Source organism: Miscanthus floridulus, chromosome 19 (genome assembly GCF_019320115.1).
Source record: "Miscanthus floridulus cultivar M001 chromosome 19, ASM1932011v1, whole genome shotgun sequence".
Taxonomy (NCBI): domain Eukaryota; kingdom Viridiplantae; phylum Streptophyta; class Magnoliopsida; order Poales; family Poaceae; genus Miscanthus; species Miscanthus floridulus.
Genome location: NC_089598.1, coordinates 35,105,880 through 35,170,705, shown reverse-complemented (window position 1 = coordinate 35,170,705; position 64,826 = coordinate 35,105,880). Strand labels below are relative to the sequence as shown.

Genomic DNA, 64,826 nt, shown 5'->3' with positions numbered 1-64,826 from the left:
AACAAAAGAGATGAAATGAAAAACAGAAAAAGGAAATGAGGAAGAAGGCCTCGCAGCCCAGGCTGCTTGGCTTCGTGGCCCAGCTAGCCCAACCGCGGCCCACCTTGCACCGACAGCACCCATACGCAGCCCACTGAGCCGGCCCAGCGCGTCGCCCATGCTCGCGCACCCATCTGCCTCGCTCGCAGCCACTGGCCGCTGGACCCCGCATGTCAGCCGCACCCCCCATCTACTAGTGTCGTCTTCCTCACCCACGCCTCAACCGCCTACGCGACCAGGTGCCCGACAGCTGTGGCTAGGGGCGGGCCAGGGGGTCACTGCCCAGGGGCATGACCCTGTCCCCTTGCGCCGCGCCCACGCAACCCCGCACCACCGTCTGATGTGAATGCATCTGCCTCCACCGCACGATGCCATCCGCCCTGGGAGGCATGGCGCTCGGCTATAAAGCCAGCCCGCACACCACTCACGCCCTAGCGCCCTAGCTTCTCCCTCAGCCTCCGCCGCCAGCTTGGTGGCCCAGCAGCCACACCACACCGAGAGTAGAGGGCCTGAGAAGGAGATTGTGAGAGGAGGATCGGAGCCCCCGCACGCTGCCGAAGTCGCCGGAGCCGAAGGCAACGCCAGTCGTCGTCATCACTGATCTACGGGTCGGCACTGCACGGCACTGCTTCTGGAGCTACACGGCCGCAACTCGACACTGCACCGCCATCCTTTCTTCCACAGCACCCACGGTGAGCCCCGGTTCATTCCCTGCTCGCCACTGGACCTTGCTACTCTGGCCATGGCGCTCCATACCTATGAGCGCATAGGCCAAGGCCATCCCTGGCCTCTAGGCACACCAGCACAGCACGCTCACATTGACCGTGACCATCCCCGAGCCCTTGGACACTATAGGCCTCTCTAGGTTCCCCGGACGCCGTAGCCGAGCATGCATGCCGCGCTCGCAACGCCGCCGCCATGACGTAGCCACCACTAGTCTGAGCACCAGACCATAGGTCCGAGCACTAGACCACAGGTCCGAGCACCTAACCACTAGTCCGAGCACCAGACCACTGGTACGAGCACTTGACCACTGGTCTGAGCACCCGACCACTGGTCCGAGCACCCGACCACCAGTCCGAGCACCCAACCACCAGTCCGAGCACCGACCGCCATGGCTAGTACCACCGGGAGCGCCTAGTGCCTCCTTGATTCACCCGTTCCGTTCGCTGAAGCCACGGGTAAATCACACCCACGCCGTGACCACCCCACAGGAGCCTGTAGTGACCCGCGCGCCTCGCCGTTGACACCATGTCGCCATGGCCACCGGGAAGACCCCACTGGCCACCTAGAAACCGGAAGTCCTGCCCTGAGCTCTGGACGCCCTCACCTCGTCCACATGGATCCGTAGGAGCCTACACGCCCCACTGTGACTGCCTTCGAGGCCCATAGCCCCCACACCAACACCGCCGACGTGATCGGAAGGCCAGTCCGCCATGGCCAAAGCCACCGAAGGCCCTGGAGGATCCCTCGACCTACCCAACATGCCCGCTGGAGCATTGTGACAGCCCATGCACACCACAGAGCCGGCCAATGCCGCTGCACCCACGCCACTCCCACACGCAGGTTGTGCTCGAGCCACCGTTCACCGTGACCAGTGACTTAGGATGCACCATCCATTGCCCTGGACTCCACCATTGTAGTCGCCATGGCACAGGGAGGCTTTTCCCCACCTCTATTGGATGCCTGAGCCATTGCGGGAGCTCGCCGGTGAGCACGTTGCCGGTGGGAGCACGCCGTGGAAGAAACAGAGAAGGGGCAAGTTGAGCCACGCAGCCCTGCACCCGGTGCACATGAGCCAAGCCGAGGAGAAATGACGATGGGCTCGGTCCACCATGGACCCTGCCTTAGGACCATGGATCAGGAGCGCTAGTCCACCGTGAGCCACACGGTGTGAGCCGTGCTGTGGACGAAGCCCAATAAGAGCCCACGGCCGTGACGTGGCTGCGCCACAGCACGCCACGTGTTCGGCCCGACCCGAGCCCACCAAGGCCCGTTTGAGACCCGGCACGTATTGATCGTTGAGCGATCAATATTGATCGTTGACCTGGCCCACATGTCAGCAGCACAGACACGCTGGACCCACCTGTCAGCTCGGAACTAGACGATGATGTCATGCTGATGTCATGCTAACATTAGCATGCCACGTTGACCAGTGACACCGTGACACATGTCAGCCCAGGATTAATTCAGCCTTTATTCAATTTCAGAAAGGATTTAAACTTTAGGAATTCATAACTAATTCATACGACCTCAGAAAAATACGAGACCAGGACCAAAATTCATCTAAAATCAAGCTCTACACAATGAACTCATGTTTGAGTGCATTTGACTCTTTTGAATTTTCATTGCTTCTTTGTGCTACTCTATAGACGTCGCTAACGTGACTATAATGTAAACGTTACAGACTCGGAGGAGAACCTGACAGACGAGGACCGTGAGTACCGTGAGGAGTACGGAGATGACTACACTGAAGGTGCCACATCCCACCCAAATCTCGTAGCACCTATTACGCATGGCTAATATAGAACTGCTATCGCTTTACTTTACTGCTACAATCATATTATGCTAGGACTTGCATGGTAGTATGCTTGCTTAAAAGCCTTTACCTTGATGCAACCTTACCCCTGCATACCCTACTATTAGGATAGATACACGCTTGCTACTATATATTTCATTACTTATACTTCTACTACGCTTATACTATGTGCATGGTGGGAACTGGTGTTACCTAGACTATGGGGAGAGTGTTGTGTGTGTGACTTGGGTGTGTAGAGGGTGAGGGTTGTGTCGACCAAGTTGGAGTATACGACGAGCCTGGGGCAAGTCTTGCCATGGGGTGCTACCTGGGCACCCCTGGAATGGATACCTGTGGTGGGTAAAATGGTATATGAGGTGGACCTAGGTGTGAACCTATGACGGGTGGAGCTTGGGATGGAGGTGCTGTGGTGGCACGATGAATGGAAACCCTGATGGAGACATTCTGGCTTGGTCACCCCTAAGGACTTACTAGTACTCAGATTCATCGGGAAGCCTTATGTACCACTCGCCCTATATGGTGCGAGACGGCTGGACTACTTGGTAGGATATTGCCACTACTGCTAGGTTGATAGCGGATAGTGTAAGGAGGTACGGGGCGTGGAGGATTCCCCCCCACACCCTTCTGAGACTTCATGGAGACCTTATGGACCCGGCTCATGACTCACAGTTTCAGCCACCCCAGACTTGACTTGGGGTGAACCAGGGCTGAATGGTAGAGTGGCATTATCCTAGGCTAGCAAGCAGCCAGGAATCAGCCTAGTTGACGACGGTCAGCGAGGAAGGCAGATCTTGTGGTTATGTAAAACCTCTAGCAGAGTGTATGGTTGATCGATCGATACATGTGCTGACTCAGTCAGCTATGGATCTTTCCTAGGTTTTCGCTTAAACTAGATAGTGAGATGAGTCCTTCTCTTTCTCCCCTAGGGAGTGAGTGTTCGGATGTAGCCAGGGGCTACGGGCCTTGAGACAGTGCCGAGAGGGAGTTGGCCTGTCGACTGAGCGATGGTATGGTTATGGTATGGTGATAGGTGTGGAGATGGTGGTATATCGATCCCAGGATCGAAACCTGGCTCGGAAAAGGGAAGTGGAGTGGAATGTGTGTGGGAATGGTGTTAAAACTTGACATATACTTATTATATATACTTGATATGCTAATATATAGGAGACCCCAGCCTTATAGGTTCACTTTGACTATGTACCAACTTGCATCTAGTTTCCACAAAGCAATGCTCATAGGGTTGGGAGTGGCCAGTACAAATCATACTGATAAATTTTGGCACACAGGTTCTGCTGAGGAGTATAGCTCTGAGGAGTTTGATGGATGAGGGGTTCGTGCCTACGCTCGAGTTTGGTGATCTTATCTTCAAGCTGTTCTGAATGAATGCTACTATTGATTTGGCCAATGCGGCGATGTAATAAAGTATGTAATTCTACACTATTTGTACTCTGATATTATCATTGTATGGATGTGATATTCGACTGGAATTTGGGTAATATGATCTACAACGATCTTATTACACTTCGACGCTATGGTTTTCCCTTCGCGGAAAATGGGGTCGTTTCATCCGGGTCCTTGCTCCAGAGGCGCCTCTGTCCAAGATAGCGGAGGAAGCTGATAGTCAAGAATACCTTGATGCCGTTGAGAGGATGGAGCCTGAGGTCGAAGATTTAGCCAGTAGGGTTGTAGACAGTCTTAATATTGATATTTCCCTTCCTGATGACAATGCCTGATCCAATTGACCAGGCTCTTGTAATATTATACTCCTCTTCAAATGAAGATTCTTTATTTTCATTGATGTATTCTTTGCTCGGGTGTGGTCGGAGTTACTTGACTTGGTGAGTACTTTGTCCCGTTTTCGTCTCTACTCTGTAAACAACTCTGTGCGTTATCCTGACGAAATCCCTCGATTTGTCGAGTACTTTTCTTTTCTTCCTCTTTTGTGACCCATCGAGTGCTTTGTTCGCGCTATGACTTGTTAGATGTAGATCTTTGTGTTGACAACCTTTCGTCTGCACTATGGAATGTTGCTTTAACAAACTTCGGCATCCGAGTGCTTTTTTGAGTGGCGCTTGTGCTTTTCTGAGGAAGAAGTATTCCCATCTGGATGTAGCCCCCGAGCCTCTTGCTTTTCGGAACGAAGAGCTGGAGGGTCTTTTGAAGCTCAATTTCGGTCGACTAGTTTTAGGTGTTTAGCTTTTAGCTACCCTCATCGGTGTGCTCAAGCATCTTTTTAGCTATTTTGCTCTCGGCCGGGATGCTTAGGCATATTTTCCGCCCTTTTGCTTTTTGTTTTGGGTGTTAGCTTTTAGCTACCCTCAACGGCGGGCTCAAGCGTGTTTTTAGCTATTTTGCTCTCGGCTGGGATGCTTAGGCATGTTTTCAACCATTTTGCTTTTTGTTTTGGGTGTTAGCTTTTAGCTACCCTCATCGGTGGGCTCAAGCGTCCTTTTAGCTATTTTGCTCTCGGCCAGGATGCTCAGGCATGTTTTCAGCCATTTTTCTTTTTGTTTTGGGTGTTAGCTTTTAGCTACCCTCATCGGCGGGCTCAAGCGTCTTTTCAGCTATTTTGCTCTCGGCCGGGATGCTTAGGCATGTTTTCAGCCATTTTGCTTTTTGTTTTGGGTGTTACCTTTTAGCTACCCTCATCGGCGGGCTCAAGCGTCCTTTCAGCTATTTTGCTCTCGGTCAGGATGCTCAGGCATGTTTTCAACCATTTTGCTTTTTGTTTCGGGTGTTAGCTTTTAGCTACCCTCATCGGCGGGCTCAAGCGTCCTTTCAGCTATTTTGCTCTCGGCCGGGATGCTCAGGCATGTTTTCAGCCATTTTGCTTTTTGTTTCGGGTGTTAGCTTTTAGCTACCCTCATCGGCGGGCTCAAGCATCTTTTTAGCTATTTTGCTCTCGGCCGGGATGCTCAGGCATGTTTTTAGCCATTTTGCTTTTTGTTTCGAGAAAACAACTCGTTGAAAGTCATGACAAGACATGCTTTGGATGAATATCATCTTTATTGATCATGAATATAAACTAATACATATGTTGTCAAGGAATATTGTCCTTTGTCGATTGTGAACGTTGGTCCCTTGTGGCTTGCATATCTGTTTTTTCTTGAGTTGTTTTTATGCATAGAATCTTCTTAGCTGGCTGATGTGCCATGTATTGCTGACTTCTCTTCCATCTTCGGTTATTAACTTGTATGTGCCTGGTCCGATGACTTTTGTGACAATGAACGGACCTTTCCATGGACTGAGCAGCTTATGTCGTCCGTCAGTCTTTTGTATCCTTCTTAGTACTAAGTCTCTGACTTGTAATGATCGAGGATGGGTACTCTTGTTGTAGTGTCATCTTAAACCTTGTAGATATCTGGCTGATTGGAGGGTAGCGTTTACTCTGACTTCTTCTGAGCTATCGAGTTCTAATCTTCTTGTGTGTTCTGCTTCTCCTTCATCATATTGTTCTATCTTTGGTGATGTCTAGATCAAGTCGACAGGCAGTACGGCTTCTGACCCGTAAACTAGGAAGAAAGGTGAGTAGCCTGTTGCTCTGCTTATTTGAGTTCATAGCCCCATACTACTTTAGGTAATTCTTCAATCCATTTGGACCCATAGTCCACTAGTTCTTCGTATAACCTTGGTTTTAATCCAGCTAGTATGAGTCCATTAGCCCTTTCTACTTATCCGTTGGCTTCTGGATGTGCAACAGACACGTAGTCTATGCTAAAACCACAGTCTTATGCCCAACTTTTGAATTCTATAGCTGTGAAGGGAGAGCCTAGATCTGTGATGATTCGATTGGGCATATCAAAGCGGTGCATAATGTCTTGAATGAACTCGACTGCTTTGGCTGCGCTGTATTTCGCGAGTGGTTTGTATTCAATCCACTTGGTGAACTTGTCGATCGCTACAAAGATGTACTTGAAGCCGCCTTTTGCTTTCTTCAGAGGTCCTACTTGATCCAGCCCCCAGTAGGAAAAAGGCCAAGCGGGTGGGATGCAGATAAGATTGTGAGCTGGCACATGGGCTTGTCTTGCAAACATTTGGCAACCTTTGCATTTTCTGACAAGTTCTTCTGTGTCTTTCAAAGCGGTTGGCCAGTAGAATCCAGTGCGAAATGCTTTGCCAACTAGTGTTCTTGAAGCAGCATGATTTCCACAGCAACCTGAGTGTATTTCGTCTAGGATCTTTTTGCCTTCTTCAAATGAGACACATTTTAGGAGTACTCCTGATGATGCTGCTCTTCTGTAAAGTCTATTTCCTACTAGAACGTAGTTTTTGCTTCTACGAACAACCTGGGTGGCTTCTACTTTATCTGCTGGCAATTTATTTTCTTTGATATAATCGATGAAAACTTAGCTCCATGAAGTGTTGATTACCAAGATCTGAACGCCTTTAGCCTGAATTTCATGGGTTGTTTCACTGGGTTGTTTGATAGAGGGAACTGATAGCTCTTCTATGAATACGCCGGGTGGAACCTTTGCTCTGTCTGATCCGAGCTTGGCGAGGACATCTGCTGCAATGTTTGAATCGCGCAGGACGTGTAGAATTTCTAATCCTTGGAAATGTTTTTCAAGTTTCCGTATTTCAGCACAGTAAGTGCTCATGTTTTCTTTGGTGCAATCCCAATCTTTGTTAACTTGGTTGATGACTACTGCTGAATCGCCATATATGAGTAATCTCTTTATTCCGAGGGTAATTGCCACTCGTAGCCTGTGGATGAGGGCTTCATATTCTGCTTCGTTATTTGTAGCTTGCCATAATATCTGAAGGACGTACTTGAGTTGTTTTCCTTCTGGAGAAATGAGGAGAACGCCTGCACCGGCTCCGCCTAGTTTGAGTGACCCATCAAAGTACATCTTCTAGTGGTCAAGGATTGTATTTGATAAAGGCTGTTGAATCTCTGTCCACTCGGCCACAAAATCGGCAAGGGCTTGAGATTTGATTGCTTTCCGTGGGGTGAAATTGATGTTAAGAGCTCTGAGTTCAACTGCCCACTTTGATATGCGTCCCGTCGCATCTCTGTTGTGTAAGATGTCTCCGAGCGAGAAGTCTGTCACCACGGTAATCTTGTGGCTTTTGAAATAGTGGCGAAGCTTACGTGAGGTGATAAGTAGAGCGTAGAGTAGTTTTTGTACATGCGGGTACCGGATTTTTGATTCAGATAATACTTCGCTGATGTAGTATACGGGTCGTTGTACTTTATACACGCGTCCTTCTTCTTCTCTTTCTATGACTATTGTCGTGCTGACCACAGCAGTAGTCGCCGCAATGTATAGCATCATATCTTCATCTTTCCTTGGGGGTGTGAGAATTGGTGAGGATGTGAGGTATGCCTTAAGTTTCTTGAAAGCTTCATAGGCCTCTTTTGTCCACTCAAACTTGTCTGTCTTCTTTAGTAGTTTAAAGAAAGGTGACCCTTTTTCGCCGAGTCTTGATATGAAACGGTCGAGGGCCGCCATGTATCCTGTTAGTTTCTGCACATCTTTGATACTTCTAGGTGGGCCCATCTCTGTTATAGCTCGAATTTGCTTGGTGCTGGCTTCAATCCCGCGCTGACTGACCAAAAATCTGAGTAGTTGTCCTGAGGGAACTCCGAATACACATTTATTTGGGTTCAACTTCCATCTCCATCTCTTCAAGTTTTCGAATGTTTGCTTTAAATCTTCAATCAGAGTGTCTGGGTTCTTTGTTTTCACCACTACATCATCCACGTATGCCTCCACATTTTCACCGATTTGATCCCCAAGGCAAGTTTGGATAGCTCTTTGGTATGTGGCGCTAGCGTTCTTTAGTCCAAACAACATGGTCTTGTAACAGTAAGCGCCGAATGGAGTAATGAAAGACGTCTTGCTCTGGTCTTGTTCTTTTAATGCGATCTGGTGATACCCTAAATAGCAATCAAGAAAGGATAATAGTGCAGACCCTGCTGTTGAGTCGACTATCTGGTCAATGCGCGGTAGCTTGAACGAATCTTTTGGGCAATGTTTGTTGAGATCTATGTAGTCGACGCACATGCGCCACTCGTCCGTGTTCTTCTTCTGCACAAGGACCGGGTTAGCTAGCCAGTCTAGATGAAGGATTTCTCTGATGAATCCTGCTGCCATCAATTTTGTGATTTCCTTTTTAATCGCTGCCTTTTTGTCGGGTGAGAATCGTCGTATCCGTTGCTTTACAGGCTTGGAGCTTTCATTAACATCAATTCTGTGCTCAGCCAACTCTCTTGGGACACCTGGCATGTCGGTCGGCTTCCAAGCGAAGATATCTTTGTTGTCCCGAAGAAAGTTGGTGAGCGCGAGTTCCTATTTTGTCGAGAGGTGAGCACTGATGGTTGCTGTCTTGGAGGTATCGCCGGTGCCCAAGTCGATTTGCTTGACGTCGGCTTCTTTTGGTGGTGTGATGATGCTGGGCTTTTTAGCCGGTATTTCTAATTCTTCTTGGCTCATCTCTGCAGCAATTGTGGCTATTTCTTTTCTTCCATTGTCGGCTTGTGCTTTGGCTGCAATTTGGATTGCCTGAACGTGGCAGTCAAAAGCACGCTTCAAATCACTTTGAAGAGAAAGGACACCATTGGGTCCTGGCATCTTAAGCAATAAGTACGGATAATGTGGTATTGCTATGAATTTTGCCAGTGCTGGGCGTCCGAGAATTGCATGATATGACGAATCGAAGTCTGTGACCTCAAATTTGATAAACTCTATTCGGTAGTTCGAAGGAGTTCCAAAAGTAATGGGTAAAGTAATTTGTCCGAGTGGCATGGCTGCTTTGCCGGGTACTATTTCGTAAAAAGGTGTGCTTGTTGGTGTGATCATCCCTGCGAGTTATAGTCCCATCTTCCTTAGTGTTTTCTGAAAAGATGATGTTGAGTCCAGCTCCCCCGTCGATTAGTACTTTGGTGATAGTCATATCGGCAATAGTTGGGTCTAGAACTAGTGGGTAATGGCCTGCGTTCCCTACGCTAGTCCATTGGTCTTCTCTTGAAAATTGGATTGGATATTGTGACCAATTGAGATATCTTGGTGTAGCCGGTTCTACTGTTATGATAGTCCGTAGTGCTAGTTTTTCTTGATGTTTGCTTCTACAATCTAGAGTGACCACCGATAGCCTGCCACGGGGGTACCTGGGGCAGTATGTTCGGGCTTCAGCATATGCGGAACTCAACGGTGAACGCAAGAGACAGTCGATTTATCTTGGTTCAGGCCCTCGACTGTGGTCGAGTAATAGCCCTACGTCTAGTCGGCGTTAGCCCTTGCGTTGTATTGATTGTGTTGTGTTGTGTTGTACAATTGCTATCTCTTTTCTCTCAGGAGCCCTGCCCTCCTTTATATAGTCAGGAGGTCAGAGTCCTAGTCGGTTTACAATGAGATTTCCTAGTAGGATTACTGAATAGTTCTACTACTAAGATTACATGGGAAGAATCCTAGTTGGACTAGATCTTCTCTCTCCCTTACGGGGTATCCTGTGGGTCCCGCATCAACAGTGTCCTTATATTCAATTTTATTAGCAGTCATCATTAGTTCATTAACCAACCATTCTATGTAAGCACCTGTGCTACTTTCAAGCAGGGGGTAAGCAATCAGATTTCTTTTTACCATCTTTCATCTTCTAGTTCTTACTATGTTGCTAGAGTGTAGACAAGCCATACCGGATCGTCCGGTGATTCACGAATCAATGTGCCCAGCTGGGTACCCAAAACACATGCCCTGCTTATACCCTAGGCACAAGCAGGACCAACCCACTATCCTCCTGTCACGGGGCCCAAGTCCCCGTCCAAACTGGGACTCCAAGACCCCGCCCCTGAGTCCCAGACTCAGTGTGGTGCAAGGACCTCCACCCAAAAACCACCCTGACAGTCAGTCCAAAAAGAGCCAGAACCCATGACAAGAGAGTAACAAGTCTTCCTTACGCCCATACCCAAGTATGTGCTCAGAATAATAAGTTTGTGACCTGCCTAGAACCCAATGCAACGGCCGGTCCTTAACCGACACAGACAGGGAAAACAATGTAACCAAGCTATGTCCCGTTGGCCACATGACACAACCTCTTACACCCACTAATACCCAAAACATATCCCTACTCGGTCTCCATTTTTTCTTTCACCATTTATATATTCCAAGTGATAATAATACAGTAATATATTTCCTATCTCTCGCGAGTGATAGGCAATCACTCGACTTCTACCGGAGTCCTGTAGCATAGTAATCTACATGATCCTGACATACTAGTAAGACTCATAGGATAAAGATATATATATATATATATATATATATATATATATATATATGCAAGTGAGTTTTATTCAACTCCTTAAAACTTAATGCACAAATATAATTTAAAGTGCAGAAAAGTAGGGGTTATGCACTGGGGCTTGCCTGGGTAAAATATATACTAAAAAGTTAGTATATGCATCTTCAGATCATCCACCATCATCTGAATAGAAAGCCCATTGCATCATCTCCTGGGGAGAATACCATTACCATCTTTAGATTCTCAATCATCCTTCAATTGATCCGTTGATCCATCATCGTACCTATATGATATGCATTGATGCAATGATGCAACAGATAATTAATAAGGCAACAACAACTCTTAACACAAAGTACATACTACAAACTAACAAGCTAGCTCTAATGACTAACATACTAATCTACATACCAACATCGTCGAGAAATATGTCATTTCCCAATAAGTGTTTTAGTTATATAATTCCAAGGTGTTTCTTTATTTCATTCTATCGATTTAATCTTTATTCGAAATAGGGTATCATTATCTATCTAGCAAACTAATTATTCTAGAGCTATAAAAATTACAGTGAGCAGCTACTAATATTAGTAATTTACTGTAAAAATTTTAGGGTCAGCACAATCTCCATTTTCTCACAAAAATTCCTACGAGCTTAGGTCTTATTAAAACTTTTATCTCTATTTACACTTGAGTCCACCTACTACCTTGAAATAGAGCAGCACAGGGCAGAGGAACCGGCCGGCGGCGATGGAGGCGGTGTGCAGGGGCAGCGAGGGCGGCCATGGAGACGGAACAACGCAGGGAGGGGCACGAACCACAACCGGACCTAGACCTGGCCGTGGCGGGGCACCAAACGGCGGCCACATGTGGCCACGGCAGGCATGGCAGCGTGCCGGAATCTGGCTGGGAAGGAGGGCCGGCCACGACGGGGCTTGATGGCTCGGCCATGGACGACAGTGGTGTAGCACGTGGGGCGTCGGTGGCTCCAGCCGCACGCATGAGCGGCAATGGCTGGGCCGACGCATGGGGCGTTGGTGGCGCGACCAAGACGAATATGCGGCGCGGAACCCGGGCGCACTTGCGTGTGCGACGGCCGGTGATGGGAGCGACCGCGGGTGTCAGCTGGAGATCGCTTGGAGCAGCGGGTTCAGCGTGGGACCGAGGGGCGCTCGTGCGCCCGCGAGGGGCCGTGCGATGGTGGGCGGCCACGACATACCGGGGGTGGCTGCGATGCGGAAGGGGCAGCATAGAGGGTCTGCAGCTCCAGCGTGGGGCCATGGGGTTCCTCACGCGCTCATGAGGGGGGCCGAGCCACGGACGGTGACGGACGGCGTGGCCACGACGGCGGTGCTCTAGGGTGGCGGAGGAGCAGGGAGGGTAGCGCTGTGGGCCATGCGCGCGCTCATGCGAGAGAAAGGGGAATGAGCCGACGACGGCGAGCAGGAGTTGGGGCGCCACCTCCTTGGCAGCAGAAAAAGAGAGGGAGGGGAAAGCAGCGCGAGGGTTCAGCCAACTTTCATTAACGTAGGGGCAGCGTGGCAAGCAGCAAGGACAGCACATGTTCTACGCGCTATGGCATGACACATGGCGCCCCAGCGCGCGGCCTATGCGCGAAGCCGCAGTGGCACGGCTCCTTCTTAATAACACGCGCCAGAGTACGTACGTGAGGGAGCACGCTGCAGCCGAACACATGGGCATCGCGTGGCTCTGCTGGCTGCACGCTTGCGCGAGAGACGATGCGACACGGATGTGAACAACGACACTATGTCGGCAACTTAAAAGGATCTAAATCCTATTGACTTTCACCCATAAACATTTTACGCGATAGCTCATGCTCCATACTAAGCCATGGAACAAAACATTAGATGTTATGTTATTATTTTGCCGTGGGAAGGAGAGAGGCCGGACTGGAGCAGGCCGTGGGCCAGAAGGGGAGAGGGCTTGCTCTTTTTTTTCTAAATTGTTTTTCTAATACTTTTTTAAATAGGTTTTGCATTCATTTGAACCTTGAACCAAAACCAAATTTAAATATTATTTTAAATATACTTTTCAATTCAAATAAAAATGAGCAATTTTGGTAAGTTTTCAAAAATAAATTTTTACAGCTTTTAAATGCTTTTATTTTCTAATTTTTTTTCTTTTATTTCAAAGCCACTTTCAAATTTATTTCCAAAAGCAATTCAAACCATTTTGAATCTTGATTCAAACCACTCAATCAATAAATCAAATGCACCGGTATGTATGCACAACCATGTTGCTATTCCTTATGATGAATTTTGATATAATGAAAAATATTCTTTTTCCTATATTTCATGTGCACAAAAATTGATAAATAAATCATTTCAATCCTATTTTTAAAAATACAAATTTTAGGGTGTTACAAATTTTCACAAAATGTTTTTGCAAAAGAAAAGACTTACGGCCTGTTATCATTCCATGTATATAAATGTCCCTCGTGTTAGCGCTTAAACTTGTCGTTATATACATTTTCGCTGAAAACTCTGATAACATTATTATTTTCCGCTGTTATAATCAATTGAGGTAATATTCTGCCACTGTAATTAAATGATGTAAGAAATGGCTTAAAAATATTGTAAGCTTTATTCTCTTATTTATGATCCTGATGGAAAAACATGATTTTTCGAGTTTTTCCTTGGGGTGTGCTCGACGGAACCGCACGATTTAGTGCACTCTCTTGGATACTTAGTGTCTAATGGAGGACAAATACCTTTGAGAGGGAATTAGATTAGGCGGTTCTGTCAAAGCTTATCCACTAAACACCAAAACCTTCTTATAATATTTTACTAGAGAAAATTAAAGTTATGTTCAATTCAGCTCTGAGAGGTAAAACTGCTATAAACTAGTATAGTCGTAAAGAAAGTTGTTCCAATCAATACGTTGTAGAAAGACGGTCAGATGTTAGTTGAAACAACAGTAAAATCTTCCTCCTCTCTATTCACATTCTCACTTAAAACAGTTAGAAAACATCTCTTTATTCTCACTCATTTAGAAAATAAAAAAGCTAACAACAAGATCTAAGATGTTGTGAAAGTTATATTGCGTGGAAACAGTGACTTCTAAAAAGGCTTCAAATTATTCGTCTGGTGGGCGTCTTTTTGCACAAACATTTTTTAATTAGAATTTAATATAAAGTACCAAACACAGCCTAAGTTTTAGCTCTCTAAACAAAGAGAATCAGTTTGTGCATAAATAAGGGTATGTTTCGGTGGACTAGAACTCGTTGTTAGTCTAGACTAAGAATAGAACTAGTTGCTAGTTGGCTAATAGTTAGCTAGCTAAAAATTAGTCATTTATTGTTCAAATCCTAGAACTAATAGATAGTACCATTACCATGCAAAGACCTATATACCCCTTACCTACTTCTTGTTCCCACGCATAGGCCACGAAGGGTATTTTTGACCTTTTCGAGGTTGGTTGCACCTATTAGTTCTAGTAGGTGGTGGTTTTTGTCAACTAGTGGATTAACAATTAGTTGAGACCTTAGCTAAGGTTTAGTCCACTCATTAACTTACCTATTTGGATTCTTGTGGACTAAAAATTAGTTAACTCGTTGTTAATTTAGTGATCCAAATATGATGTAAATACTACAGTCTGTTACGCTGAAGACTCAAACTTAAATAGATATGTTTAACGACAAGAAACATAAATGTCATTGTGATTTTATTAAACTTTAAGAATTGTCAAAATAACCTAAATGATTGCCCTTTTTATTCAGCGGCACCACTCTGAGTTTGCAGGTCATGTGGACGTGTCCCCTTAACGCAAAATACACGCTCTCCAAATCAAGAGGGGCTCATGCTATGAACATAAATAAAGACAAGCATTACATGTGCTATGTTGGGAACTCAAACTTAAACATATATGTTCGATGACAAGAAACATAACCATAATATAAGTTCATGTCACCATCTTATGTTGGAGTATATGTAAAAGTGACGGGGGTAATTCTTCCAATATGAATCCAAATTTCGAAGAAGAGCTTTTAATATTATACGACAATCCAAATTTGATTGTTTACAGATTCGAGATATGGAAATGGAATTAGCAAAAATCCAATAGATATGGATTATCCAAAAAAAAACTATCTGGATTTTCTTATGTTTAAAACAGAATACCCAATATTTTCTTTCCCTAGAGTAAAAAACAAAAGAATCTAGAGTAAAGAGAAGTTTGTTAGTTAAAAACTCCTATTTTGTGATGTGATTATTGCGTGCTAAAGTTTGAATTGAGAACTTGTGGTCTGTTACTTATTGTTTAATAACTTATTATTTATGATTATGCATATATATTGTTAAGTAGTAATTGTGTCATGTGCTAGCCACAATATGGACTGCAGTGCAAGATTATTGTGGACTGCTTGCTGCTGACACTTTACTAAATTAATCCTTGATTAAACATATAATTTTATATGTATGTATATATTACTCGACTACTTAAATATAATCAGTCTTCGATCCATTTCCACTTTATCTCTATACTATTTCTAGCATTAAAAAAAATCTGAATCCGCTTCTGCATTCATATATTATCCGCTTCGGTCCGTCCGAATCTGAAAAAAAAAACAAATAAGGATATGAAAGAGGCATTATCTGTTCGTTTTCATCTCTAATCTTATGCTAACAATTAGTCATTTGACTGTTTGAAAATTAGGGGAGATCAGCAAATCCAGTTCTACAATCAACCCTCGTGATCCATTTGCCAGTTAGTTGCCACGTACCGCTGTTTTTGCCGCCCCATTGCGTCAAAAACTGCTGCGTATAGGCGCGTGGCCCTTCACTTTGGCAAAGGCGAAAAAGACCCTGTGGAACGCCGTACCGTTCTGCCCTTGGAATTTGGACTGCAGGAAACTCGCGTGGCGGTCGCACAGGTTTTGGTACCATAGACAGATGACCGTGACACCTGCCGGTTGACAGAGCACGCACGGAGGTGTTAGTGTTAATTCCCGCGATCGCTGTTCCATAACTAACACAAAGTGGCGTCGTGCTCTCCCGTGTACCGGCGGTACGATGGAAATGCGTGGACCGCGCTGCATGCGTCGTGTTGTGTCCCTTTCGGGCTCCCCAAACTGAATGGGAAACAGAGAGCGAGATACTGACGGTTCCAGGTTCAGCGAGGCACCGCGGCGCCGCGCTGTGAGCAGCTGGTCCATGCTAGATCACCGGACGTACCAACCTCGACACATGTTCGGCTGTTATTAAAGCCGGCAAAAGTTATTTTGTTATGAAAAAAAACTCCCAAGCAAAGCGGCTCTTGTTTTCCCTCCATAGAAAGTACATTTTGTTTTATGAAGAAATACTAGAAAAAACAGGTGCGGCTTTGCCGTACACTCGTTTGAGGGCACCAGGCCACCAGCCCATGGATGTCAAGTGGATCTTAGAGAGCTGATGCGCAGGGAGCTTTTTGTTTGTTTGTTCTCCTGTGCTGTTGCCACTTGCCACTGAATGGTTACTTATGACAATAATCCCTGAAAAGGCAAAATGGTTGCTGGCAGAGTATATGACTATATGTTATATATTAAATCTAATATAGGCCTTACGATGAGTTCCAATGGTGCCAAAGGATCGTCCTGCGTAAAGTACACAGTAGCCATCATGTTTTTGCTGATTTTTGCTCATTGCCTCTTGTTAAAAGTGTAGCATTTGAGAATTGTACGGTGATCACTTACCGGTGTTTAATTTGTGGTAGGAAATATAACATGATGCCCAATAATAAATGAAGACCCTATGATGCAGCCATTGCCAAATTCAATTGCTGAAAAATGTGATCATCCAAAGACAAGCAGCCTGTTCGCTCGTTGGTTTCAGCCAGCCCAAACCAGCCAGCCAACAGTATTTTTCTCTCACAATAAACCATCACCAGCCAGCCCAAACCAGCCCAGAAACCAACCAGCGAACAGACCGAAGGAAGTTGCACTATTGGAAACTCCGAGCTTGACGAAATGATTTGGACATGCCAAATGACCTTGATGCTGGTGGAGAGCTGTGTGGAAAGCCTCAGAAGCCTTTTTTGCTCTCATTGATAAAATCTCTGATGTTTGCAGAGTAGCTATGGCCATCCCTTTGGACTTCAGTCTCTTCCTCATCGAGAATCAGTCCATGGAAACAGTATGCAGCAGCCTGGAAAGAGGGAACACAAAAGCAAAATGATCTATTTAAATGTAGACGGATGAAGGCCTTGATTAGTTCCTCCCCTAAAGTTTACTCTCTATCCCATCAAATGTTTGGACACATGCATAGAGTATTAAATATAAACTAAAAAAATAACTAATTATATCGTTTGCGACTAATTTGTGAGATAAATCTTTTAAGCTTAATTAGTCCATGATTTGACAACGTGGTGCTATAGTAACACATGTGCTAATGGCGGATTAATTAGGCTTAATAAATTCGTCTCGCGGATTACTGACGGATTTTATAATTTGTTTTTTTATTAGTATCCGAACACCCCATGCGACACTCCCATGTGACACACGATGTGACACCCAAAATTTTACACTCTGGATTTAAACAAGGCCGAAAGAATAATTATGCATTGGAGAAAATATTTGTGCTGTGCCCAGGAAATTAATTAAAGAAATAGAGTAAGGCCATGTGTGCTCCTCCGGGCTCGAACACGTTTCTATTTTACAAATAGAACATGTTTTCTCCCCCATCTATCTGACAAAGGTGGCTCTCGAATTTTTATTTATCTTAATACTAGATACACAATTATCATAAAGATAATAAAGCGGAGTTTACTAAGCATCATTAGTTAATCTTTTATTTTCATAGTACATAGCTACCAGTTTGGGGAAAAGAACCTGAATTTGACATATTAAAAAAAAACATGCGCATTTAGATTGAAACAACTACTGTCTTGTTCCAGTAGCATACTTGATTGTGAACGGCTGCCAATTCCTGTTGTAACTGAACTTACAATGTCACTTCTACCAAACTGCTAAATTCTAAAAAGGGGGTATCCACTTAAATAATTTCGTTGTAGATACCTGCAAGTAATCACACATAGGAAGAACAAAAGTCGCACTTAAATAGTTTTGTTTCTAACTGATTTGACCTTCCAAGTTCTGGCGGTATGAGCCCAACTAATCTCTGATGTGTAAGAATCCTGAATGGAGTAGTTGGATGGTTTTGCTAATTTGATCTGACATACAGAAATGCGATGCTCTAATATTTGAAAAATGTCATTCTATAAAATATTTAAGCAGAGCAGGCGACAAAGGCAAGACATGCCATTCCAGTTTGATGAGATGAAGTAAGCCACTGCACATCTTAGAACTTCTACCAGTAATATTAATTTTAAATGATATGTATATGTATAATTAGTACACATGGGACACAACTATTTCAGTAAAATATTGGCACTTATCCATGTATTCTGTTTATTATCTCTATTGATGCATTGCTGATCAAATACTATCATATCATAAAACACCAGAGTAGTTACATCTCCCGGAAGATGCACACCTACCTTGGAGGCATTTCCCCGAGCAGTGGCTGGGCATCGTCCATGGACGCCACTCTGGCCGCTGAGGGGCTGGCCGGTGCTCTGCGGCGTAGGAGCTCGCATAGGGGCGCAACGGAGATCTAGAGCACTAACACCTCTTGCCTTGCACGCCGCGACGCGGACTTACCCCACGTGCCCGTTCTGAGGGCCCAGGATCTTCTCGGGCCAGACTGATGAACGGCGAGCGACGCGGCAAGCGGAAGCGGAACAAGGCGCGAGCGGCGCGGAAAGCGGGGTTCTGTAGTCCGACATCTCATGCCGTGGCCGAGGAAGAAGAAGGGGCCGTCGGTCGAGGGCGGTGTAGTGGACAGGCGTTGGCGGCGCAGCAAGTGGAGGGGAGGACGAGGCGGCGACCGGAACATTCTCGATGCTCGGGATTGGCAAGGCGGAGGCCGGAGGGAAGTGCCCGAGCGGCCAAGCGGGTTCACGAATATTCTCAAGCGCCCGTTTTCTTGCCCGCTTAATTGGCTACAGACCCACTGCTATCCATATCTGACGGTTCACGTCGTGAGTTGGATTGATCCGATGGTTATACGTGGCCCGATCCGCTACCCATCTTTCGGGCGTAGGATTCAGATTCCTCGTTCTTTCTAAACGAAGACAGCCCAACAGCCATCTGGGCTCCTCAAGGGAAAGCACACTTTCGATTGTAACCTGAACATCAATATGTACTGCTGAAATCATTCCGCACTCAGTTATGCATGTTAGGCAGCCTATTCGATCAGCGCCCATATAGCCATGACTAAAAGTACTATTAGCTGATTTGTTGTGAGAGAAAAATATTATTCGTTGACTGAAAAAGTAGGACTTATAAGCCAAGCGGACAGGACGATAAACGACCAAATCTCTCCTACTTTAAAAAACACAGTACAACAACCAAAAAATTCTCCTATTTTAAACATAATACAGTACGTAAGACAAGCGTGAGGTTCTAGTCATCACTGCACGCGTGGCCATCACCGTCCGATTCCCCGTCTTCTCTGTTTTTCTCACTCCCCGCGGCTCACATCAGGTATCATCTCGTTTCCCTCTGATTCCACCTGCCTCCACCTCTACCTACACTCGTGTAGGCGCAGTGGCAGGATCAGGATTTTCATTTTGGATATTTAAAATATGAAAATATGTCAGATTTTTTTTTTCCCAAAGCAACCTAAACTCCTAAATTCTAATATTGACAGCGATTTCCATGGCAGCGCGTTCTCGATAAATCGATTCCCACCAAGTCCGCCCTTGACGGCAAGCCATGGCAGCGCCTCTCGTCATCGAGCACGGGGGGCAGTTGAAGTCGAAGGTGTCAACGTTGAGGACGCACGCGTGTGCGACCTTGGCGTGGGCGCGGATGGGCTTGGGCTGCAGCTACGTTTGATGGCTGATGTAGGCCTGGAGCACAGCAACGATCTGGCCCGCTGTTTTTTTTAAAAGAAAATGATAGCAGCTGCTATAGGTTGTTTCCTCAAAAAACAAAAAAGCTGCTATAGGTTGTCATTGTGAGAATAAATAGAATTGCTTTCTTGTATGTGTAATCTAAAACACCAAAATAAAAAGGCCAACAGTTTCATCGGGTTCTTTAAAAAAAAAAACAGAAATGGATTCGAGTAAATGGATTCCATTACTTAGACGCGGCACTATCAATAGCCACAATCACATCCCAGTGCTGTCAGTGCATGGGCAGTCCTATTACATGATCTACAGACAGCGCTAATTTGAAATGAAGCGAAGTTTAGACAGGTAAGATCTTGAATTTCTTTGACGACCTTCCCGCCACGTAGTGGCGGAGGCAGGGGGCTGGCAGGGGCCATGCGCCCCCCTAACATATCACAATTTTTTTACTAGTATAAATTTCTATTTTTTATTTATATTAAGAGCGAATATAATAATTTTTTTGTCAATATACTTGTTAATCTCTTCCTTTTGAATTCAGAGTCTAAGCAAGGGCACCTGATAACGCCACGTTGTCTGTTAACCCACGAACCGTAGATGATGTAGTCCGCCGGTGGGTTTTTCCAAGCCACCTCCTTCCTCGTCAGTGTGGGATGGCAACGACCGCCAGACCTACCTATTGTGTAATCCATGCCCGTTAGATATTTTTCTCTAGTTTTGGGGATGGATGAATTTGGGTGGATCATTTTTGGATATGGATAATGGGTAATCCATTTATTCCCCAGCAACATCATTAAATACCCCAACACAAAAACTAGCTGTTAACTATATTTATGTATTCTTTTTCGTTAAGAAAGAAAGAATACATAAATATGAAAAATGAGATTTTTGCAAATACTGACGGGAAAAAAGCATCTCCTGTTTTTCATTTGGTTCCTGTGAATTCTCGTCCTGTTTTGTCTCTTGTCGACTTGTCATGTTTCCAATATTTTCGAGAAATATGAAAAAAAACAAAATGTAGAAAAACAGGCGCGACGGCCTTACTCTTCTGCACGTGAGGTACGTAGTAGCCGGTAGACGGTAGCGACACGCCGACACCAGGATAAAGCCAGGCGCGAGCCGCGCTGCTACGCGTGCGGCGGTGCGGGCGCGGCGAACCCAGGTGTGCGGCCGTGCGCTGCGCGGGGCGACAAGAACTTACTCTACTTTTCGGTGGAGCCGGCGGACGCGATCCACACAAAATAATTGGCTGCCTGGATTTCGGCCCGGGACGACAGGGATTATCTGCCGACGGGTTCTAGACGTTACGCGAAGCGCAACCGGACATGCCTATCCACCAACTCACTAAACTACGGGAGAAAACCAACTCAAATCGCTGCCAATCAGACACGGGCAAACTCAACATCCGCTTGAACATCGCCGTGACATGGATGAAGCTATTTAAACCAGGGATCGCTGCCCCCGTTCCCTCCAAAACCGCAAAGGACGATTGAAACCTGACACGGCACGCGCGTACGACGTTGCATTGCAATTTCGCGTCACGCAAGCAGGAGGTAGTCGATCTAGTCCGATTAGTTGCCGATGTCGCCGACGACCATGTCCCTGACCACGACGAGCCGCCTGCCCATCTGCCGGGCGCAGGACGTGTCCAAGTCCAAGCAGGCGCCTCCACAGAAGCGTGCGCCTCCAGCTGCCAAGGTCGCGCCTCCTTCGTCGTCGTCATCGGACACCGCCGGTTTCAGCAGGAGGAGGCTGCTGCAGTCCGCGGGGCTGGGTTTCGGGCTCGGTCTCGCCGTGAGAGACCCAGCGCGGGCGCGTGCCGAGCCGGCGCTGGCGCCGGAGGAGGTGACGTCGAACCGGATGTCCTACTCGCGGTTCCTGGATTACCTCAACGCCGGCGCGGTGCGGAAGGTGGACTTCTTCGAGAACGGCACGGTGGCCGTCGTCGAGCTGGACGACCCGGCGCTGGCCGCGTCGAGGGTGCACCGGGTGCGGGTGCAGCTCCCGGGCCTCCCCGCCGAGCTGGTGCGCAAGCTGCGGGACAGGGGCGTCGACTTCGCGGCGCACCCCGTGGAGCCCAACCTCGGGCTCATGTTCCTCGACCTCCTCCTCAATTTCGGCTTCCCGCTCCTCTTCATAGCCTCGCTGATCTGGAGGTCGGTCACCATGAACAACCCCGGCGCCGGCGGCGGGGGGCCCAGCCTCCCGTTCGGGCTCGGCAAGTCCAAGGCCAAGTTCCAGATGGAGCCCAACACCGGGATCACGTTCGACGACGTCGCCGGCGTGGACGAGGCCAAGCAGGACTTCCAGGAGATCGTGCAGTTCCTCAGGTCGCCGGAGAAGTTCACGGCGGTGGGGGCCAGGATCCCCAAGGGCGTGCTGCTGGTGGGCCCGCCGGGCACGGGGAAGACGCTGCTGGCCAAGGCCATCGCGGGGGAGGCCGGGGTGCCTTTCTTCTCGCTGTCCGGCTCCGAGTTCATCGAGATGTTCGTCGGCGTGGGCGCGTCGCGGGTGCGGGACCTCTTCAACAAGGCCAAGGCCAACGCGCCGTGCCTCGTCTTCATCGACGAGATCGACGCCGTGGGCCGCCAGCGCGGCACGGGCATCGGCGGGGGCAACGACGAGCGGGAGCAGACGCTGAACCAGCTGCTGACGGAGATGGACGGCTTCAGCGGAGACAGCGGCGTCATCGTCATCGCGGCCACGAACCGGCCGGAGATCCTCGACGCCGCGCTGCTCCGCCCGGGCCGCTTTGACCGGCAGGTCAGCGTCGGGCTCCCCGACGTCCGCGGGCGGGAGGAGATCCTCAGGGTGCACAGCTCCAACAAGAAGCTGGACCCCGACGTGTCGCTCGGCGTCGTGGCCATGCGCACGCCCGGGTTCAGCGGCGCCGACCTTGCCAACCTTATGAATGAGGCTGCCATCCTTGCCGGCCGCCGCGGCAAGGACCGCATCAGTGTCAAGGAGATCGATGACTCCATCGACCGCATCGTCGCCGGCCTCGAGGGCACCACCATGACCGACGGCAAGAGCAAGCTGCTTGTCGCCTACCACGAGATCGGCCACGCCGTCTGCGCGTAAGTATTATTACTAATCGACCTTCCTTCCTCTTTAATTTGTTCCAAGCTAATGTTCTTTTGCCCTGACCATGATCAAGCCAAGTACACTGACTGCGCGACTGATTGATGCAGGACGCTGACGCCGGGGCACGACGCGGTGCAGAAGGTGACGCTGATCCCACGGGGGCAGGCGCGAGGGCTGACGTGGTTCCTGCCGGGCGAGGACCCGACTCTGGTGTCCAAGCAGCAGATCTTCGCGCGCATCGTGGGCGGGCTCGGCGGGCGCGCCGCCGAGGAGGTGATCTTCGGGGAGCGCGAGGTGACGACGGGCGCGGCGGGCGACCTGCAGCAGGTGACGCAGGTGGCGCGGCAGATGGTGACCACGTTCGGGATGTCGGAGATCGGGCCGTGGGCGCTCATGGAGCCGGCCGCGCAGAGCGGCGACGTCGTGCTGCGGATGCTGGCCCGGAACTCCATGTCCGAGAAGCTCGCCGCGGACATCGACAGCGCCGTGAAGCACATCGTCGACCAGGCGTACGAGGTCGCCAAGGAGCATGTCAGGAGGAACCGCGCGGCCATCGACCAGCTGGTGGACGTGCTCATGGAGAAGGAGACGCTCACCGGCGACGAGTTCAGGGCGATATTGTCGGAGCACGTCGACATTGGCAAGGAGCAGAGGGAAACAGCGGCCCGGACAGAGCTGGTCACCGATTGAACCTTGAGAAGACTAGTACGTACACTGAGGTGCAGCATAGCCTAGTGCAAATATGCAATAGTAATGTTGTACTTAGACACTTGATAGTATCAGTACTGCACATAGTATAAACACTTTTCACGCAACAAAAACGAAACACATGAATTTCCGCATGATTCGGGGATTACATTGATCGATCGAGCATAACAGGAGATAATGTATATAGGATAAGCTGAAATCCCGTCATGAGGCTTGCAAAAGGACCCCAACATATAACTTGATTTGGATCAGTACTTGTGGATTCTTGGTGCCTCCCCTCCTTTGAGAGCCAAGAGCCGTCTCTTCTTGTAGTTGGCCTTGAAGCAGGCCTGCCTGAGCCTCTTGGTCTTCTCATCCAGCTGCACATACGGCCTCTGCTCCAGGAGCTGCTTCTCCTGCTGCAGCATCTCCACCACCGCCCTCAGCTGCTCCTCGTCGACCGCCTTGCCCGCCTCCTGCAGGACCTGCACCGCAACCCACCAGTCTCACAAATTCCCATCACGGATTGATTGAATTATGCAAACTTCTATTCTATCTGATCTGACGCAGAGCTCTTCATCTTGCGATGTGGCCACCTAGGGATGCCCAGTTCCCTGCACCTCTTCTTGAGGAGGGTGAGGCCGACGTTGAGCTCCCGCGCCGCCTGCATGATCGGCATGTAAAGGGGGTGTTTGGTCCCATGGACTAAAGTATTTTGGACTAAAGTATTTTGGACTTTAGTTGAACTAAACAGCCAAACATTTAGACTAAAAGTGGACTAAAGTCCTTTAGTCTACAAAACTAGACTAAAATTGACTAAAAGGTGTTGGGGACACCCATACCCCTCATTTATCGTTCTCTCTCCCAGAGTAAAAGAGTGAGTGAAAGAGTCTTTCTTCCACATCATTTAATGACTTTAGTCCATTTTAGTTAAGGAACCAAACAACACTTTAGTTCACTTTTAGCTCATGAACTAAAGTAAACTATAACTTTAGTACATGGACTAGAGAACCAGACAGACGCAAAGTACTGCGACACGAGCTCGAACGTCAGGACCGGCTCCTCTGACGATCTCACTTGCTGGCCTGCTGCTCTGACGACGACCTTGGTGTTCGAGGACACTTCCTTCTCCTCGGTGTAGCAAAGCAGCGGCAGCCTCTCGTTGCCTTCCTCCTCTACCTTGTTGCCAGACTGCTCCATGTCATCCCAATGCCTCAGCACATCATCCTCAAAGATGGCGTCGAGCTCACCTGCATGCGTCTCAAAGAACAAGACATCGAGTTCGGAAGAAGGTCTCATTGATCTTGCACCTGAAATCCTGAATCCACAACTCCATACAGGAAAAAAGAAGCATACCTTGCAGAATGTTGTTGGATGTAATGGTCGAGCACGATGGGTGGAAGTGCAAGCTTGGTAAGGAGAGGCCGGAGAGGAGCGCTTCCTCTTCAAGCAGGTGGCTATCAGGCCAAGCACCTGTCCAGTAAGGCCACAAGCTGCTGCCAATGCAAACAAGATTTTTTTTTTGATATTAGCACACTGACATTCTGTACCAAGAACATGGCTAAAAACTGAGTACGAAGAAGAAGCAACGAGTTTACGGTTTACCTCTCTTCAATCTTGGCCTCCATGGTTCCGGGAGATGCTGGAACGGAGTTGAGGCCAGCAATATAGGGAGTGGAGAAGATGGAAGGCAAATGCGGCTCTTTTAAACCCTGGGATCATTGGGTTAATGGAAACGGCTTAAAAACCACGCGAGGAATTAATGCAAAGGGTGGCTAATGGATTGGTAATTGCCGAGCATGCCATAGGGGTTCGTGCATTAGAGAGCATGCATAGTGGTCAATCAAAGCCTTTCGGCTAGATTCAGTTCAAGATTTGTTTCTACTTGCACCAAGGAATGCAGGAGTACTACCTACTAATCTTCGCCGTCTATCCATGGCATTTTTTTTCCATTGGGAAATTAGTAGCATGGAGTATATGACTCAATGAGAAATTTCTAGCACACTTTTGAAGAAAATTTTATTCTATAGTTTCTCTTTGCCAATAGAACTTTTCTTTTACACCTTTGAATGGATTACTTGTATTCAATCAAAATGCAACTTTCTTGGACGTCGATGGGACGATGGCATATATTTGGGTTAAGGCTAAGGTTTTTACTTTAGTCAGAAATTTATGAACTGATCATTACAGCAATAATTATCATGCATAGGCAATTATGTATCCATTCAAGAGGGGGGGTTGAGAGATTACTTGAGCAGTTGAGTTGGCTCATCTCCATGTAAAAGGGTGAGAGATTACTTGAGCAGTTGTGTTGGCTCATCTCCATGTAATTTCAACCGTTGGATTTTAGATAATTCAAGCTGTAGGCAAATACTCCACTTGACAGCCACATCACTGTTATGGAAATCTGTATGAGTTTAGTTTTTTCACACAATCAGCAGTGCCCTCATAGATCTTCAATTTTATCAATATAATAATAAAATATTTGTGTTTTCATTACCAAAGAAAGGTGCAAACATTACAAGAGAGACATGTACAGGCCAAGAAGAACGGAAGAAAGAGCTTGTTTCTACACCGCAAAACCTCTTATCTCCTCCAAATACAACAATTTCACATAGCTGTCTAGCTCCAATCTCTACATGACCTATAAAAACATTCTAGCACTGAAAAAATCTCCTGGGTAAGGGGATGCGAGGTATCCCCTGAGATGAAGACATGCACCATGTCGTGCAGATCAATCCAGCTGTACCCTGGATGCTTGTGAATCCCTAGCCGTTCCATGTCTTCTCTAACCACAGATGCACTTCCCCACCTCCCCTCATGGGCATGTAAGTTGTGCATCAAAACAAATGGAGCAGAACTCTCAGGATCAATCTTGGATAATGCATTGGCAGCCACCTCAGCCAGCGCTTCATTCTTTTTAGCAGTGCAGGCCCCCAGGAATGCCCCCCACACAGCTCGGTCTGGAGCAATTGGCATGCTCTTGATCACCTCCAATGCGTCCTCAAGCTGGCCATGTCGTCCTATGAGATTGACAAGCGCAGCATAGTGCTCAACCCTAGGAGCGAGGCCATACTCATGACAAGGCCAGCATTTCCACATGCACTCAGGAGAGAAATAAAAGTTATGTGAGTTGGCATAACCTTGGCACTCCTCATCTCCTCAAACAGGCGCAATGCTTCTGTAGCATTACCATGGTGCTCATAACCTCCTATCAGTGCATTCCAAATTTCCAAGAAACTAAATCTTTTTGTGTATGCATCTGGCTGAAGATGGCCTTTGCACTGGTTAGTTCACCACATCTGGAATACATTGTCATAAGTGCATTGTTGGTTGCCGTATCTGGCAGAAATGATTTTTCAATAAGTTGGTGGAGCTGAGCCCCAAGGCGCAACATGGCAAGTGACGCACATACTGCTAGAACTGAAGAGAAAGTGTGATGATCAGGCCTCTCACCAACTTCTAGCATCCTTTGGAATAGCTTGATTGTACCATCATAATCCTCATTTAGCTCATAAACCGATATCATTGTATTCCACGTGATGGTGCTCCGCTCTGGCATCCTATCAAAGAATCCCTGAGCATGTTCCACATCCCCTTTTTGTGTAAACCCTCGTATCATCAAATTCCAGGTCACTGCATCAGGGTCTGGCACTTCCCAAAACAGCTTCTCTGCCTCCACCATATCTGAGACTTGAGTGTACCCTGCTATCATAGTGTTCCATGGCACCAAGTCCTTATATGGCATCTCATCAAACAATGCCCTAGCTGAGCAAACATCTCCAGTTCTGATATAGCACATCATCATCGAGTTCCATGACACAACATTCCTCTCAAACACCCTCCTCTTATGCCCCTTGTGATGGCTCTGTGTTTTTGGAATCATAGAAAATAACCTCCTTGCATCAGTTACCCTCCCTGTTTGTCCATATGCAGCAATAAGGGTGTTGAAAGCATCAACAGCCTTGTCCATGTCCATCACCCTCAGGCGCTTTGTAAGCAGCTCATCAGCCTCGTGCAACCAGCCATTCCTGATAAAACTGGAGACCATTGCAGACAGTGACGCAGAGTCCTTGATAGGCATTGCCTCGAACACATTGAGTGCCTTCCTCATTTGGCCAACAGCAGAGAACCCCGTGACCATGGTATTCCAAGAAGCCGAATTCCTATGTGGCATCTGATCAAACAGCCTCTGGGCTTCCTCCATGAGCCCGCGGCGTATGTAGGCGCCGAGAAGTGTGCTCCACGAGACGGCATCGCGCTGAGGCATTTCGTCGAACAGACGGTGCGCGGCGCCGAGGTGATCGGGTTGCAGCGATCGAGCGTACGCGGCAAGGAGCGTGTTCCAAGAGATGACGCCTCGCACTGGCATGGCGTCGAAGAAGGAGCGCGCAGCTCTCACGTCGCTGCGGCGGCAGAGGGCCGCGAGGAGCGAGTTCCATGTGACCACGGAGCGGGCAGGAAGCGCGTCGAAAAGGCGGCGGGCGGCAGAGAAGCGCCCGCGGTGGAGGAGCTCCACAAGAGAGCGGTTGTGCTGGCGGACAAGGCCGTCGGCGTGGTACATTGCCACGGCGACGTCCGGTGCGGCCGGGCGCCGGCATGGCGGTGAACGACGGCCGCCGGGAGCCGAGGCAGCCATCTTCGCATCAGGTATAGACCGTTCGCGTGTGGCGCAACGCGGCAACCACACTTCGGCCCAAGCGGCCCATATGCTGAGATTTTTTTCCCCCCCTTTTTCTTTCCTTTCACCAATTGTACTAAAGTATCACTTCTGCTAATTCTAAAAAAAAATCACTTCTGCTCTGTTGTACACTTGTACAGTACTTATATGTTGGTGTTTTTTCTGTTATTTGAAAAATATTTCTTCTATAGACATAACCTCTATTTTGTATATAAAAATAATTATTTATACTCTCGCGTAATGATACTCAGACAACACTCCTTGATTCCCATGAAAAAGCAATTTTGAGCATAATTTAGTGGATCTAAAGTTAGAGAGTTTTTAGAGGTAGATATCTATCACTCATCTTGAGGAGGATTGTCGTACTGTATTGTCGATGGCCCCGTTCGCTGGTATGAAACTTGGCTGACTGATTTTGTGAGAGAAAACACTGTTTGGCTGGTTTTGATGAACAGTGAAATGAGTGGGCAACCAGCCGGCTGGTCTGATTTTTTCAGACCAGCGAACTCTCTCAACACTGTTTGGCCTATATATGTATAAACCGAATGCTATAGCGTAACTTTACTCTTCCAGAATTTTTCCCAAACTCTCTCAAAGATCATTATGCCTAAATATTCAAAAGTAGTTATGAGGACTATTCCAGGAAATAGGTTATTGCCGGTGTTGGCTAGCAGAGGCGGAGAGAGAGGGGGGCAAACACCCTAGTTCGCAATTTTTCCCTTATATCTCCTCTAATTACTCTATTACACTAATTAAGATATCTTTTGTACCTAAATAGGAGATCCCCATTAGGGATTTCTCAGTAATTTCGTGAAGTCACGTCATTCAAAGGGTCCCACAACTCACTAACCTCTAAGTCACGCAGTTTAGTCAAAGCGTCTCCGCGTTCACGGCTCGTGCAACTATTGGTTTTTCAATTCCAATCCAAAAACTGATAGTTACACGGTGAAATGAATCGTTGTTCTAAGTGCTGGCCTCCTTCCACTAACTAGAGGTGGGACTTGGGCCGGGCCGGCCCGACACGGCCATATCGTGCTTCATGCCGTTTCGGGTCGTGTCCACTAGGCTCACGAGGCACGTCGGGCCATGCCGATACAGCACGGTAATTTTTTTCTTCGGCCCAAGCACAGCCCGTGGTACGTCGGCACACCTTCAGGTCGTGCCGGCGCAAGCACGGTTCTCAAAATATTTCTGCTAGTTTTCCTTTTCCGCTCGTGGTATAAAAATATATCTTATGTATACTATTTTCATGGAAGTTTTAACGATTTCTATAATCTATTCAATAATTAGATAGAGACGGTATAATAAATACTAGAAAATTGCATTACAGAGTTGTAGATGTACCTACGTGTCATTTTTGTGCTGGCCCAAATACGATCCAAAATGCGGATCGGGCCATGTAGCCCGCCATGCCAAAATTATAAGCACAGCACGGTCCTCGTATTTGTGTCGTGCGAGGCACGACCCAAAATATTCCATGTCGTGTCGTGCTTCGAGCTATGCTAAAAGACCGTGCCATAACCACCCTCAAATGGCACGGCCCAAGTCCCGGCTCTATACCACTAACTACCCATGAGTTGTCATCCTTTTAAACTTGGGTTATTTGGATTGGTACTATTACAATTCTCAGAACTTTGAGATTTACCATTAAAATTTATCTATTTTGAGATTTACCATTATAATTCATCGTTTCACTGAGTTTCGCCATTTTTTACGTCTTTCAGCTGCTTGGGCCCACTAGCAGTCGTATGCGCACTGTTCTCTTTTCTGTATGGACAATTTTACCCCCGTCCGAAGTTGAAAGAGCCCTACGCTGCGCCCGTGGCCCCATCTCTCAGTCCCTTCTCCTCCTCGCGCTCACTCTGTTTCTCACTCTCTCGTCCTCCCGACGCGGCGACGACGGCGGAACCCTAACCCTAGCCGCCGGCGTCCTAGAGCCCGCACCCGCGCCCGCGCCCGAGTCAACTACCACCGCCAGCCAACTCCACTGCCGCCCGCCCCCGAGCTGTCCTCCTAGATCCCAGACGATTGGAGCCTCTCCAGCGACCTCACGATGGTGTTCCATTGAGCGCAATGACTGACCCCGCCGACATGGAGCACGACGAGGAGAGGTATGGATCTCCAACCTTCAATCTCTTGAGTCTGAGTAGCGATGCGAGTAGGTCGAGGAATTTGCGCTGACCCTAGTGTATTTATTTGTGAATTGTTTGTTCGCTGCTAGGGTTCGGTTGTTCTCCTTAGAGATTAAAGTTGAAGGTTTATGTACTACAGACAGTAATGGTAGGAAAGCTTACGCGAAGGGTAGTGTGATTAAATGGGATGTGGAGGTACGATCGTTCACTTTTGAGTTGCTGATGCAAAGCTTGACCAATCAGTTCAAATGGTCCCCTATCCAGAGTCCTTGTGTGTGGTTCTTTGACAAAAGGATGTGTGAAGACGTTAGACTAGTTAATGACTTCCAGCTGAATGATGTGTTTGAAATATATAAGGATCAGATGCATTGCCAACTTGTTGTAGGAGTTTTTGAAAGAAAAGTTGCAGATGTTGATGAGTTTGCTACCCTAGAGTCTCTTTGTGTGATTCCTCCTGTTGAGCATGAGAATCTTAGTCCAGATCCTAATAGGCATGAGAATCCTATTCCAGATCCTGCTGAGCAGCCTAATCCTTCTGTTAGCCCTGCTACCAAGCCTACTATTGAGCCAGATGAAGGACTAGAGTATCCTTTAGAGCCTGAACTAGATCCTGATAGGGAGCCAGACATGTTTGATAATGAGGAGTATGCGGGTGTCGATGATGAGGGAATGTACATGCCAGTACCTCCTCATCAGTACACTAACAATGCACAGGCTGCTAACAGTTCTCACCCACAACCATGTGCTAATGCTGATGCAAATGATTGTGGTGCTGCTGAAGGAGGTGTTCCTCTTGAGGCAGAGATTGATGATGCAGATCCATAGGAGGTCCATGTGATTCATGATCCAGAAAACCCCAAGATTGTGAAAGGAGGGCTCTTTCCTGATATTGTTGCATTCAGGAAGGCAATTAGGCATGATGCGGTGAAGATAGGCTTTGAGTTTGCTAGTCTACAAACTGACCACACTAGATTTATTACCAAGTGTAAAGCAGAGGGATGTCCTTGGCGTATACATGCTTCTAGAAATTCTTATGGCAAGACAATAGAGGTAAATTTGTCATTATTGTTGGAGTTGTTTGTTTATTAAATTTGTTATTTATACAACTAATGTCCTATTGCATTTGTTTGTGTAGATCAAAAGGCTACCTTTTGAACACAACTATCCTACCACAAAACTCAGAGAAGGGAAGATGGCCACCCAAGGTTGGTGTGTAGATAGGTTGGCAGACTGGTTGAAGAAGAATCTAACCAAAGGTGCAACTGATTGCAGGGACAAATTGGAGGGTGACTATGGCATTAAGTTGAAATACTCTAAGGCATGGTCAGGTATGAAGGTAGTTTTAGAGTAGATCCATGGTAAATATGAGGAGAGTTTTTAGTTGCTTTTTAATTGGGGTGCTCAAATTGAGAAAGTATCCCCTGATAGCTTAGTAGAGATAGAGTTAGAGAATATTGGCACCAAAAATAGATTCAAGAGGATGTTTGTTGCTCTTAGACCATGTGTGGATGGATTCTTATCTGGTTGCAGACCTTTTATTGGGGTAGATGCTTCCTATTTGCATGGTAAATATAGGGGCCAGTTAGCTTCAGCTACTGGTGTGGATGGACACAATTGGTTGTACCATATAGCTTATGCAATTTTTGAGTCAGAAACTAAAGATAATTAGAAATGGTTTCTGCAGCAGCTGCATAAGGTTGTAGGAGATGTTCTAAATCTGGTTATATGTACAGATGCATGTAAAGGACTAGAGACTGCAGTGTGGTCTATCTTCCCACAAGTTGAAAATAGGGAGTGCATGAGGCATTTGTATCAAATTTTTTTGAAGAAGTATTCTGGTGAGGTGTTCACTGATCACTTGTACCCTACAGCTAGAAGCTACACACAAGGGCTGTTTTAGTAGCACATGAAGAAATTTTTTGAGTTTGCACCTGAAGCCATTGAGTACCTTGAGGAGCACCACAACAGGATCGGGTACAGGTGTGCATTTTTAGAAAACAGCAAGTGTGGCTACTTGACAAATAATGTTTCAGAGAGCTTCAATGTACAAATAAAGAAGTTCAAAGGTCTGCTACTACATGAATTAGTTGACAGAATCAGAGAGCTGATCATGGAGAAGAGATACACTAGGAAGATGCTTGCTAGGCAGTGGACAGATGGAATACTCCCAAATGTGATGAAGGAGCTCAACTTGATCAGCAATAACCTCAAAGTGGTCAAGGTATCAGTTAGTGATGTTGATATTGCAGAAGTGACCATCTTGGATGAGTGGAACAATCAGAAAAGACAAACAGTTGACTTGCAGAACCATAAATGCTCCTGTAGGGAGTGGCAGTTGATAGGGAAGCCCTACAAACATGCTTTGGCATGGATCCTGTCCAACAGAGGGGTGAAAATTGAAGATTTTGTCCATGAGTATTACTCAGTGGCTAGGTTCAAGGCAACCTATGAGGACAGAATTGAACCTATCCTAGATAGGTCACAATGGCCTATTGTGGAACTTGGATTCAAAGTGTATCCGCCGTTGCTAGGCAGAGGAGCAGGAAGACCAAAGGTTCAAAGGCATAGATGTTGCTTGGAGAAAAGGGCATCCAAAAAGAAGGTCAAATGTAGGAGATATGGAGATTTTGGCCACTTTTCAAAAACTTGCAAACAGGCAGAGATTGGAGAAGATGGTGAGAGAGCTCCACCAAGGAACAAGGCTAACAAAAGGTATGTTTCTATGCACTAAATCTGTCTCATTGTTTTTTACTTCACAATATGTAATGTCACCTTTAAAATGTAGGAAAGAAGCTCCAATAGATGTAGCTGGTCCCTCCCAAGGCAAGAAACAGAAAGTTCAAAAGAAAAAGAAGAAGGGCACACCAAAGAAGAAGAAGACACCCATCAAGAAGAAGCTCAAGAAGGCAACAGCCGACCCACCTACTACTGTTGTTAGTAGCCTTAGGAGGCTAGTCTATGAAGACTAGAGCTTGTCAGTAGCTTATGATATGCTTTGTAATAAAAAGAGAACTTGTATGCTGCTACTGTTATGCTTTTGTAAGATCAACAGTTGAACCTTGTTGTAGTTTATGATATGCTTTTGTGTAACATTGTAGTTGGATTCCTAGAACCTTGTAGTTAGAATGCTGGAACCTTATATGGTTGTGAACCTGGTATGCTGTTATGTCGATTTAAGTGGTTGTGAACCTGTAAAGTCTTGGATTCCTATTGTGTTGTAGTTAGAATGCTTTGATGATGCTATTTGATCATTATCTATTGAACTAGGAGACAACAGTCGAAAGATGTCCAAAATGCATTATTTCTAGGCCTGAGCCTAGTTCAGTGGATGGCTATGTAGCAAAATCCTCAGATGCTAGTAACTGCTGCCCCTGCTGTATAGTTGCAGTACTTGACCTCTAATGAACTGGGTATGCAGGATGGGATAGGCAGTGCCAGTGAAGATCCAACAAAAAGATTGAGTATGTAGGCCCAACATATTGGCTTACCTAATTTATAGGCTGGTTCCAAAGTGGACCACCCTGCAATTACCTCAGTAGCTCAACACCAGCAGCAGCCTCACCATGTATTGCAACAACAATAGGTCCAACCACTATCATGCACTTGTAGCAGCAACAAGAACAACTCCAACGACAACAATCACAGCCACAACAATAGTTGAAAGCTACTGCATGTCTTCAGTCATCGGACTAGCGCAAGCTGAAAGAGCAACAGTCACCTACCCAGCGTGTAGGGTTACTAGGTCTAACAATGATGGGTTCTTTGTAGCAATCACAATTAACTTAGACTCCACAGTTGCAACAAACAACAGAATACCAGTAGGCACTCCTACAAAGTCAACAACCCCAACTAGAACAACTATCACAATCAGAACTGCAGCTGCAGTTGCTTCAAAAGATTCAACAACAAAATCTGCTATCTCAACTAAACCCACAACATCAGGCCTAGCTGATCCAACAATTGTCTCAGAAAAGCCAGGAAATTCTCTAGCAACAAGTTCTTCAACATCAGTTGGGTGGTCCTGATGCCATGGGCCTGCTCAAACCAGTTAGAATACAAGATGTCAATTGATTCAATAGAACACATTTCATTTCAATTCAATTCCAGGATAACATACATACACACAGTCACACATTAGCTAACCCACGCTTAAATTAGCTGACTAACACACATTCTAGCTGTTCACTTCCACATAATAGCAACAACAAATGCACCAATCAGGACACCTACAAAGCCAAAAAAACTAGCGATACAAGTGAACAATCAAGCACAATATGGCATTTCTTCATGTCCAGCTCAGGCTTCGGCTCAGCAGGTTGGACCTTCAGTTTCCACAGATCAGCTACAACACTAGCTCAGCATCGTGCGTGTTGCTGAGGCCATGCTGGCCGGGCCTGCTCCTGGCTTGGCCATGGCTGGGCATGCCGTCCATGGTTGGTCGCTTGCCCTGGCCGTGCGGTGTTGCTGCCACCGCAGGACCTGCTCAAAGGTCCTAATGGCTAGAGGGGGAGGGGTGAATAGCCTATTAAAATTTCTACAAACAACACTTAGCAAACCGGTTAGTCAAATATGAGGCGAAGCGAGTGTTGCACTAGCCTACTAAAAATTGCAAGCCACCTACCACAATTCTAGTTTATATAATCTCTATCCACATAATGGCTATGTCACTACACTAAGTTAGTGTGCTCTCAAAAGCTAACTAAAGAGCTACACTAACCAAACTAACAAGCTCTCACAACTAGCTACACTAAAGAGCTTGACAACTAGTTTGCGGTAATGTAAAGTGAGAGAGCAAGATAGTTATACCGTCGAGTCGAGGATTGAACCAATCAATCACAAGAATAAATACCAATGTAGACCAATCACCTTAGAATCAAATGATGACATAATGATTTTTTACTGAGGTTCACTTGCTTGCCGGCAAGCTAGTCCTCATGGTGATTCACTCACTGGAGGTTCACGCGCTAATTGGCATCACACGCCAAACCCTCAATAGGGTGCCACACAACCAACACAAGATGATGATCACACAAGCCGCGAACAATTTACTAGAGTACCTTTTGGCTCTCCGCTAGAGAAAGGTCAAGAACCCCTCACAATCACCATGATCGGAGCCAGAGATAATCACCAACCTTCGCTCGACGATCTTCACTGCTCCAAGCAGTCTAGGTGGCGGCAACCACCAAGAGTAGCAAGTGAATCCCACAGCGAAACACGAACACCAAGTGCCTCTAGATGCAAACACTCAAGCAATGCACTTGGATTCTCTCCCAATCTCACAAAGATGATGAATCAATGATGGAGATGAGTGGGAGGGCTTTGGCTAAGCTCACAAGGTTGCTATGTCAATGCAAATGGACAAAGAGAGTGAGCTACAACTAGCAATGGTGCTTAAATAGAGAGCCCCCATGAATATAGCTATTGGCTCTCTGTTCCCTGAAAAGTCAGGGTGATCGAACGCGCCGTTCAGATCGATCGGATGCACCTAGTCAATGGATGCATGCCATGCGTCGCCTCCATTCAACCTTAGTCATGGGATCTCAATGGTCGTCTGTCACATGCCAATGGTCAAGTAGCGACCAGACGCAGCACAGTGAGATGATCGGACGCTGCAACGCCTAACTCCGGTCATTTCCAAAGAGCTCCCTGAGCCTCTATTTTGCGACCGGACGTGTCTGCTCCTGTACGACCGGACACAGACCAACCAAAGTCCAGTTGTTTCTAGATAGCTCCCCGTGCCTCTATTTGCGACCGAACATGTCAGGTTGGTCATGATCGAATGTAGCACCTGAGTCTGGTCTTTCACTGCCTGCCACGTGTCACTACTGCTCCTCGCGCCAAGATGTCAATGTACGTCATGAGGTGATCGGATGCACCCCTTCGTGTTCGGTCCCTCTTTCTCTTTAGCGTCCGATCAAGGGACCGAGGGCGGCCTTCACTGCGCGCCACTGACCAGACACAGGGTCAGAGTTCAGTCACTGCCCAAGGCAGAGTCCGGTCAATACAAAATAGTTCCTTTTAACCTATAACTTCACCACCCTTGATCAAATGTGCCAACCACCAAGTGTGTTACCTTGTGTACATGTGTTAGTAGATTTTCACAAATGTTTTTAAGGGTGTTAGCACTCCACTAGATCCTAAATGCATATGCAATGAGTTAGAGCATCTAGTGGCACTTTGATAACCGCATTTCAATATGAATTTCACTCCTCTTAATAGTATGGCTATCGATCCTAGATGTGATCACACTCACTAAGTATCTTGACTACCAAAACGAAAAAGCTTATATCAAGTTTCACCTTTGCCTTGTGCCTTTTGTTTTTCTCTTTCTTCTTTTCCAAGTCAAGCATTTAATCATCACCATGCCATCACCAACATCAAGATTTTCATCATTGCTTCATCACTTAGAGTAGTGCTACCTATCTCATAATTACTTTGATAAACTAGGTTAGCACTTAGGGTTTCATCAATTCACCAAAACCAAACTAGTGCTTTTAGCTATGCCCTAGCCGCCGCTCACTACGCTGCGCTATGGGCTACGCCGCCGCTGCCCCACTGTCCTTACCACTCTGCTACAATGCCGCTGCTACTAGTACTACACCATGCTATTGCTCGTCTGCTCGCTATGCGCATGGGGGCTTGCCCCCTCCCCTGCTGCCCGCACCGTCGCCTTGACATTTATGGTGCTACGGCCACACAGGCAGTGCTCGGTCATGGACACACATGTTTGGTCAATAGTGTCTGTGTGTGTGTCTCCTCGATCGCATTGGCCGCATCCCACCAAGACGAGGTCGAGCTGAGCCCCACCTATCTCTCTCTCTCTAGTTCCATGGCCAGTTGGGCCATGCCATTAAATCCGTCAGGGAGAGAACATCTCGAGCCAATTCATCACTTCATTGTCTTCACCATCAAGTCACCTAGCCACCTGATCCCACCCTACCTTGGACCAAGCCTAGCCAAGCTTCAATTTTGGAGCTTTTCCCCGCCACCGTGCTAATAAGGCCGAGTTCACCCATCACCGAGGGTAGCTCCCATCTGACCACCTCAGGCCAAATTGGCTGTAGCACTAGACTTGCCTCGAACCCCTCCTCGCCATGTGTACCTAAGCCATACCCCTACCACTGTCCCAACGCTGCTGACGCGGTCGTGTCCGCCATGGCTTGTCGCCGAGCTCGTCGCGCATACGCGGCTAGCCTTGCTCAAGGTGTCTCTGGCTAAACCATCGCCTTAGCTAGGTCCTTGGTGAGTCACTAATGCTCACCCACTACCTCTACTACTCTCTTAGTGCCATCACTCACTAGAATGTTGCCGTCGCCACTACAGGTAGCCTGTTGACGTGGAGAAGTCTCCCTACTTCATCTCCGGTCTTCTAACTGATGCCCAGTGTTGTGCGTCGGTCTGTAGGTGAGCATCAACCCCCTAGTTAGGTCTGTGTGGGTCCTAGTTGGCCGGCGTAGCGGCTCCATGCCGGCCAACGCCACGCCGGTGAGTGCGAGGGCTTTGGGGACCTCCTCGATGCGAAGATGAGTCTTTTTGGGGGCCTTCGTGCATAATCGCTGACTAAAGGAACATGGCACATAGTGGTCGTGTTAATAGCAGGAAGCATGGGGGCTTTTCTGCTAAAACGCCAGTGCGCGCGGGTTCCCCACAATGGGCCGCTTTCCCCACCGTGGGCCGCGCTGGGCCAGTTCAATTTCTCTTTTTTGTAAAGAATTAGGAATAGCTTTATATTTTTATTCGAGAGCTAGTTTTGTTTAATTAATATAAAATCTTATAGATGCCCAAAAATTGTGAAACAAATTTTGTTAGGCTCCTAAAATTGTGATCTATCTGTTGGTGTAATTAATGTATACATATACATGTTGATACTAGGGGCTATTAAATCATTTGAAATCTTGCACACATGCATACAGTAAACATGGCATCCGGTCTTGATGCGGTCACATAGAGTAGGCTTCCAATCATAGACCAATACAATTTTTGATCCACCATATTTCCACTTGCATCACTATCCAAGTTTCTATTTGTTCCCATTGGTGTACTAATGGCTTTGCTATCACTCATGCCAAACTTCTTGATCATGTCCTTGATATACTTGCCTTGACTCACAAATGTACCATTCTTCAATTGCTTGATTTGAAGACCAAGGAAGTAACTTAACTCTCCAATTATGGACATCTCAAACTCATTAGCCATGATCTTTCCAAATTCTTCACAAAAGTCTTGGTTTGTTGATCCAAATATGATGTCATCAACATAGATTTGCAACACAAATAAGTCTTTGCCAATCTTTTTGATGAAAAGAGTGGTCTCAACCTTTTCTATCATGAACCCTTTAGAGAGTAGGAAGTCCCTAAATCTCTCATACCATGCTCTAGGTGCTTGCTTCAAGCCATACAATGCCTTCTTCAACTTGTACACATGGTCGGGCTTCTTGTCATCTTCAAAACCGGGAGGTTTCTCAACATATACTTCTTCATTGATGTAACCGTTGAGAAATGCACTCTTGACATCTATTTGATAGAGTTTAATGTTGTGGGCACAAGCATAGGCTAGTAAGATTCTAATTGCTTCTAATCTAGCAACCGGGGCATATATTTCTCCAAAGTCAAGACCTTCAACTTGTGTATATCCTTGTGCTACCAATCTTGCTTTATTCCTTACTACTATCCTATCTTGATCTTATTTGTTTCTAAAGACCCATTTGGTTCCAATCACATTGTGTCCCTTTGGTCTCTCTACTAATTACCATACTTGATTTCTTGTGAAGTTATTTAATTCTTCATGCATAGCATTCAGCCAATCAACATCCTTCAATGCTTCATTTATCTTCTTTGGTTCAATGGATGACATAAATGAGAAATGCTCACAAAATGAAGCCAATCTTGATCTAGTTTGCACACCTCTTAAAATATCACCAATGATAGTATCTAATGGATGATCCCTTGCAATATTGGTAGGTTGGAGTATTGAAACTTAATTGCTTGCACTTGCTTGATCATTGGGTTGAGATGATGTACTAGCCACTTGATTTTGTTCATTGTCATGAGAGCTATTTGTACTAGCTTGATTTGTATCATCTTGCACATTTGAGTTAGAAAACACTTGCACTTGATCATCATCATCATCATCATCATTCACTTGCCTAGGCCTCAATTCACCAACATCCATGTTCTTCATGGCATTTGAAAAATGAATGCCTCTAACATCTTCCAAGTTCTCATTTTCTTCTTGTGAACCCTTGGTTTCATCAAATTTAACATCATAAACTTCCTCAAGAGTACCACTATCCAAATTCTAAACTCTATATGCTTTGCTAGTAGTTGAGTATCCAAGTAGGAATCCTTCATCACATTTCTTATCAAACTTGCCCAATCTAGTGCCTTTCTTCAAGATATAGCATTTGCAACCAAATACCCAAAAATATGCAATGCTGTTCTTTCTACCATTCAAGAGCTCATATGGTGTCTTCTCTTTCAATGGGTGACAATAGAGGTGGTTGCTATAATAGCAAGCCGTGTTGATAGCTTTAGCCCAAAAAGATTGACTCACATTGTACTCACTAAGCATAGACCTTGCCATATCAATGAGTGTTCTATTCTTCCTCTCAATAAGGCCATTAGATTGTGGAGTGTACTTGGATGAGAATTGATGTCTAATTTTAAATTCATCACACAACTCATTAATTCTAGTGTTCTTGAACTCACTATCATTGTCACTTCTAACTCTCTTGATGGTTGTTTCAAACTCATTGTGAATGCCCTTGATAAATGATTTGAATGTTGCAAATACATCACTTTTGTCCACTAGAAAGAATACCCATGTGGTTCTAGTGTAATCATTCACTATCACAAAACCATATTTGTTGCCACCAATGCTAGTGTATTGAGTTGGCCCAAACAAATCCATGTGCAATAACTCAAATGCTTTACTAGTGTTCATCATACTTTTCTTAGGATGGGTGTTTCCAACTTGTTTTCTAGCTTGACAAGAGCTACAAAGCTTATCTTTCTCAAACACTACATCTTTCAAGCCTTTAACCAAGTCATGCTTGACCAATCTATTTAATTATTTTATTCCAACATGACTAAGCCTTCTATGCCATAACCAACCCATGCTAGACTTAATGAACAAACATGTAGATAATTGAGCTTCACTAGCATTAAAATCAACCAAGTATAGATTCTCATATCTAAAGCCTTTGAAGATCAAATTAGAACCATCTATACTTATGATTTCTACATCATCTACCCCAAATATGCATTTGAATCCAAGATCACACAATTGAGCCACGGATAGTAAATTAAAGTTCAAGATCTCTACTAGCAACACATTGGAAATGCTCATGTCATTGGATATTGCAATCTTACCAAGCCCCTTGACCTTGCCTTTGCCATTATCACCAAATGTGACACTATCATAACCATCATTGCCATTGGTGTTGATTGAGTTAAACATTCTTGCATCACCGGTCATGTGTTGAGTGCACCCATTATCAAGAACCCAATGCCTTCCTTTGGCTTTGTAATTGACCTACAAAAGAAGACCAATTCTTTTTAGGTACCCAAACTTGCTTGGGTCCTTGAAGGTTAGTGACCAAGCTCTTTGGCACCCAAATGGCTTTCTTCTTTGAGCCCATCCATGGTGTACCAATAAACTTAGCCTTTACACCATTTGCACCCTTGGTAAGCATATAGAAAGAGTTAATCTTAATTGAGGATACATTAGCATTTTTGCTCTTGTTCTTGCATTCATGCTCTTTATGACCAACTTACTTGCAACTAGTGCAAAACCAACCATTGTTCTTCACAAAACTAGTCTTATGAGGAGCAAAGGCCGCCTTGTCTTTCTTAGGGGTATATCACAATCCCTCTTTGTAGAGAGAAGCTCTTTGGCTACCCAAGCACATAAGCATGTAGTCCTCACCACCATAGGACTTAGCCAAGGTATGAGTGAGCTCATTGACCTCCTTCTTGAGAGTCTCATTCTCAACCATTAGTGAGGTATCACAAGTAAAACCATCACTACTAAATGAGGTAGAAGTAGAAGTGCTACAAGAAGGGTTAGTGGGAGCAACAATGATAGGCATATATAATGATTCATCAATTAGGTCACAAGTTAAGCCTACATTACATGTCTCAACATGCTTATTCTCATTTTACTCATCAAGCAAAGAGGAATGATCTTTTTTAAGCTTCTTGTGAGCCTTGCCAAGCTTCTCATGGGCTTCCTCTAGCCTCTCATGAGAAGCCTTGAGCTCATCAAAGACTTACTTAAGGGCTTTTATTTCCTTATGCAAGCTTTTGAATTCCCTTCTCTTAATGTCAAAGTGTTCTTTAGCATCATCTAGCATGTCAAGTAGTTCATCCTTAGTTGGTTCATCATCATCACTATCACTTTCATTTTCATTTTCATTATCATATTCCTCACCACTTCCATCATCACAAGTTTATACCTTAGTGGCCTTAGCCATGAAGCATGATGGAGTGTCAAAGAGAGAATGCTTCTCACTGATAGCAATACTTGCAAGTGCCTTCTTCTTGGTGGTCTTGTCATCATCACTATAATCATCATCACTTGAGGAAGCATCACTATCCCAAGTGACCACATATGAACCACCCTTCTTCTTCTTGAAGGTCATCTTGTCCTTCTTCTCTTTCTTTTCCTTCTTGTTCTTCTTGTCATCATCATTGTCACTATTGTATGGGCATTGAGCAACAAGATGATCTTTGCTTTCACAATTGAAGCACCTTCTTGACTCTTCCTTATTCTTGGATGAAGACTTCTTTCTTCTAGCATGGTAGCCCTTCTTCATCATGAACTTGCCAAATCTCTTGACAAAGAGAGCCATCTTCTCATCATCCATCTCATCAAAGCTCAAGTCTTCATCTTCACATGATGATTCTTGCTTTGCCTTGCCCTTGGATGATGTGGCCTTGAATGCCACACTCTTCTTCTTGTCATCCTTCTTCTCCCTCTTTTCTTTCTTTTCATCATCATCTCTATAAGCATCATCGGTCATGATATGTCCCAAGATTTGGTTTGGTGTCATTGTGTACAAACCGGTCCTCACTAGCAAGGTGACCAACATGCCAAATCTTACGAGTAAGCATTTTAAGAACTTATGAGAGAAGTCCTTGTCCTCCACCTTCTCACCAAGTGCTTTGAGATCATTGACAAGCACTTCCATATGATGGAACATGTCTGACCCACTCTCATCTTCCTTCATCTTGAAGCTAGCAAATTTCTCCTTGAGAATGTATGCCTTTGCACCCTTCATTGCCTTGGTGCCCTTGAATGATTCTTCCAACTTCTTCCAAGCCTCATGAGCCATCTCAATGTTCTTGATTTGTTCAAATGTTCTCTCATTAATTGCATCATGAATGGCACTTAGAGCAATGTCATTGTTTTGGAGAAGCACTTCTTCGGCCGCGGTGGGATTCTCTGGATCATCAATCTCAATTTTGGTTTCTACCACCTTCTACACCCTTCTATTGATTGGCTTGATATGTGTGGTCATCTTTGACTTCCATTATGGATAATTTGTGCCATCAAATTGTGGTGGCTTCTTAGTGTTGTTGATTTGAGCCATTTTTACACCGAAGATTGTTAAGCCTCAAATCACGGTGACCACGGCTCTGATACCACTTGAAAGGTCCTAATGGCTAGAGGGGGGGGGTGAATAGCCTATTAAAATTTCTACAACAATACTTAGCAAACCGGTTAGTCAAATATGAGGCGAAGCGAGTGTTGCACTAGCCTACTAAAAATTCCAAGCCACCTACCACAATTCTAGTTTATATAATATCTAACCACACAATGGCTATGTCACTACACTAAGTTAGTGTGCTCTCAAAAGCTAACTAAAGACCACACTAACCAAACTAACAAGCTCTCACGACTAGCTACACTAAAGAGCTTGACAGCTAGTTTGCGGTAATGTAAAGTGAGAGAGAAAGATAGTTATACCGCTGAGTCGAGGAATGAACCAATCAATCACAAGAATAAATACCAATGTAGACCAATCACCTCGGAATCAAATGATGATACAATGATTTTTTACCGAGGTTCACTTACTTGCCGATAAGCTAGTCCTCATTGTGGCGATTCACTCACTTGGAGGTTCACGCACTAAATGGCATCACACGCCAAACCCTCAATAGGGTGCCGCACAACCAACACAAGATGAGGATTACACAAGCTACGGGCAATTTACTAGAGTATCTTTTGGCTCTACGCTAGGGAAAGGTCAAGAACCCCTCACAATCACCATGATCAGAGCCGAAGACAATCACCAACCTTCGCTCGACGATCCTCGCTGCTCCAAGCCATCTAGGTGGTGGCAACCACCAAGAGTAACAAGTGAATCTCATAGCAAAACACGAATATCAAGTGCCTCTAGATGCAAACACTCAAGCAATACACTTGGATTCTCTCCCAATCTCACAAAGATGATGAATCAATGATGGAGATGAGTGGGAGGGCATTGGCTAAGCTCACAAGGTTGCTATGTCAATGCAAATGGCCAAAGAGAGTGAGCTACAGCTGGTAATGGGGCTTAAATAGAGAGCCCCCATGAATAGAGCCGTTGGCTCTCTGTTCCCTAAAAAGTCAGGGCGCCCGGATGCGTTGGTCAGATCGACCGGACGCACTCGGTCTAGCGTCCGGTCAACAGATGCATGCCATGCGTTGCCTCTGTTCAACCTCAGTTGCAGGATCTCAACAATCATCTTTCATGCGCCAATGGTCAAGTAGCGACCGAACACAGCATAGTGAGTTGATCGGACGCTGCAACGCCTGAGTCCGGTCATTTCTTGAGAGCTCCTCGAGCCTCTGTTTTGCGATCGGATGCATCCGCTCCTGTATGACCAGACGTAGACCAACTAGAGTCTGATCATTTCTAGAGAGCTCCCTGAGCCTCTGGTTTGCGACCGGACGCGTCAGGTTGGTCGCGATTGGACGCAACACCTGAGTCTGATCTTTCACCGCCTGCCATGTGTCACTGCTGCTCCTCGCACCAAGACATCAACGTATGTCATGAGATGACCGGATGCACCCCTTCACATCCGGTCCCTCTTTCTCTTCAACGTTCGGTCAAGGGACCAAGGGTGGCCTTCACTATGCTTCACTGACCGGACGCAGGGTCAGAGTCTGGTCACTACCCAAGGCAGAGTCTGGTCAATACAAAATAGTTCCTTTTGACCCATAACTTCACCACCCTTGATCAAATGTGCCAACCACCAAGTGTGTTATGTTATGCACATGTGTTAGCAGATTTTGCAAATGTTTTTAAGGGTGTTAGCACTCCACTAGATCCTAAATGCATATGCAATGAGTTAGAGCATCTAGTGGCACTTTGATAACCGCATTTCGATACGAGTTTCACCCCTCTTAATAGTAAGGCTATCGATCCTAAATGTGATCACACTCACTAACTGTCTTGACCACCAAAATGAAAAAGCTCCTATCAAGTTTTACCTTTGCCTTGAGCTTTTTATTTTTCTCTTTCTTCTTTTCCATGTCAAGCATTTGATCATCACCATGCCATCACCAACATCATGATTTCCATCATTGCTTCATCACTTGGAGTAGTGCTACCTATCTCATAATCACTTTGATAAACTAGGTTAGCAATTAGGGTTTCATCAATTCACCAAAACCAAACTAGAGCTTTCACCTGTGCCCTGGCCGCTACTCACTACACTATGCTATGGGCCGCCCCGCCGCTGCTCCGCTGTCCCTGCCGCTCTACTACGATGCCACTGCTGCTGGTAATGTGCCGTGTTGTTGCTCGTCTCCTCACTGTGCACACGAGGGCTTTCCCCCTCCCCTGCTGCCCACACCATCGCCTTGCCATTTATGGCGCTACAGCCATGCAGGTAGTGCCCGATAGTGGATGCATGCATTTGGTCTGCAGTGTCTGCGCGCGTGTCTCCCTGATCGCGTTGGCTGTATCCCGCCAAGACGAGGTCGAGCTAAGCCCCACCTATCTCTCTCTCTCTCTCTCTACTTCCATGGTTGGCTGGGCCGCGCCATTAAATCTATCAGGGAGAGATCATCTCGAGCCAATTCATCGCTTCACTGGCTTCGCCATCAAGTTGCCTAACCACCTGATCCCACATTGCCTTGGACTGAGCCTAGCCAAGCTTCAATTTTGGAGCTTTTCCCCACCACCATGCCAATAAGGCCGAGTCCACCCATCACCGAGGGCAGCTCCCATCTGACCACCTCAGACCAAATTGGCTGCACCGCTAGACTTGCCTCGATCCCCTCTTTGCCATGCGCACCTGAGCTATACCCCTACCGCTGTCCCAACATAGCGTACGTGGCCAGCCTTGCTTGGGGCATCTCTAGCTGAACCATCACCTCGGCTAGGTCCTTGGTGAGTCGCTAATGCTCACCCACTACCTCTACTGCTCTCTTAGCACCGTGGCTCACTGGAATGTTGTCATCGCCATCGCAGGTTGCCCACCGATGTGGAGAAGTCACCCTACTTCGTCTCTGGTCTTCTAACCGATGCCCAACATTGCGTGTCGGTCCATAGGTGAGCATCGACCCCCTAGCTAGGTCTGTGCAGGCCCTAGTTGGCCGATGTAGCGGCTCTGTGTCGGCCAACGCCACGCTAGCGAGCACAAGGGCTTTGGGGACCTCCCTAATGCGAAGATGAGTCTTTTCGGGGGGCCTTCGTGCATAATCATTGACTAAAGGAATATGGCGCATAGTGGTCACGTTAATAGCAGGAAGCTAAAACCTCTAGTTTAGTTTTGGTTAATTGATGAAGCACTAAGTGCTTACCTAGTTTATCAAAGTGATTATGAGATAGGGAGCACTACTCCAAGTGATGAAGCAATGGCGAAGATCATGACGATGGTGATGGCATGGTGATGATCAAATGCTTGAACTTGAAAAGAAGAAAGAGAAAAACAAAAGGCTCAAGGCAAAGGTTTAAATAGTAGGAGCCATTTTGTTTCGGTGATCAAGACACATAGCGAGTGTGATCACATTTAGGTTAGATAGCCGTACTATTAAGAGGGGTGAAACTCATATTGAAATACGGTTATTAAAGTTCCACTAGATGCTCTAACTCATTGCATATGCATTTAGGATCTAGTGGAGTGCTAACACCCTTGAAAATGCTTGTGAAAATATGCTAACACATGTGCACAAGGTGATACACTTGGTGGCTGGCACATTTGAGCAAGGGTTAGAAGCTTCACCAGCGGAGTGTCCGCCTCTAGAGTGCGGACATCACGATGGTGCCATCGGCGCCCTATACAGAAAAGACAGGGGTTCATAGTGTGACCGGATGCTGGTGGTGCAGTGACCGGATGCTGGGTTCAGAGTCCGGTCAGTGATAGCAGTAAGCACACGGTCTCAGTCTTGTGACCAGATGCTGGTGTGTAAACTGACTGAACACTGGCAGGGTGCGTCCGGTCAGTGCTGACGTACGCTGATGTGAGGCGCACAGAGGAAATGTTGAGTGATCAGACACCAGGTGAGTTCGGTCGAGCATGACCAAACGCATCCGGTCGTGAAATTTCACGTTTGGAACCTTACTAGAAACGATCGGACGCTGGGGTCCTGTGTTCAGTCACTTTCTAACTGACGTGTCCGGTCATCACTTAACCGTTGAGATCGGACGATCGACGTTTGAAGCTGATGACACGTGGTAAGCATCGGGCGACCGAACGCTGGGTCCCGCGTCTAGTCAAATTGATCAGAGCATCCGGTCACCCCGTGTTGTGCCCAGTGAAGGGGTACAATGACTCTATTTTGTGGGGGCTTCTATTTAAGCCCCATAGCCAGCTCAAACTCACTTGTTTGGTGTCGACACAAAATTTTCGTCTCTGTGCCGAGGACACACGCAGCAAGCTGGAAGGGTCCGCTCGATGGAGCAGATCCGCCTAGCTTCAGCGCAAGGGTGGTCGATCCTGCGCAATCCTCCCAAGACGTGCCAGTCAATTTGACCTTGCAATTGACAAGGAGAGAAAGCTCATCAGTAATTAAGGGTGGAACATGCCGGTTTTGCCAGACAGTCCTGAATGTGTGGCTCTGAGAGCCGATATAAGAGGAGATCGACTAAATAGTCGATCCTAGCATATTCGCAAGAATGAATCGGTTAAAGCTTATGGGGTTGTATAAGAAGAATCGGTTGTCATTTAGGATAAATGTTATTTAAGAAAATATTAATCAATAGCAATAAGATATCAACAGTGATCGGTTTGTACTGAGCCAATGATTATTAGTAACTGAACTCCTCTTTATATAAAGAAACAATTCAACATCACTTAACCATTTAATAAAGATAAATCTAATGAACATGTTAGATCTCATCTATCGCCATGACCAGTGGGGCATGAGGCAGAATCATGCAGGCCATAGAAACAACAATAGACTCGACGACCCTAACTCATTACTAATATCAGTGGGGCATGAGGCAGAATCATGCAGGCCGTAATACAATAACAAGATCATGGGGCTAAAATATCTTTCAACTTATCTCTACTTCAATGATGTCATAATGTGAATAGTTCATGAAAGCATTCGATATCAGCTAAACAACCAATTCAGGCATAGCGCACAGTTAATGTCATGCTTCCTCAGGAACGGGTCTACCAACCAACGATCCCCACTCCATGGTGCCAATAGTGGGGTGAGAGGCAGAATCCCATAGGCCATGATGACGGGCAATAGAACAGTTTTCATTAACCAATAGGTCTACTCAAGATCGAACATGCCTTAACCGCACACTATGCACGATTAAGATTGACGCAAAACAGCCGATAAAACATAACTCATCATTTAAGATGTAGATTAGATTAGTTTTAGATTAGCAAACGATGAGTTAAACAAGATATAAGGCCGATCCAGATCAATCTCGATCGAGCAGAGTGATATTGCTGTAATTAGATAAATAATGAAAGCAATAAGCAATATCGGTAACTTAATGAATCTACCAAAGACAGCCATACTAAGGTAGAGCCAATAACTTGACCTTGATCTAATTCAAGCAGTGGGGTGTGAGGCAGAATCACATAGGCCACACTTGAATTAGACAAGAGTCGATAACTAGCCTATACCAGAGTCACTGTGGGGGTCAACCGGATCGATGCAGCCATACGAACAGAGGTATAAACCATGACGGTACTTATAGACAAGCAGTGGAGGTCAACCGGATCGATGTAGCCGTACTTGCTGAAGAACTCACCGAGATCTACTCTACTCCTACTCCTAAGGGGTGGCCAGAGCCAAAAAAAAGTAATTGACTTGTATTTGATTGGTTGATGTCCTTTACAATAGCCGGGGTTTGGTATTTATACCTAGAGTCTAAAAACAAACCCTACTCGAGTATGACTCAATACAATCTTTGACATAATGAAAACATTCCTAATTTAAGATAACTTGGACTCTAATCTTTCCCTTTTTGTAGAGTCCAGCATGTCTTGTCTCAGCACCGATCATAGCCTTCGTCATTATCTGCTGGCGCTATCTGAAGAAAGCTGATTCTAGCATTGCATCCGAATCAGCTGGTTTCAATCTGCACGCAACTGATCCCCTACTGTCATGATCTTGGGAGCTCCCGAGCTTCTGAGATCCTTCTTCCAAATTTTGGTGTAAACACATGCCCCCTAATTTTGGGATAAAAGTAATTTTATTCTAAAATTATCATGTCTGCATCCCTGATTGGTCCACAGTCATGGGTAGAGAACCTCGATCTGGGGCCCACTATTTGTCGCTGCTTGCATCCATTCACGAGCCCATGCCTCAAAACTTCTTACAAGAGCATCACTGTTTTACGGGCACTTGGATTCATCTTCCCAGGCTAGCTATAAAATGCATATCCGACCTCAGTGAGAGCAACTCAACTATTCAACTATGTTTCTCTTCTTCCTGCCCTCTCAAGCTCTGACTTCACTAGACCCTCCATGGTTCATCTCTTTGCTATGAAGATCTTGAGTGGTTAGAAGAATTCTTGTGTATAGGGTGATCGTGTCGCTCATTCTAGCACCTTGTCAAGCAAGAGAATCAGCTATTGCGGCTAGAAGAAGTCTTGTGATACCACCTGAGTCTTCTCTCCATGCTCGCAAAGCTGTTCTAGTATTTGCAAGGGCTAAAATGTGTGGACACTTTCCCCATATTTGCTTCATCAAACGCCCACTGGGAGAGCCATAGGCTTCTTTCCCGCAATTCCCAGTCATCGAGAAACTAGTTAGGCGTCTGTTAAGTGGGCGGCCTTTCCCTTTCTTCTGACAAAAGTTTGCTAACTCGCCGATGTGACTTAATTCATGATAACCTTCGGCCTCGTGGGGACCCGGACTTCCTTCAATCCAAAGAAGTCTTGGGGGGTTAATTTCTGGTCAATGTAAATTCTTTGTACTCATCCCATGACATTTCGTAATCTAGGGAAGCAATAAGACTGAATCTGTTATCTCTTCGTTATCTATCCCCCGAAATCCCGGAATGCCGATCCGTTTCCGTATCTATTTTCAGTTTTCACATCCTCGGCGAAATCCATCTCCTTGCCTCCCTAGGCTATATATATGGACCACGGCTGGGGCTCAGAATGCTACCCGTCTCGTCTCAAACCTTCTACATCCTTAGTATAGTTCCTGCTCTTCTGTAGGTTTGAGATCATGGAGAACAGCAAGAGACCTACTGAGGAGGCTCTTAACGAGCCCGCATCATCACGCCAGCGCCTTCATCGCCGAGAAGGTGCCACTTGGGATGTCCCCATCGTTCCAGAGCATAGGGTCAACCCGGCTCAGCCGTCAGGATCATCCTCAACACTGATTCATCACCAGCTCCCTAGATATCTAAGGAGGCAGATCGATAATGTCGATCTAATCGCTTCCATCGATCGGACTGATTAGAGTCTGTCCAACTGCCTTTCCCTCGTGGAATCGGCTCTGGCCATGATTCAAATCTGATCGACCTCCGAGGCCGACCTGAGGGAATGGTTGGCCAAGGCTAAAGCCAGAATCATAGGTGAGAAGGCTACCACAATCTTCTTAGCTTTTCTTAACTTTTGCTTTTGAGATTTTCTGATCATCCCTTCCTTTGAATTTTAGATCTAACTGCTCAGTTGGAAAGCCTTCAATCAGCCACAGATCACGTGGCGAGGGTTGTCAATGCTAGGGGCGCTGTTCTGGCAATCCGTTTGCATGACATTCCAAACCACATCAGGGAGGTTGCTCTCCATGGTGTTCGTCATGGCGCTGCCATAGCGTTGGCTACTGCACAAGTCCGCTCTGGCCACAATCTTCAGCTTCTTCCTCATGGTTTCTTGGATGCAATGCCCCCCAGGGATCATGAGTGTTTGACTGAGGAATTCTCTAGCGCCGCCAATTCTATAGCTTTCAATACTTTGGCCGATGATGTAGTGAGTAAATTGTTCTCCAACCCGTAGCTTGTAATAAGTGATTTTTAGCAAACAATTCCCTCATCATGAATGATTTTCTTTTGTTCTCGAACTTCGTATTATGCATATTACTTCATCCATGCTTGCTTTCCCCCTATAGGCGATATGCATTGTACCAGCTTTTGTTCTTTTGGGTTCATTTTTGCACTAAAGGCGATACCTTTCTAACATCGGCTATTAGAGCTGTCAACCGAACAAATCGGCTTTTTAACTATTAATCCAAATGCTGGGATAATATTTCTTCAGATATTTCCCATTGATTGCTCGACCGAACTCTTCTTCTCCTCCTAGTGTCTCTAGAATATACGCATTATCAGGAGCACAATGTTTGATACGATAAGGCCCTTCCCAATTGGGTGACCATTTGTCGAACTTGTCCTTGAACCCGATCGGCAATTTTACTTTTCAGACCAAATCTCCTTCAAAAAATTTCTTATTCTTGATATTTTTATTGTAATATTTGCGACTCTCAGTTTATTGGCTTCAATATTTTCAAGAGCGCATAGCCGAAGGCAACTTAAGTCTTCTAAGCCATCCATCATAAGATTTTTGTAGACTTCGGCTATCAAATCATTCTATAACATAACACGCCTCGATCCAGTCTGAATTTCCTAAGGAAGAACTGCATTATGGCCATACACAAGTTCGTAAGGTGATGTTTTAATTGATCCATGATAGGCCATCCTGTATGCCCATAATGCCTCATTAAGCGTCGAATGCCACTTCCTTGGCTGTTCCTCAATTTTCTTCTTGATCAGCTTAATCATAATTTGATTGGACGCCTCTGCCTGGCCATTAGCCTAAGCATAGTAAGGAGACGAATTTAGCAGCTTAATCCCCATACTGGCAGCAAAATCTCCAAGTTCCTCTGATGTGAACATGGTTCCTTGATCGGTAGTGATGGTTTGAGGAATCCCAAAACGATACACGATATGCTCCTTGACAAAATCAACCATATTTTTTGAAGTTACCGCTTTCAAGGGAACAGCCTCAACCCATTTGGTGAAGTAGTCTGTTGCCACCAATATGAACTTATGCCCCTTGCTTGAGGGTGGAAAGATCTAGCCAATCAAATCAATTCCCCAGCCCAGAAACGGCCATGGCTTGATTATTAGGTTCATGGCCGATACAGGTGATTTCTGGACATTACCAAAACATTGACAGTCTTGGCATCCTTTATAGTATTCAAAACAGTCTTCTAGTATTATTGGCCAGAAATATCCAGTTCTACAAATAATCCATTTCATCTTATAAGCCGATTGATGAGCCCCACATATCCCTTCATGCACTTCACCCATCAAAACCTTGGCTTCTTGATTTAGGCATTTGAGTAATGCCCCATCGATTGTTTTGTAATACAGCTGATCATCTAGTGAAACATACTTAGTCGATTTATACCTTAGCATTTTGGTAACTTTCTGTGATGGATTTCTAAGGTAGTCGGCTATCTCAATTCTCCAATCATTATCCAAGGCTTCATTACTTAGGATTTCTTGAATCACTTGATACCCTAAGGCACTTTGAGCCAAATGGTTAGCTTCCTGATTCTGCGCCCTCGGAATGTGTTGAAATGAGACATGAGGAAATTCCCTAAGCAACCTTTGACACTCGTCATAATATCTCCTCAGAGTATCCTCTTTGCACTCATACAGGCCGATCAACTGATTAATAATTAACTGTGAGTCTCCAAATATTTCAATTGCTTCGGCCTTTACTTCATGAAGAAGTTGAATCCCTTTGAGAACAACCTCATATTCTGCTTGATTGTTGGTAACCACAAGTTCGGTTGGAAAAGCAAACTCAAAATTTGCCCCCCCAAGGCGAAATAATAACAATACCAATGCCACCACCTTGTTTACATGATGACCCATCGAAGAATAACGTCCAAGGCACTGGCTCTACATGATTCATGCTTGGCTTATGATGTTGGGTGACGAAATTAACTATTACCTACCCTTTAACCGCTTTAGCCGATTCATACCTCAAGTCAAACTCTGATAACGTGAGAATCCATTTTCCTACTCTCCCATTTAGTATCGGCATCGACAACATGTGCTTGATCACATCAGCCTTGGAAACAACTGTGCACTCGACCGATAATAAGTAATGCCTCAATTTGGTGCAAGAGAAGTATAAGCACAAGCATAACTTTTCGGTGGGAAAATATCTTGTTTCTGGATCTAAAAGCCTCCTACTTAGATAGAAAACCACTCAGTCTTTTCCTTCAAATTCTTGTATCAGGGCCGATCCAATTGTTTTGTCATCAGCCGATATGTACAACCTAAAAGGCTTGCCTTGCTGAGGAGGGACCAGCATGGGTGGATGCTTCATATATTCTTTTATCTCCTCAAATGCCTTCTGTTGCACGTCACCCCATCTAAATTCTTGATTATTTTTTAATTTCAACAAGGGAGAAAATGGCAGAACCCTTTCCGACAAATTCAAAATAAACCTTCTGATGAAATTAATTTTTCCAAGCAAAGATTGCAACTCTATCTTAGTAGTCGGGGGTACTGCGTCGTCAATTGCTTTTATGCTCTTCTGACCAACTTCGATTCCTCTCTCGTGGACTATAAAACCCAGGAACTGTCCAGCTGATACTCCAAAAGCACACTTATTAGGATTCATCTTCAGACCATGTTTTCTCGTGCATTCTAGAGTCTCTCGCAAATCAGCCAGATGCTCTTCATATCCTTCTGATTTTACCATCACATCATCAATGTAGATCTCAACAATCCTGCTGATCAACTTATGAAAGATATAATTCATTGCCCTTTGATAGGTGGCACCAACATTCTTTAGACTGAAGGTCATCACAACCCACTCGAACAAGCCAATTGCGTCGGGGCACCTGAAAGCAGTCTTCGCTATGTCCCCCTTAGCCATGAAAATTTGGTTATACCCTACGTTGCTGTCCATGAAGCTAATAATCTTGTGCTCGGCTGCTGCATCTACTAACATATCGGCTATCAGCATCGGATAACCATCCATGGGTGTGGCTTTATTTAGATCCCTAAAGTCAATGCAAACCCTTAGTTTTCCATTCTTCTTGCATATAGGGACAACATTCGATATCCATTCTGCATATCGGCATGGTCGGATAAACTTTGCCTCCAGTAGCCTTTCAGTCTCCTTTTTAATATCATCAAGCACATTCGGATTGAATCTCCTTGGAGCTCGCTTAAAGGGCCGATATCTAGATTTGATTGGCAACTGATGTTCAACAATTGACCGATCTAAACCAGGCATCTCATAGTATTCCCAAGCAAAGCAGTCTTTAAATTCTTTTAGTAAATCAATTAATTCCTGCTTATACTCTAGATCCAATTTAGCACTTATGTATGTCGGCCTAGGCCTATCTCCAGAACCAATGTCCACTTCCTCCAATTCATCGGCCGACGTGAAGCCATGTCCCAATTTACCATCTGTACCATCTATCGGATTATCCATTAAACAAATTTTCAAAGCCGACTATTTGGATGGGCTGTTGGCTTTTGCCATTGATTTTGAATTCTGATGGCAACAAAAAGGCCATTTGAATATTCATCGATGGTTGCTTTTTATCGGCTATTTGCTTGGCACGCCATACTTGAGTTTTACTGGATGCCTGAGCCTATTCCATTTCTTTATTCCTTAGGCGCTGCACCCTTCTCTTCTGGCTCTTTGTTAGTCCTCTGGGGCACCATTGGCCTTCCTGCCAAATGTATTCTTTCTTGTTGCTTCCTTCTTCATGATCAGTCCAATCTTGGTCAACAACTCTTTTTCCCAGCCGATCATGAATACTTTTATTTTTTGAGCACTGATCCATGTTATTATGATGATGTGAGTCCTAGACATGGATAGACCGGCGGTTGATTTGAGATTGCCTAAATCCCCAATACTGATTGCTACATTCTGGACAGTCATGTCTGGTAGGCAATTTCAAATCTTTGTTCCAGTAGTATCTGAAGAAAGGACAATTCCAGTGCGATTTGGCTTGCCTCCTTTCATACCTTTCTTCTTCCAGTTGACGCTGGTATTCTTGATCCTCTAACCATCGCTGATAATCTTTTTCCTTCTACTGCTGCCACTTATTCAACAGGATCCGAGATGTAACTCATGGCTTTGTCGCTCCACTCTTCGATGTTTCCCCTTGCTCATATCGGCTCTTCTGCTAATCACGACGTTGTCTAATCTCTCTGCATTCGTCAGCTGATATTTGCATCTTGGGATCAACTGTTCCAACTTCTCTTGATTTAGCCGATGTTAGAACCTTAGTTATTCCTTTGAATAGCCCAACATCAACCATATTTTGATCTCCTAGGAAAGGATTATCATCAACTTTTATCTTCCGACGCGTATCGAACTTGAGCCTCCCTTGCTGAATAGCTCTCTGTATGTGCTACCGAAAAATTCTACATTCATTGGTAGAATGAGAAGTAGCATTATGGAACTTGCAGAACTTCTTATTCTTCAACTATTCAGGGGGTAACATAACATGATTGTCCGACAATTTGATCTGGCCTTCTCAAGTAAGAAATCAAAGAGCTTGTCTAATTTTATGACATCAAAGTCATAGCTCTCCTCGATTCCTCTTCCTTAAGGATTTGGTACCATTAATGTCTTCTTGCCCCAATTCCATTCAGCTGCGGCAACCTCTTCTTCTTCATCTTTATAGCCTTCATCAATTGAGTACGGATCATAAGCTTCGGCTACTGTGGTGCTCTTCTGGAATTGGGTATCTCTATGTATACTCTAGAGTTGGCTATTGAGCGCTGCTACTCGTTGAGCCAATTGACCCAAGTTGTCAAATTCTTGTCCTAGCAGCTTTTCTTTCCACATTGGCAGCATTCCTTGGACAGCTAAAGATGCTAGCTGATCATCGGTCAAGCTTAATGAGAAGCACAAATTCCTAGTCTCTCGGAATCTCTGAAGAAACTCAGTGCCCAATTCATTAGTCCTTTGTCTCATAGTTGTCAAATTGGTTATCTTCTTTTCTCCAGTCCTAGTGTAAAAATATGTATGAAACTTCTTCTCTAGGTTAGCCCAATTGGCAATGGAGTTGACTGGTAGTGACGAAAACCTAGTGAAGGCTGGCCCTAACAAGGACAAGGAGAAGAAACGAACTCGATGGGCATCCTCAACTGATGCTTCACCCAATTGTGTAAGATACCGACTGACATATTCTATGGTGCTTGTACTGTCTTGACTAGTGAACTTAGTAAATTCTGGGAGCCTATAATTTGTAGGAAGAGCGACCAAATCATACCATTCTGGATATGGACATTTGTATGAAAAGGTCAGCCCCTTTGGCTTCAGACCGAACTGATTCTTCATCATCTCGGTCACCTTGAGCAGTAACTCGTCAACCTATGGATTTGGATTTCTCGGTACTTGCTGACCCATTTGTGGATTGAAATCCCACGTGCCTTGATATCCTGGATTTGGTATCATATGGAGGGTGTTATAATCCATGCCATAATGATAGCTTTGTGGAATCTCAATCTGTTGGGTCCTTTGCTGGCTTGCTGCTTGAAGTCTCTGATTATAGACATAAGGATCTATATCTCTACGGATCCTTTGAATTGATGGTGCTATCTTTTGAGCCGACGATGGTATGTGGCCTGATGTGCCAAAATTGATCATCTGGTTTTGACTTTGCCCCACCGGCTGCTGCACATGCTGTACTGACGGTCCAGGATTGTACTATATCTGATTTGTAGCAGTACCCAGAGTTTGTTCAGATGAACCTTGAAGTGTTTGGACGTCACCATTACCAGCTGATGCTGCTTCTTGATGGCTGGTACCAACTTGATTAGTCCCTTGAGTCGACGGATCTGGAATATTATAACAAGTCGATCCAACCCGACCAACTGGAATTCCATGAATCGTCTCTTTCATGGTGTTGTGAAATGCGTCAATGAAAGCTTCATTGTGGCTTGATATCAACAGTGATCGGTTAAAGCTCATGGGGTTGTATAAGAAGAATCGGTTGTCATTTAGGATAAATGTTATTTAAGCAAATATTAATCAATAGCAATAAGATATCAACAGTGATCGGTTTGTACTAAGCCAATGATTATTAGTAACTGAACTCCTCTTTATATAAAGAAACAATTCAACATCACTTAACCATTTAATAAAGATAAATCTAATGAACATGTTAGATCTCATCTATCGCCATGACCAGTGGGGCATGAGGCAGAATCATGCAGGCCATAGAAACAACAATAGACTCGACGACCCTAACTCATTACTAATATCAGTGGGGCATGAGGCAGAATCATGCAGGCCGTAATACAATAACAAGATCATGGGGCTAACATATCTTTCAACTTATCTCTACTTCAATGATCTCGTAATGTGAACAGTTCATGAAAGCATTCGATATCGGCTAAACAGCCGATTCAGGCATAGCACAGTTAAGGTCATGCTTCCTCAGGAATGGGTCTACCAACCAACGATCCCCACTCCACGGTGCCAACAATGGGGTGAGAGGCAGAATCCCACAGGCCATGATGATGGGCCATAGAATGGTTTTCATTAACTAATAGGTCTACTCAAGATCGAACATGCCTTAACCGCACGCTATGCACGATTAAGACTGACGCAAAACAGTCGATAAAAACATAACTCATCGTTTAAGATATAGATTAGATTAGTTTTAGATTAGCAAACGATGAGTTAAGCAAGATATAAGGCCGATCCAGATCAATCTCGATCGGGCAGAGTGATATTACTGTAATTAGATAAACAATAAAAGCAATAAGCAATATCGGTAACTTAATGAATCTACCAAAGACTGCCATGCTAAGGTAGAGCCGATAACTTGACCTTGATCTAATTCAAGCAGTGGAGTGTGAGGCAGAATTACACAGGCCATACTTGAATTAGACAATAGTCGATAACTAGCCTATACCAGAGTCGCAGTGGGGGTCAACCGGATCGATGCAGCCATACGAAAAGAGGTATAAACCATGACAGTACTTATAGACAAGCAGTGGAGGTCGACCGAATCGATGCAGCCATACTTGCTAAAGAACTCGCCGAGATCTACTCTACTCCTACTCCTAAGGGGTGGCCGGAGCTGAAAAAAGTAATTGACTTGTATTTGATTGGTTGATGTCCTTTACAATAGCCGGGGTTTGGTATTTATACCCAGAGTCTAAAAATGAACCCTACTCGAGTATGACTCAATACAATCTTTGACATAATGAAAACATTCTTAATTTAAGATAACTTGGACTCTAATATTTCCCTTTTTATAGAGTCTAGCATGTCTCATCTCAGCGCCGATCATAGCCTCCGTCGTTATCTGCTGGCTATCTGAAGAAAGCTGATTCTAGCGTTGCATCCAAATCAGCTATTTTTGATCTGCACGCAACTGATCCCCTACTGTCATGATCTTGGGAGCTCCCGAGCTTCTGAGATCCTTCTTCCAAATTCTAGTGTAAACACTTGGACATTTTGCATTGACATAGCAACCGTGTGAGCTTAGCCAAAGCTCTCCCACTCATCTCCATTATTGTTTCATCATCATTGGGAGATTGGAAGAGAATCCAAGTGCATTACTTGAGTGATTGCATCTAGAGGCACTTGGTGTTCATGTTTTGCTGTGGGATTCACTTGTTGCTCTTGGTGGTTGCCACCACCTAGACGGCTTGGTGCAGCGGAGGAGGATTGGCATGAGTCGGTGATTGTTTGTGGCCATCTTCGGTGATTGTGAGGGGATTTGTACCTTCCCCAGCGGAGCGCCGAAAGATAACTCTAGTGGATTGCTCATGTCATTGAGTTACCTCACTTGTGGGTAGGTTCTTGTGGTGTCCAAATTATGTGGATGAGGTTTGTGCAACACCTCTTAGCCGCCGAACCACCAAGTGTTGGTCGACACAATGGGAACGTAGCGTGTTGGCAAGCACGTGAACCTCTGGAGAAAATTGGTTGTCTCTTGCCATTTGATATTCTCCTGGTGATTGATTTAATATTCACCTTATGATTGGTTTACTCCTCTACACGGTGGTATAATCACCCTACTCACTCATTTATATTCTTGCAAACTAGTTGTGGTAAGCTCTTTAGTGCAATTAGAATTGAGAGCTTGCTTTGTTATTTTAAGTTCATCTAGTGGAGCTCTTTAGAGTAGCAAGATTGAGATCTCTTAGTGAGTAGTAACAATGCAAGTTGTGTGCCTAGTAATCATTGCAACTAGAATTGTTGGATAGGTGGCTTGCAACCCTTGTAGAGCTAGAGCAAGTTTGCATTTCGCTATGTCATACTAATCAAATTGCTCTAGTTGATTTGTAGATTTTTAAATAGGCTATTCACCCCCCCTCTAACCATATTAGGACTTTTCAGAAGCGCGGGGGCTTTTTTCCTAAAACGCTAGCACACGTGGGTTCCCCGCCATGGACCGCTTTCCCTGCCGTGGGCCACGCTAGGCTAGTTCAGTTTCTCTTTTTCGTAAAGAATTAGAAATAGTTTTATATTTTTATTCGAGAGCTAGTTTTGTTTAATTAATATAAAATTTTGTAGATGCCCAAAAATTGTGAAACAAATTTTGTTAGGCTTCTAAAATTGTGATTTATCTATTGGTGTAATTAATGTATACATATACATGTTGATACTAGGGGCTATTAAATCATTTGAGAGTGCTCAATATTATTAGGTTAAATATTATAGGAATTTTTGTGGTAAATTGGTGATAGCTTTAGTCCTGAAATTTTTATGGTAGTTTCATTGTATTATTATTTGTTCACTGTAATTTTTGTAGCCTTATAATAGACAAAACATTAGGGTAGTTAAATGTTCTATGTTTAAATATACATTAAATCTTTAATAGAAATAAAGGCATACCATTGAATAGCAAAACTAGGTGCTTGTTAGTTGAACTCAATATCTTGCTTGATGAAGATGATAGTTAGCTTAGTATCTTAGTAATTAGAGCTAGCTTAGTAGCTTAACATGTGTATTCTTCTTTTAAGAGTTGTCGTTGCCTAAATACGGAATTGTTGCATCATCATCACATGCATATAGAGAACGAGTTGGCAGAGATCATGACCACCGGTGAGCCTGAGTTCGAGGAGATCATCGAGGAGTACGAGGAGGAGATTCTCGTGTAGGAGGAGGTCCCGAAGCCGCCACTGACTGACTCAGCTGGCACCATGCCTGTCCAAGGCAAGCCCCAGTGCATAACCCTTATTTTTGATAATCACTGAATATATATATATATATATGTGATGTGCATTTATGTTACAGAAATTTTATGGAAACCACATGCATAGATATATCTGTCCTATGAGTCTTACTAGTGCAGGTTCGAGTAGCTGCATGCTTAGGTTTTTGGTAGCATGAGTAACCTGCCGTTACTCACAATAGGTGATTATTATATTTACTCTCATGATAAAATGATGAAAGAAAAATAGAGACCGGGTAGGGATATGGTATGGGTTATGGTGGGTGTAACAAGTTGTGTCTCGTGGCCACGAGGCTTAGCTTGGTTACACTATTTTCTCTGTCCGTGTATTATCCTGAGCACATATTTACTTATGGGAGCGGGATGGCTCGTTACGCTCTTATCGTGGGTTCCGGCTCTTTCCGGATCAACTGATTGGAGGCGGGAAAGGGGGAGGTCTAAGCACCATATTAAGACCGGGTCTCAAGTGTGGGGGCTTAGAGTCCAAGTTTGGACGGGGACCTAGACCCCGTGACAGGAGTGAAATGGGTTCGTCTCATTTGTGCCTGGGGTACAAGCGAGGCGTGTGTTTTAGGGTACCTAGCTTGGATACATTAGTTCGCAAATCGTCATTTTTGTGAGACGGTATGACTTGGTTATGATCTAGCACCGTAGTAAGAACTGAAAGATGAAAGATGGTGAAATGGTTCTGATTGCTCAACTCTTGTTTGAAAGTAGAATAGGTACTTACCTAAAATTGTTAGCTAATGAAGTAATCATGACTGCTAATTAAACTTGATCTTAAGGACGCACTTCTAGCAATGCTTTTCTCAAACAAAAAGAAAACAACAAACCTATATTGCATATCATACCCCTTGGAGTCGAGAAACTATTCCCACTAGTCGGGTAAGTCTTGCGAGTACATTGTGTACTCAGGGTTTATTTTACCCTATTGCAGGTGCAGCTTGAGGAGTAGCTCTTGTGTGGAGGATTCTTCTGGTGGACACAGACGAATCCTTGTATCATTTCCGCTAGATGTTTCTTTTCATTCCACTGTTTAATTATCGCACTCTGAACTCTAGTATTGTAATAAATAATTTCCAAGAACTCTTGTTGTATGAAATGGACTAAGTATTGTAAGCTCGTACTCATTATTGCATTCTGGAGGTAAAATATGGATTGATTCGAGTTATCCCGTGGGGTGTGCTCGACGGAACTGTCCACTGTAGCTAACTTTCAGGGTGCTTAGTGTCTAGTGGAAGATGAGCGCCTCCGAAAGCATGTTATTTTGGGCGGTTCTACCACAGTTTGGTTCTCCAGCTCGTGCCACGTCACTTCGCTGCCGAGTGTGCCACAACCGAACTCGCACACACTTGAGTCCGGACCCACGCCACAGCTGGGTCCAGAGCTGCCGTGGCTCAGTGCAGCTCTCAAACTCCTCTGCTCTGTCCAACCAGACCTAATGAATATGGTCTGGAACCCCTGCCAGGCAGGGTCCGGAGCACCCGCTGTGGCCCTCGGTGTTAGGGTTTGGTTCTGGACTGGCCCAGCCAGGGTCCGGACTGTCTAGAACACCTGGGTCAGGTTGCAACTTTCTTCTCCTTTTCTTTTTCTAACACTTCAACCACTCCACCCTTGCTTCCAAGTTGCTAACCACAAAGTGTAGAACTTGTGTGCACATATATTAGCATTTTTCCAAGCATTTTTCAAGGGTCAAATGTTAGCACACTAGGTCCCTAATGCATATGCAAGAGTCATGTCACCTAGTGTCACTCGATAACCATTTAGCCAAAGATTTTCCCTCTTTATAGTACAACTACCGATGCTAAACACACTCATACCCTCTATGGTGTCTTGAGTGCCAAAACAAAAAACATATTTGATACCTTTGCCTTGATCTCCTTGGTTTTTGTTTTTCTCTTTCTTCTTTTCCAAGTTAGAGCACTTGATCATCTCTTTTGTAGCCATCACCTTCACCATGACCATCATCTAGCTCCACCACTTGAATTGGACTACCTTATCTAATTCACACTCTTAGACCAAAGGTTAGTCCTAGGTTTCATCAATTATCCAAAATCAAACTTGGGCTTTCAAGGAACAATGCTCACAGGTCCGAATCGAGCGCATAATACATCAGTCACCTATGAATGAACAGCAAATAGACGAGTTCAGGCCAAGAACGCCGAATCCCCCTAAATACCCATCAAACCCTAACCCTAGTTCGCCAATGCTGCTTGCATGATACGGGGCAATGGTGTCACTAACCTTCCTTGCCTTGGGAGCACCTGTGGGAACTGCGGATCCGTCGGGTTCAAACGAGCACCAGGCGCTATCGTCTCCATAGGTCAGAGTCGCCGTCGAAGTCGCCGTGGAGCGAGAGGAGAAGATGGAAGAAGGGAGACAACGGGTGGGGGAATGAATGGAATGAACTGAGCGAGGGGGCCCAAGCGACAGGATAAAGCATCAGGGTCACCAACGTCTTTTCCCCTGGCCGATCCACGCTGGTAGGCTGATATGAACTACCACGACGCCAAAAGTTACAAAAATAAGGCACCAAGGGCGCGTTTGGGTGGTGTCCAACGCCCGCCACAAGTCGTCACGCCCAAAGTGTGGCACGTCGCATGTGCCAAACACCCACGCCGCACATCGCCGGAGGTTCGGCGACTGCCGCACCGGCCAGTTCAATTTTGGCGTCCAACCTCGTGTGGCAGACAAATCGTCCGCCACACTCACGGTGCGGTCGTAGTTGTGATGTGTGCGATTGCGGCATAGGGAAAACGTGCACTGAGAACAGTTCATGTAGCAAATGTATAATTGCTAAATAAGGTTGGTAACTGGACGAGAGCCTGGGGCAATGATAGTAAAAATTTAGTTTTCCCCCGTTCCTGCAGTCTTGATTTTTTAGTTTTTTAAAGGAAGATAGAGATGGTGGATTTTTTCACGCGTGCGGAAGTTGGAGGGCCGGGGAAGGGGTTGTTGGCCCATGCTGCTATGTTTTGCTACTCCACTAGAGAATGCTCCCTAGGTCCCACATGGGTCTGGGCTCCGATTTTTTGCGAACAAAAAAAATGGAATTGGAGCATTAGTGTAGCAGCGGAGGTAAAAGGACGTTTGAAACTTTAGTAGTAGTACACTGCATGTTCGATCATTTCACCTATTTTCCTTCCTTCATTCTTTTCATTTTCAACTTGAATATTTAAAAGTTGTTCCATGCTCTATAATACTACAAAGTCCCCGCAGGGTATCATCTAGTTTATTAAGTAAATTGGCCTTTTTTAGTACAAAACATACATATGTTCAAATAATTAAATTTTATAAATATTATTATCGTCATTGAGCTTATATGTGCATACAACTCTCAAATTTTTTTCTTGCTGACAAACGTCAAATTCCCAATAATGCATATGTTACTCTTTGGGATGCACAACAGTGAAGAAATGATTGATTGGGTTGTTGACGGTGTTTGCCTAAACGCATCTAAACAGCCGTCTACACGCGTTTAAACACTAAGCAGTGGGTTTATTTTTGCCCTAGTCATTGAATTAAATGTTGACGCGTCTAAACAATCAAACTGGTAAAAACAACTTAAACAATGGCATTAAACGATGACTAAATGGGTGTAGATGCCAAAGCATACATTTAAACTGCAGTTTAGGCGACAAACATGAAAGTTTGTGTGCTAAACGAACTTTCTGGGTGGGTGAAATTGGGCTTGCGCGTGTAGAGGCGAAATTTTGGTGCTATTTAAATGATATCTATATGACTATGTGTATGACTGTATGTATAATTGTTTATCATCTATATCGAATTATGGAACTACGTTCGTACCTTAAATCGCACTTAAACATTTGTATAAAAAAATTAACTTAGTGTACATTTACTGCTACAGTGCAATCCGTTTAAACCATCTACTCGGTCATCTAAACCATCTAAACGCTAAATGGATGGTGACTAACCGTTTAACGTTTAGGATAACACTCATTGTTGAACAAGATTTTACCAAAAGCTGTGTACCGACCATTAAATCAGGGAGAAATTAAAGGAAACAAAAATGTAGTGGAGCAAGCGAAGTGCAAACAGATGAAGAACTAGGTTATGCTCTGGACTGATGAAATCCACTATAAGGGTACTGAAGCCCACCCACATCGTGCATCACCACAACAGTTTTTTGTTTTGTTTTGTTTTGACGTACCATCACCGCAAACAGATTGGAAGTGAATCGTGTGACGAATAGATCCACTAATGCATCACCCTCACCAGTCACGAACAATGCCATTCATACTGGGAATGTGATGTTATAGTGGCAGTGCAGATATATAGGTTCAGTGGCCGTGGGATCCTGGAGCCAAAAAGAACCCTTGACATTTTTGCACGATGCATTTGAAATTGAGTTAAATGCACCAGCGGTCCTCGAACTTATAAGCGTGTGTCACTTAGGTCTACGGGTCCATAAACTTATCAAGTGATGCATTGTAGGTCATATAATACACGTAGGCATTTCTAGCTGACGTGGCATGACAGTGTGGCATGTGTTTTTACATTTAAGCCCCCTAATTCTCTCTTCTTCTCACGTCGTAGCCCATGATCAACACGGCGTGGTTCAGAGATGTCCCACAGGACACTGAAGATGCCCTCCTTGAACCCTGGCAGGCGTTGCTGCCGACGTCGATGCATACGAACACTGGCTGCCCTAACACCCCTTGCTCCATCATCAGCGCAGCCTTCCAGAGCTACAAAGAGCTTCATGGGGCCCTGCGGGACATCTTTAAACCATGCCGTGTTGGTCATGGGCTACGATGTGAGAAGAAGAGAGAATTAGAGGGTTTAAATATAAAAACACATGCCACGCTGTCATATGCCACATCAGCTAGAAATGCCTACGTGTATTATATGGACCTGCAGTGCACCACTTGATAAGTTTAGGGACCCAAAAGTGCATTTTGCGAGTTTATAGA

The 64,826-nt window shown here is 45.3% G+C and overlaps 3 protein-coding genes, 1 long non-coding RNA gene and 1 pseudogene across 4 annotated transcripts; 2 read left to right on the top strand and 3 right to left on the bottom strand.

The window, feature by feature from the left end:
* Positions 1 to 16,043: 16,043 nt before the first annotated feature.
* LOC136529486 (uncharacterized) lies at positions 16,044 to 18,729 on the bottom strand. Its single transcript, XR_010777335.1, has 3 exons — positions 18,302 to 18,729; positions 16,500 to 16,950; positions 16,044 to 16,400 (listed from the first exon to the last, which is right to left on the bottom strand). It is a non-coding gene; the product is annotated as an uncharacterized lncRNA (long non-coding RNA).
* A 2,307-nt stretch (positions 18,730 to 21,036) lies between these two features.
* LOC136527495 (ATP-dependent zinc metalloprotease FTSH 6, chloroplastic-like) lies at positions 21,037 to 23,871 on the top strand. Its single transcript, XM_066520251.1, has 2 exons — positions 21,037 to 22,794; positions 22,909 to 23,871. Exons 1-2 carry the CDS (start codon positions 21,299 to 21,301, stop codon positions 23,489 to 23,491), a joined length of 2,079 nt encoding a protein of 692 aa, XP_066376348.1. The 5' UTR covers positions 21,037 to 21,298; the 3' UTR covers positions 23,492 to 23,871.
* On the bottom strand, positions 23,758 to 25,116 carry LOC136525864 (uncharacterized). The gene is made up of 4 exons (XM_066518711.1): positions 25,094 to 25,116; positions 24,845 to 24,984; positions 24,506 to 24,738; positions 23,758 to 23,973 (listed from the first exon to the last, which is right to left on the bottom strand). Exons 1-4 carry the CDS (start codon positions 25,114 to 25,116, stop codon positions 23,758 to 23,760), a joined length of 612 nt encoding a protein of 203 aa, XP_066374808.1.
* An 882-nt stretch (positions 25,117 to 25,998) lies between these two features.
* On the bottom strand, positions 25,999 to 28,163 carry LOC136529689 (pentatricopeptide repeat-containing protein At1g62260, mitochondrial-like; annotated as a pseudogene).
* A 4,044-nt stretch (positions 28,164 to 32,207) lies between these two features.
* Positions 32,208 to 33,270, top strand: LOC136525863 (uncharacterized). Its single transcript, XM_066518710.1, has 3 exons — positions 32,208 to 32,855; positions 32,958 to 33,013; positions 33,087 to 33,270. The coding sequence occupies exons 1-3, from the start codon at positions 32,208 to 32,210 to the stop codon at positions 33,268 to 33,270; spliced, it is 888 nt and encodes a 295-aa protein (XP_066374807.1).
* Positions 33,271 to 64,826: the final 31,556 nt, after the last annotated feature.

Excerpts from the sequence above, each read along its gene's own strand:
- LOC136525864 (XM_066518711.1), bottom strand. The coding sequence starts at position 25,116 with ATGGAGGCCAAGATTGAAGAGAG. Across the intron at positions 24,985-25,093 it reads GAGGCCAAGATTGAAGAGAG|CAGCTTGTGGCCTTACTGGA; the intron begins GTAAACCGTAAA and ends TTGCATTGGCAG. Across the intron at positions 23,974-24,505 it reads TGTCGCAGTACTTTGCGTCT|GTCCTGCAGGAGGCGGGCAA; the intron begins GTCTGGTTCTCT and ends GTTGCGGTGCAG.
- LOC136527495 (XM_066520251.1), top strand. The coding sequence starts at position 21,299 with ATGTCGCCGACGACCATGTCCCTGACCACGACGAGCCGCCTGCCCATC. Across the intron at positions 22,795-22,908 it reads ATCGGCCACGCCGTCTGCGC|GACGCTGACGCCGGGGCACG; the intron begins GTAAGTATTATT and ends TGATTGATGCAG.
- LOC136525863 (XM_066518710.1), top strand. The coding sequence starts at position 32,208 with ATGAAGAAATTTTTTGAGTTTGCACCTGAAGCCATTGAGTACCTTGAG. Across the intron at positions 32,856-32,957 it reads GAGGAGCAGGAAGACCAAAG|GCAGAGATTGGAGAAGATGG; the intron begins GTTCAAAGGCAT and ends ACTTGCAAACAG. Across the intron at positions 33,014-33,086 it reads AGGAACAAGGCTAACAAAAG|GAAAGAAGCTCCAATAGATG; the intron begins GTATGTTTCTAT and ends TTTAAAATGTAG.